The sequence below is a fragment of the Pongo abelii genome, chromosome 6 (genome assembly GCF_028885655.2).
Source record: "Pongo abelii isolate AG06213 chromosome 6, NHGRI_mPonAbe1-v2.0_pri, whole genome shotgun sequence".
Classification (NCBI taxonomy): domain Eukaryota; kingdom Metazoa; phylum Chordata; class Mammalia; order Primates; family Hominidae; genus Pongo; species Pongo abelii.
This window is the reverse complement of record NC_071991.2, coordinates 154,258,545-154,330,633: the sequence shown is the minus strand read 5'-3', so window position 1 is coordinate 154,330,633 and position 72,089 is coordinate 154,258,545. Positions and strand designations below refer to the sequence as shown.

The following is a 72,089-nucleotide window of genomic DNA, read 5'->3' as shown; positions in this document are numbered from 1 at the left end:
GGGGGGAGGTCTATAAACGGCCACTCTGGGAATGTCTGTCTTACGCGGTTGAGATAAGGACTGAGATATGCTATGGTCTCCTGCAGTACCCTCAGGCTTACTGGGGTGGGGAAAAACTCCGCCCTGGTAAATTTATGGTCAGACCGGTTCTCTGCTCTCGAACCCTGTTTTCTGTTGTTTAAGATGTTTATCAAGACAATACGTGCACCGCTGAACAGACCCTTATCAGTGGTTCTTCTTTTTCCCTTTGTCCTGTTCCCTCAGAAGCATATGATCTTTGTTAGATCCTTATTAGTAGTTCTGCTTTTTGCCCTTTGAAGCATGTGATCTTTGTACCTACTCCCTGTTCTTACACCCCCTCCCCTTTTGAAACCCTTAATAAAAACTTGCTGGTTTTGAGGCTCAGGTGGGCATCACGGTCCTACTGATATGTGATGTCACCCCTGGCGGCACAGCTATAAAATTCCTCTCTTTGTACTGTCTCTCTCTATTTCTCAGCTGGCCTACACTTATGGAAAATAGAAAGAACCTACATTGAAATATTGGCAGCGGGGTCCCCCAATATATCCGCATTGTATCTAGGAAGTAACTAACTTGCTTTTGATTTTGCAGGCTCATAGGCAGAAGGTACTTGCCTTGTCTCAGATGAGACTTTGGACTGTGGACTTTTGAGTTAATGCTGAAATGAGTTAAGACTTTGGGAGACTGTTGGGAAGGCATGATTGGTTTTGAAATGAGAGGACATGAGATTTGTGAGGGGCCAGGGGCAGAATAATATGGTTTGGTTGTGTCCCCACCCAAATTTCATCTTGAATTCTCACATGCTGTGGGAGGGATTCAGTGGGAGGTAATTTAATCATGGGGGCAGGTCTTTCCCATGCTGTTGTTGTGATAGTGAATAAGTCTCACAAGATCTGATGGTTTTAAAAAGGGGAGCTTCCCAGCACAAGCTTCCATTCTGTCTTGCTGCCACTATGTGAGAAGTGCCTTTTGCCCTCTGCCATGACTGTGAGGCCTTCCTAGCCATATGGAACTGTGATTCCATTAAACCTGTTTTTCTTCCCAGTCTCGGGTATGTCTTCATCAGCATCATGAAAATGGACCAATACACTTGTATATTTTCTTTGGCAAAATGTCTATTAAGATCTTTTCTTAATTTTAAGGATTGGATTTATTTTCTTGTTATTTAACTTTGAGGGCTGTTCACATATTCCTGGTTAAAGTTCTTTATCAAAACATATGACTTGTAAATATTTCTTCCATTTAGTTACCTGTCTTTTCGTTCTCCTAACAATATCTTTGAACAAGCAGACATCCTTAATTTTGATGAAGTCAAATTTATTAAATTTTCTTTTATGGATTGTGCTTTTGATGTCATAATCTACTAAATCTTTCTCTAACCCAGGATCACAAAGACTGTCCTCTATGTTTTCTTCTAGAAGTTTTATACATTTAGTTTCTGTGCTTTGGCCTATGACTCACTTTGAGTTAATTTTTGAATATAGTATGACATATAGATTGAAGGGGTTTTTTTCCATACTGGTTGCCAGTTATTCCAGCACCATTGCTTGAAAAGTTTATTCATTTTCCACTGCATTACCTTTGGATTTTCATTGAAAATCAGTTGTCCACATATGTGTGAATGTGATTCTGTTTCTGTGCTCTCTCTCTTTTTTTTTTTTTTTCCATCAGTGTCTTTTTTTTTCTTTACATCAGTACTACACTGTCTGGATTACAATAGATTGATTGTAAAACTTGACATCAGGTAGTACAAGTTCTTTAGCTTTTTAAAAAATTGTTTTGTGTGTGTGAGATATGGTTTGGATCTATGTCCTCACCCAGATCTCATGTTCAGTTGTGATTCCCAGTGTTGGAGGTGGGGTCTGGTGGGAGGTGACTGGATTTTGGGGGAAGTTTCTCATGGTTTAACACCATCCCCCTTGGTGCTGCTGTCATGGCAATAGTGAGTTATTGTGAGACCTGGTTGTCTAAAAGTGGCTGGTGCCTCCACAACCCTTTGCTACTGCACCGGCCATGTAAGATGTGCCTGTTTCCCCTTCACTTTCCCCCATGATTGAGAGTTTCCTTAGACCTCCCCAGAAACTGAGCAGGTGCCAGTATCATGCTTCCTCTACAGCCCATGGAATCATGAGCCAATTAAACCTGTTTTCTTTATAAATTACCCAGTCTGAAGTATTTCTTTATAGCAGTGTGAGAACAGACTAATACAGTTTGTTTGTTTTGGAGACAAAGTCTTGTTCTGTCACCCAGGCTGGAGTGTAGTGGTATGATTTTGAGTCATTGTGGCCACAACCTCGTGATGTCAAGCAATCCTCCTGCCTAAGCCTCCTAAGAAGTTAGGACGACAGGCATTCACCACCATGGCCATCTAATTTTTAAATTTTGTGTAGTCTTTGGCTCTTGCTGTGTTGCCCAAGCTGATCTCAAACTCCTGCTTCAAGTGATTTTCTTGTTTCAGCCTCCCAAAGGGCTGGGATTACTGGCATGAGCCACCACATCTGCTAGGATTTTGACTGGGATTGTATTGAATCTATAAAACATGTTGGAAAGGATTAACATCTTTACAATACTGAGTCTTTTACAAGTCTTTTAATTTCTCTTGTTTGTAGTTTTGTTCAGGTCTTCTTTAGTGAACTTTGTTAGTGTCTTTTAAGGAATTTGTTTATTTCATCTAAGTTGTCGAGTTTATTATAACATTCTTTTTGATGCTATTGCAAGTAGAATTATTTTGTTAATTTCCTTTTTGGATAGTCCATTCTTAGTGTATAGAAATTCCACTGATTTTTTATGTTGATTTTGTAACCTGTAATTTTAGTGAATTCATTTATTCTAAAAGTTTTGTTTGATGGAGCCCTTAAGATTTTCTACCTGTATGATCATTTCAACTGCATATGTAGATAATTTTACTTTTTCTCTGCCTATTTGGATGGATTTTTAAAGTTTTTCTAACTTGATTGCTCTGGCTAGGACTTCCAGTACTATGTTGAATAGCAGTGGCAAGAGTGGGCATCCTTGCCTTCTTCCAGATCTTAGAAGCTTTCAGTTTCTTCCCATTGATTATAATGTTAGCTGTGGGTTTCTAAAAATATCTATTGTCTTGGCCAGGTGCAGTGGCTCATGCATGTAATCCCAGCACTTTGGGAGGTCGAGGTGGGTGGATAGCTTGAGTCCAGGAGTTCGAGACCGGCCTGGGCAACCAAATCAGACCCTGTCTCTGCAAAAAATACAAAAATTAGCCTGGCATGGTGGCATGCGCCTATAGTCCCAACTACCTGGGAGGCTGAGGTGGGAAGGATCATTTGCCGGGAGGCTGAGGCTCTGCACTCTAGCCTGGGTGACAGAGTGAGATTCTGTCTCTTAAAAAAAAAATGTCTCTATTATGGTGAGATAAATTCCTTCTTTACCTGTTTTGTTGAGAGTTTTTATGATGAAAGTATATTGAATTTTGTCAGTTGCTCTTTCCTACATCTACTGAGCTAATCATGTGGTTTTGTCTTTCATGCTGCTAGTGTGGTATATCACATTGATTGACCTTCATATACTGAACCATACTTGCATCCCAGCAATAAATTGGCCCCATTTGGCTAGGGCGTACGTTCCTATTAATGTGTCGTTGAGTTAGGTTTGCTAGCTAGCATTGTATTGAGGAGTTTTGCATCTATGTTTACTGGGAATACTGCCCTGTAGTTTTCTTTAATTTGTTGCCTTTTTATTGGCTTTGGAATCAGGGCGATGCTGGCCTTGTAAAATGAGTTTGGAAGTTTACTTTCCTTTTCTGTTTTTGTAACAGTTTATGAAGAGTTCATATTAGTTTTTCTTTGAATTGTCTGGTCGAATTTACCTTTTGAAGCCATCTGGTCCTGGGCTTTTCTTTGCTGGAAAGTTTTGATTAGTGATTCAGTCTTCTTGTTCATTAGTTTGCTCAGGTTTTCTATTTCTTCTAAATTTAGTCTGGGCAGATTGTATGTTTCTAGGAATTTATCTGTTTCTTTTGGGTTATCCAATTTGTTGGCATATAATGGTTCATAATAGTTCCTTATGATCTTTTTATTTGTGTCATTTGTTGGAATATCTCTTTTTATTTCTTATTTTAGTTATTTCTGACTTCTCTTTGAGTTAGTCTAGCTAAGGGTTTTGTCACTTTTATCTTTTAAAAAATCCAACTCTTTTGTTGATTTTTCTAATGTTTTTGTATTTTCTAATTCATTTATTTCTGCTTCAGTCTTTATTATTTTCTTTCTTCTGCTAACTTTGGGTTTAGTTTGTTCTTTTCTAATTCCATGTTCTTTGAGTTTATTATACTTCTTTGGTTAATTTTCATCATATATGAAAGATTTTCAGCCACTATTTTTTCAAATAGTGTTTTTTCTTCTCTTCTCCTTCAGGGACTCTAATCACGAGTACATAAGACATTTCAAATTAATTCATGGTTCATTGATGCTTTTTTCATTCTTTTCTTATTTTGCTCTTTGTTTTGTTTTCCTATTGCTGTGTCTTTAAATTTACTAATCTCTTCTTCTGCAGTGTCTAATCTGCCATTAATCCCATCTAATATAATTTTCCTTTGTAGGTCAATTTCAGTCTATTTTCTTTTATATCTCTACTTAGCAAGTTTTATCTTTTCTCTAGCTTTTGAAATAAGAAATGTAGTTAAAATAACCATTTTAATGTCTTTGCTACTCATTCTGTCACCTCCTTCATTTCTTGATTAGTTGCTCCCCACAAGCATACACTGGTCAGTTGTCTGCCAGGTTCTTCCTTTGTGCAGCCCTCTGGCCACTGTGTCATCCTTATGCTCCAAGCTCCATCTCATGAACTTAGGGAGATGGCTGGAGCTCACCTCAGCTCTTCTCTCTACACTGCAGTCTCTCTTTAGGTGGTAAACTGTGGCAATCATAGGGCCCACCTTGTTTGTTTCTCATCTCTCAGTGATCACTGTCCTTCGTTTCCTGATGTCTAGGGTCTTGAAAACTGTTGTTTCACATACTTTGTTCAGTATTTCAGTTTATAAAGTTGAGAGGGAAAATCTGGCCTCTTTTACTCCATATAGGCTGGAGCCTGAAGTCAATAAGTGTATCTCCAATTGATATAATTTCATGAAAATATGCTTGCACAGTAAGACTGGTCAAAAGGTAAAGTCAGCTGGGCACAGTGGCTCACGCCTGTAATCCCAGCACTTTGGGAGGTCCAGGAGGGCAGATCACCTGAGGTCAGGAGTTCGAGACCAGCCTGGCCAACATGGTGAAACCCCATCTCTACTAAAAATACAAAAATTAGCCGAGCGTGGTGGTGGGCGCCTGTATTCCCAACTACTTGGGAGGCTGAGGCAGGAAAATCGCTTGAACCCAGGAGGGCTTGGTTGCAGTGAGCTGAGATCGTGCCACTGCACTCCAGCCTGGGCGACAAGTACAAAACTCCATCTCAAAAAAAAAAAAAAAGTAAAGCCTTTGCTTCGATAGCATCATCTTTCATTCCACCCCAGAAGTGGAGCCTCTGTTTCGTTTTATGATGACTTTGTTTTTGAATGAATAAAACAATTGGCAATGAGCCAATTTAAATTATTCCTGTTTTAAAATGATTGTAGATTTCATTATTTCATACTCTTTGTCACTTTTTTTTCCCCAACACTGTCTTAGCTAATATTTCAAAAATCTGGTTTAGAGGAAGAGATTTGAAAACATAGTATAATAATCTAACCTTTGAGTTCAGAAGGAAAAAAGTATGTTAATCCTAATATATCAGCAAAGAACATTTAATCTATAAGTTTTTTTTTTTAAATAACAAGATGTACGTGTTCTTTCTGGTAATCTTACATTAAAACCATGGATATTTATGTCAGCCATTTGTGTAAATGCCAACATATATAATTTATTGATAAAGTCACATTAATGATCCCTTTATGTGTCAAGCTTTATAAACTCTCTCTTAACTACTTTTTGCTGCTTTAGGAAGATGAATAGGCTTGCTAAAAGTAGAAGTTTACTCAGGTGGGCTAAAGAACATAAATTCTATTGACTCATATTGCAGGTAGAGAAACCAGCCCTTTCTTAAATGAGATTTTATTCTGATGTTAGTTCTTTTATAGGTATGAATAGAAAAAGATCATTATTCAAGGAATTGTGCATAAAATATTTTCAGTTGAATTCTAGTGGGGGGAGTTGATGTGCAGTTTGTCATGAAGAATTTTTTTTATTGACAGATAATCTAGATAATGTGACCTTATGCTTAGCCACTGCTTAACTTACTAAGCTTCTTGCCTGGTGTGTATTTTACTTAATCTTTTAATAAAATTAACTTCCAAATGGGCATAAGCATTTAGATACTTGACTAAGGGAGTTAAACAACATTTGATAATTAGATCTTTCTAATAGTAGTATTTTAAAATATTTTAAAATGTGCTTGCTTTTAAAATACTTTTACCTTTTTACAGAAATAGAGGTTTAAAACTCTTTTACGTTTGTCAAATAATTGCTATTAAAGTTTAGTCTGAGTATTGCCATTTTTTCTGAATTGTTGCTGCTTTTAATTTTAAAAGTACATTTTATAATCTAATTATTGCCATGCCAGAAACCTCTCAGGCAGAATTTTAGAGAAGTTCATTTTTAAGGTTTCTTGTGGTCCAGTCTTTATAGAAAATTTTCAGAATTGAAGAACTGTGTGTGTGGTCAGAGTGATCTGTTAGTCAATCTATCAGATTTTTAAAAATATTAAATTCAACACAATGATGTCTTGGAACTAGTTTTTATGAGGTAATATTTGTCTAGTTCTTCAGTGCACTATAGCAACAGGCTCCTGGGTTTCTGTTGATGAAGTCAACCTGAAATAGCCTGGAAACCAAAACATCTGATGATAGAGACTGTTCTTTGCCTAGATGTTCTGTATTAAGTCTTGACCCTGAGTCTCAAGATACCAAGTTGAGTCCACTAAGAAGTTCTAGTGAAAGCACTTTCCCGTTTTGCAAAACATACCTTCCATTCTTACCGTGATGATGCATTCAGCTTCCTGACTTCTCATTATATGGTATTGCTGTCACAACATAGGACACAGGCCATGTCCAGGGGTGGTTGGATTACCTACCACAGAGCATATACCAGTGGTTTCCAAAGTGGAGTTTGTGCATTTCCATGCATTCATAAAGTAAGTCATTGGACTGTGTGAAGAAACTATTAGAACTTGTATTTATATTTATTGTTATGATTTTTAAAGTCTTTGTTTTGTCTGTATATGTCATTGAATATTATATATGTAGCTTATAAATAATTAAATACACATATATGGGGTATAGATGCTCAAATTTTGTTTTTACTGATGGTAGTATATGATCAAAAAAATTTCAAGAGCAGGTAAGACTCGTATAGAGCATCTGGGCAAGGGTTTGATTCTGGGATCTCCCGTTTCCTCTGTCAGTGAGCTTCGTGCTGTGTAAAATTTGGGTGTCTGTGTCTGTGGGTTTTTCTTGTGAGAAGATTCATAGCTCTCACCATATTCTCAAAGGAGTCTTTGGCCCTAATGATAACATTACTTATCTGGGATCTCTGGGCTGAAGCCACTGAAGCTTGTTTTGGTAGGACTATATCTTGTTTAAAGATCACTTCCTAGGCTAAATGAAATGGTACTTTATTTGAAAAATAAAACTTATAGTTAGATATGTATTCTTTTAACAAAGTAAAGTTTTATTAATATGAATAGCTGAGAAACTGTAGCCAAGATTGTTGTCATCATCTCATAACCATGTGTGACATATGCTGTATACTCTTCTGGTGTCTACATTTTAACCTTTTTAAAAAAGCTATTTTACTGTATGTTTTCATTAATTATCTACCTTTAAAAAATATTTTGGTATATTATTGTCTTTCAATTTCAAACACATTTGTCCTGGGTAGAAGTGGCTACAGAAGGCTACTTTTGAGATCTCCTGTTTTTATGACAATGTTTATATTTGGTTTTTCTGTTGTCTCTCTAAGCTGCTTTTGTTGAGGCTATCTCTAGTAGATTATGCCATTGCATTGGAGTGAGGATGAGAGTTCAGCTCAAAGGTCAACTGATAATGTAAAATTGAGTATAGTCAAAGTTATTCTTGAGATCACCCATAAAAATCCTTAAATCACCCTTAAAATATGAGGTACATAATTTTATTTATACAATTTTATAGACGATTGTTATTATTTATTCTAATTCTTTGTAGATTAAATTTTATATGGCCCCCAAATAGCTCTATCCTTTTTTCCTTGAAGAATGTTGACATTCCCATTATCTGTCACTTGACTGACACCTGAATGATGTGATTGATTTATCTATCAGTGGTGAGAAAAATCCTACCATTCATGTATTTTTTCCAATAAATACTGGACCTGGCCATGTGCTCATTTAATAGAATGACTATTTAAACTATTTTTAAGTAAAAATACTTTTACAAATGTGTATAGGTTAATTTAAGTAACTTCAATGCATGTATTATATCATCCTACTGTATTTCCTGCTTTGCCTTTTTACCCTACAAGCCTATAAGCATTAAACTCAGATTAACAATTTTTAATGGAAGGAAATTATCTTATTTATTCATTTATATAATACATATTAAGTGTGTATAAGACATTATTCTGGGCACTGGGATTATAGGGGTGAAACAAAGTTCCTGTTCTTATAGAACCTACATTCTAGTGGGGAAAACAGGCAATAAGTAAGCCAAAAAGAAAAAAAAAATTAGTGTATGTGTGCTGTGAAGAGTCATAATTAGTATAGAAGGCCATGGAAGGTTCTGCTGTTTTAGGTAGGGGAGTCAGAGGTTTCCTCTCTGAGGAGATAGCATTTGCCCAGAGACCCGACTAAAGAGAGGGGACGGGCAGTTCCTCCAGAGGGCAGCAGCAGAGGAGGCATAAGGATGTTCTCAGGCATCTTTTTCATCGTGACTCTTGCTTCCTGTGATCAGTTACAACCATCCTGTCTCAGTAGAGCATGCAGTCGGCCATCCTCCCCATGTAAGCAGCACAAGAGCTTGATTTTTAACGTCAGCATGAGTTCCGTCGAATGTCGAGGGGCGTTCGTTCTGACCTCATTACTCATCACTTGCAGGTGACTGTGGCGTGTGTGTGAAGTAGGTTAGGGCTGGCTTGAGGCTGCCCCACTAGATAATAGTTACATATTTTAAACTAGGGTTTATTCGTTAGAGCATCTCACCTAACAGAAGTGAGAAAGTCCATAGAATTCGATCTAACTTGTACTTTACTTGTAGCACACTAAATATGTCTTAACCTGATTTCATTAAGGGCTATTTTATTTATTTTTAACAGGAATCACTAGATTTGACCTACTTGGCGACTTTGGAAGGTTTAATTGGCTGGGAAATTTCTATATTGTATTATCCTACAATTTGCTTTTTGCTATTGTGACAACATTGTGTCTGGTCCGAAAATTCACCTCTGCAGTTCGAGAAGAACTTTTCAAGGCCCTAGGTAATCCTGAGGTTTATGGGTATTTTTTCCTCTTTCTACTAAATAATAATTTTGACATTTGAGTTAATATTACATCTTCAGCTATTTAGTTTCCCAAATTTGTAAAACCTTAGAGGTCAAATTATTGATCCACTACTTTGTGCAAAATTACTTCATTAAGCCTTAGCTTCCTTATCTGTAATACAGTGATAGTATCATCTTCCTTTTAGGGTTGTTGTGAAGATGAACTGAAATAATTCTTGTGAGATCCTTAGCATAGTGCCTGGCGCGTCCTAAGAACTCAGTAAATACGAGCCCCTTTATTATGACGGTGGTGGTCACGGTGGTGAGGGGGGTGCGGTGTTAAAAGCTTATTTCTTGGTAATAAGACCTTTAGTTAAAGCTTTTTTGAGGCTTGGATTTTGCAAGTATTAGGCCAACCCATAAGTCTCTTCATTAAGCCAGAGAATTCAAGATGAAAAGATGAAATTGAATTCGAGAATTCAAGATGAAAACGTTAGCATTCTTGGCATTGATATAATAGAGGAGAGGGGATTTACTATTATGTATTCCAAGAGTCACATGTATTGTAATGATGTTAGAAACTGGTAGGTTTAGCTAAAGGGTACAAACGTAACCTATGAATGTATTTTTATGCTTATTTCCACATTAGTGCTAAACATATTTCAAGTTTTATACTTTAAAAATACCAGGACAAAGTGAATTATCTTGGTTTGGGGTGGGAGGGGGTTGTAATTTTATGACAGAAGAAGGGAAAGGCAGTGACTTCTTGTAGGAAATTTTTAAAAATCCTGACATTAGCTCATTTACCTGAGTTGACGTGATTTGAATGCGTGTGACTCCATATTGGGGCTTTCAGCTATTGTAAAAGGCCACATATTGATGCATTCATTAAGGTCCAGTTTTCAGATAACTTAAACGATATGAGCAGCAATAAAGCTCCCATCACCAGGCCTTTCCAACCTTGATGTTTGAGAGGGTGACCTCTGGGAGGCACAAAAGATTTCAGATGAGCCGTCCATATGTATTTTACTTTGAATATGCCCTGGGAGGGGATGACTCATCAAATTATTGGCCTGACAGGAAAAAGCCACAGCTCATTTCAGCTGACATACCAGATAATTTATACCTTTTAATGCTTAGGGTTAATAAAGCTGGCCCAACTGGAAGTGGGAATCAAACAGTCCTTTTTATCAGATGTCTAGCATTCAAACTTAATTTTTAAGCCTGTTATAATATCAGCAAGATTAGTTAGCCATGGTTTCAGATAAATTTCCACTTTCCATTCGCTAAATGAGATGGTTGCAAATGAACTGCTGTAAGTTTAGCTTTTGAATTAGGTATTCTGGACATCATTTTGCTAAGAAAGCCTTTATTAAAGTAATACAACAGAACCTGATAGAAAAGGCCTTATACGCATGTCAGTTCCTTGACCATGAGAGAGAGTAGAATTAGCAAGAGTTGTATAAAACTACCTAATAGATACATTTACTTTTCTTCCCAAGTGTTTTTCAGTATTCTTTGAGGTGCGCTAAGGGGCAATTTATACATAGAAAAAGAGTCTTATTAAGTATATGTAATGTTTGAATGATCTGAGATCTTAACAAGGATTTCGCTGAGACTTGTAATTTGATTGTAAAGTAGCTATCCCCTTTCTTTCTTTTTTTTGTAGAGATTTTTTTCCCCTCTGCTACTCTGCCCATTGATAATAATAGTATCCATCTCAGAGAATATCTAGCACATAGTAAACACTAGAAATTTAGCTGTGGTGATGGTGGTAAAGGACGGGATTGTTTCTGGAGTTGTCTGCAGAAGACACACATCAGAACGTTTCAGAATGCATAACCTACGTGACAGCCAAGTTTTAGGTGTGAACTCAGATAATCGATCCTAAAAGGGTGCCTTCATTTCAGCTCAGTCAGTGGGTACCGCAGTGATCCTCTGTCTTCACTCAGTCCCTTTTCTAACAAGCTTTATTTTAGCACACTTCCTCAACTCCAACAGCTGTGGGTTCCTATTGTCATTCCTGAGACCTGACCATTTTTTGCGCTGGATTGATTTCCTTTTTTCCTTCCCATTCAAACAGAGAGAGGCAGTTTTACCTTTTCTTTCATTAAGATATGCAGGTGACAGAAAGATTAAAATTTGGAGTGCTATATTAGTTTATGAGTGCTGTAAAACTGCCTAATAGGTCAGTTACCATGTGAAATTTTAGGGAGAAAAATCTTTTCCAAGTAAGTTGTTGAGATGCCAGAAAGGTCTGAGCTTCATGAAAAGTGTTTTCTCAACATCTGCCCTATAGAAGTGCTGCTGTGTATGGTCATAGGCCACGTCATGATCATTTGGTCAGTAACAGACCACTTGCCTATATGACAGTGGCTACAGAAGATGATAATGGGGCTGAACAACTTCTGTCACCAGTGACGTGGTAGCTGTTGTAATGTCCTGGCACAATGTATCACCTTTTCTAGGTTTATATATTTTTAGATGCACAAATATTTACCATTGTGCCACAGTTGCCTACAGTATTCAGTACAGTAACATGCTGTCTGGTTTGTAACTTAGGAGCAACAGGCCGTACCCTACAGCCTAGGTATGGCATGGGCTGTGCCCTCTGGGTGTGTGTAGACATACTGTATGATGGTATCACAGCAACAGAGTCGCTTGACAGCGCATTTCTCAGAATGTATTCCTGTTGTTCAGCAACACCTGACTGTGTTCCTGTATGTCATTGCGTTTCATTTTTATTAAAGTGCTTGAAGCTCCAGTGCCACAGAAGCTCTTACATTTTCTTCTGCCCTTTCTCCCTGTGAGAGGGCAATGTTGGTCTGTGTATCAGGTATATTATGTAAATAATTGTTATATGATACAGAGAGAAATAAATGTAACTTTAAAAGATAGTGATAGTTTTTTATTCTGTGAAATACCTTTGGGTAGTGAGATATTATTTATGTTCAGATTATTCTTTTGTCATTTCTTTTTTGGTAATGTTTTCCATTCTTTTCTTTTTAATTACATAGTAGTATTTTGCTGTGGCTTTCCCTACATTTTCCTGCATGTGTGTAAGGGGCAATTTATTTTACTTTATTTAAAATTTTTTTGAGACAGGGTCTCATCTGTCACCCAGGCTGGAGTGCAGTGGTGTGATCACATCTCACTGCAGTCACAACCTGCTGAGCTCAAGCTATTCTCCCACCTCAGCCTCCCGAAGTGCTGGGATTATAGGCATGAGCCACTGCAACCAGCTAATTTTTGTGTTTTTCATGAAGATGGGGTTTCACAGTGTTGCTCAGGCCTGTCTCAAACCCCTCAGCTCAAACGATCCTTCCACCTCGGCCCCTGAAGTGCTGGGATGACAGGCGTGAGCCACCATGCCCAGCCTGTGTGTGTGTATTTTAAAATGCAAGTAGGAACCTATCTGTCTCGGGTTAGGTTCCCTGAGAAGCAACTTTAGATGGGAATCTGCTTGCCAGGAAGAGGTTTATTAGCCGGGTTGGGGAAACGGAAGAGGAAAGGGCTGTGCAGAGAGAGGAATTGTGCCGTGATGCAGTCACACTAGAAGCCTCCGCTGGCCCTCGGGGATGTTGTGACTTCGATGGCCCTTCAGAGCTCCACGGAACTGAGAAGAAGGGGACAGGCTGTTAGGACCCTCACGTGCTATCCTGGAAGGGGCAGGACTTCCGCCCTGCAGCTGTCTTCAGCTTAGGCCATCCCCAAAGGGAGGTTGCCAGTAGGGAGAAGAAATCTTTCATTCCTCAAGGGGATCTGGCCAGCACCTCACAGCTTCCCAAATAACACTTAGCTTTGTAAATCTCTTCTCCCTACCCTAACCCTTTCCCAGCCACTCAGCAATATATCATTTCTCACCATTTTCTTAATTTTTTTGCAGGGCTTCATAAACTTCACTTACCAAATACTTCAAGGGATTCAGAAACAGCCAAGCCTTCTGTAAATGGGCATCAGAAAGCACTGTGAGACACACAGACAGCGTCTTTTGCCACCAAGAGACCCGAGAACTCCAGACTCACGACATTCCTGTCCCATGTAGAAGCATTTGCATTTCAACCTTGGCTCCTCTTCAGAACCTAGACCTACCAGTGCCATTTTTTTTTTCATGATCTGCGAAGAACTTGGCTATGGCTGATCTTTTTTAAATTTAACTTTCTGATAGACCCTGTAGTTTCCAGTTAAAATTGTTTTCACCTGATATGAAAATGTTAGAAAAGGCAAACTCTGGGACTTTTAAAGATTTACTTAAATCCCATTATGTACTTTATTCAGAATGTAGAAGCCGACCTGAAAGGCATCCTTGGTACTAAGTGAAGCTTCTTCAGAAAATGCATTTTTCAAATGCCATGGGAACTGCTTGTAGATATTATTTTTGCAGTGTGTGTTGGAGCTGTAATGGTTGCAATTATGTTTCTTATTTCCTTAAAAGCAAAAAGCGTAGTTTCTGATTTATGTTATAGAATGATACTGATTAGACCTTGAGCCAAGGGGAAAATACTAAATTCTTTTAAACCTTAGAGAGCCACAGGAATTACCTTCTGTTGTACAGTCTAATAAGCTGTGGCAGGAAGTATCATGTAATCACAGTTTAATGAGTTTATCTGTATAATTCAGTATTCCCTCTGATAACATAGTTGCCAGTGTTTAATACACTTGTAACTTGGATTTTTGCCTTATAGGCTATATGTATACTCAGTTTTTTAAAGCATTGTTTTCAGAGATCACTTAATTCCTCATGCTTCTGTAATGCGTATAAAAACTATAAATGCCGAGTGGTAGAAACTCCTCTTTCCCCATAGCCCTCAGGCTTTGGTTACTTTTACATATGCCATTTGAAGCCTCCAGCTTTTACCAGTTTAACATCCAGAGTTCACAGCATCAGCATTCATGGTGTAAGAACAGTTTTGCAGTATAACACGATCTGATAATCATTCAGTTATTAAATTGTAAATAATTATTAGGATGGTTTCTTGGCTTTAAGTCTACTGAATAAAAGCTATGAAATGGTACTCTGCTAACCAACCACTAGGATAGAATACGGAAATCTGTGCATGTGAAAATAGGAGATGGGCCCATTTGCGCACAATTCGTAGTTACGCAATCTACTATATAAATATTTCACATGCACTATGTGTATGAGAATAGATTGTACAGACAAAAGTAAAACTTTTTTTCAAATTGTTACATTTAAAAGTTTTCTGGAAGAAATTTATGAAACACAGGCTGTGTCTATTTGACATCAGAAATTTCCACTTTAAACGAAAATAATAAGAAACTTTAATATGTATATTTACAACCTTCGTTGAGTACACTTCCCCCGTATTTATACGTCTGCGTTTCCTTCCGAGCTTCACATCTTTCTAAAATGCAACTTGGTTTTAAAATAAAAGAACGTTCATTTTGTGATTCTAAACAACCTTCAGTAAATACCACCAGTATAGGACTGGTGAATTTCTCAGCATAAAATCGACATACCTAAAAAGTTAATAAAATTCAGCTCTTTTCCAATTTCATTGTTATGCCTATTGAAGTATTAATTGCAAGGTTTGATTTTTAGTGAAGCTTGGAGTCCGTACTTTGAGCAGACCAAGTCAAGGGAAGAACAGAAAGAAACTCAGGAGTAGAGTAATATCACTTTTCACTTAACACCACTTTCAGGGCACATCCAAAGAGTTCCTAGATACTTGTAAAATGTCTGAAAATTTTTAAGTAAAATATTAAACTTTTCAATGTTTAGCTCAACTTTTTGTTCATTTGGAAGTTTCTCTCCGTCTGAGGACTTAAGCCAATTTTGGATTTGTAAGCCCTGAGTACAATACACTTCCTGGAGGCATCCTCACTGCTGTTGAAGCTAAGGCTGTGCATGGGGTGGAAGGACGGCTTCGAACCTGGGACTCAGATGCACTGAGAACAAATAGATTGTTACAGCCTTGGGCTGCTGCATAATCACAGTTCCTCGAGGCTCCTCCTGAGCACATGCCCAGGCATCTGCCTCTGGAGAGACTGACTCCAAATTTAGGTGCTTCCATTGGACCTAGGTTGGAGGCTGCTTTATATGACGAACTCCAGAAATGGATGCCAGAATACGGAGGCCAAACGTTCTGAGTCCTGGTAAGGACATTCACTCTGGGGATCTTCATTTTACTGCAGTTCCTGTGCGCCAGTGAAAGAGAGGAGATAGACCCTGGAAGGCAGAGCTGCAAATGCTCATCATGAGGTCAATTCTGGAGCTACGATTTTGTTTCTGACTGGATGGGGATGCACCGGTGACTGTCAAATCAAACAGTCCTTTTATTCTCTCTCCTTTAGTATTGATTTTAAAGGGCATTAGGCACTATGGTTCCAGAGTTTCTTGGGGAAACTTTGCAGATTCTTATTAATTGGTTCTGCAATACTTAAATAAATTATTTTACAATTATAAGTTTTCAGATTATAACATTTGTATTAATTTTTACTGATTTTCCAAGATACTTCTTAGATTTACTATTTACGTAGCTTTATGTACATTCTCTGTAAAAATAGACCTCTAAGTATTGAGACTTTACATGAAAATTGTACACACGTATACACTAAAGTTAGCTCCTTAAATTGCTGCACTAAGGTGCTGGTTAGTAGAGACGGACAGAGCCGCTTGCGTTTTGCGCTCAGATGCGTTGAAGGCGCACGTGTACCTGCTCTCAGCGGCAGTGCGGCCTCCCCATCTGCTGGGTGCTCATGGCCCTCCCTGCAGCCTCAGTGATGACCTCGTCTGCCAGGGACACAGGTTTTCATCATTTACAGGCTCTTATGTGCTTGTTTTGTTGGTAGCACGTTATTTGATGCAGAAAGGCAGAATTCTTACAAGTTTTTTTTTTAAATGTGAACATAGATGCAGCACCGACTTTTTAAACTTGAAAAAACTGGTATAATGTTAACTTTTAAAAATAACATTTGGACACACTAGTAATTGATTTTTGTTTACAGATTGTTTCGTTTACAAATTGTTAGTCTTTGTTTCTATGAGATACTTTTAGTGTGACTTTTAAAATGTCTTAGAAATTAAAGTTGTACAAAAAGTGATTTCATATTTGGGTTTATAAGCATTTATATGTGGGGTTTATTCTTTTGTTTTTTCCATCTTAAATACCATCATGGCTAAAACTTAAGGGTATTTATAGGCTAATTCCATTTCAGTTTTATAGAGGGCAGTAATTATTCTGATGAATGCTGAATTAGGAAATGGATATTTTATTTCTCTGTTGTGCAGTTATTGGTAGATCAATTTCTTATAACCCAAAATGTAGCATCAATAATTGATAGCATGTATTTTATTTAATTATTTGAATTATTTAGACTTGATTTCTCTAATTTTTTCCATAAAAGGACTGAACAGCACCTACTTATGGTCTGGGCAGCTTAACCCAGAGTTCTTGGAAGAATAAATGCTGTTAGCATCTGGTTAATTTACTGGCAGACAGAAGCCTACTTAACAGTGGCTTTCAGCTTTTTGACCACAGTAAGAAGTAACCCATTACACACACACACACACACACACACACACACACACACACACACTCACTCGCTCTCTGTCTTTCTCTCAGATACATATAAGCAAAAATTTAACAAGACAGTACCCGTTTTTCCTAAGTGTGCATGCTGGCATCTTCTTCTGTTTTATTACTTTTAAAAATATTAGACACAGACATTAAGTTATTTTGTGGCCTCCTAATAGATGGCAGACTTCAGTTTGAAAAGCATCCCTTTGGAATGTGGTTTGAAAGAAGAAATAATACAAAGACCTTTTTGGAGTATTTTTTTCTTTTTGGTTTTTGAATATTGTTTAGGTAAAAATTATTGCTGCAAATACCACTGAAGCAAAAGTACTGTGTATGCAAATTACTTGTTGCACTGTAGAAAATGTAATTAATATGAGTAGAAGTTCCTAAAACTCACAAATATATACAAAATTTCAAAACTTGGTGATTGATCCATATGTCTTGAAGGAATATTAGGCAATAAACTTACCTTTTCAAGAGAAGTTATTTAACTTCCAATTCTGTGTTCTTTAATTAGGAAAAAATTTTTTCAAGGTTAACTATGATCAAATAGGAATTTCAGACAAAACCTCCTTATTCTTGGATATGAATTTGGTGTTCTGCTGTTACTTCTAAAGGTGCTACAGAAGTCAAGTTCATGAGCCTGGATTATGAACAGCAGGGTGGCCCAGATGTGAGTGGTTGTGGAGGACTAGAGTGATGTAGAAGAATCTGTCGTGTCTGAGTGTGAGGAGGTGGAGAGTCACGTGTGGGCTATGATAGGTCTGAGAACTGAAGTTTTATCAGTTACTAAAACCCTTTTGTGGCTGTTGTAATGTCTTCTCCTTTCCTTTGAAAAGCTGTTACTGAATGAACGATGCCGCTTACAAACAATAACACTTCAGAACCAAGTACATTTGATACTGCTGTAGCTATTTATATTGATTCTGCAACTTTTCTTTTACAGCATCTTGAAGTCATCCACAGTTGTTCTGTATGGACTCCACAGTAGAGTCAGAGAACTAAGTGACAAGTGGAGCATCGTCCTCCTCCTGCTCCCTTCCTCCTCGCCACCTCTCTGGCCTAGCTATCCTTCAGTCTGAAGAGTGATTCACTTTTTCTTTTCTTTTTAGTCTTTACTGTGGAATCTCATCAAAGACTTGGAAGCAGGGGTGGTGAGAGGGGCCTCGGGTGTGGTGTGGAGGATCGAGTGCTCTGTCGTCCCACAGTCACCCCCAGGACCACCTTGCGAAGCCGAAAATACACACCTGCATTTTACCGACAAGGAACACCACTCAGAAAGCCGCAGACATTTGCCTGGGGTCACGCTCACAGTGGGCAGGTGAACTGGATGTAAATACAGGCCAGTACAACCGCAGTCTTTTTTCTTTGTTTTAGGTTTTCAGTTTCTTTTTCATTCATGTACCTTACAGTTCTGTTATCTGGTTGATAAAGATTCATGACAGGTATCCTCATTCTAGATTATAACCTTTATTCTTATCAAATGCCTCCAGTCCCACAATTCGCTAAGAATTCTCTTTCTGGACTTGAGAATGATTTAATGATTCCCCCCCGCCCGTGGAATGGTAGGCTCCTAATTAAGTGGATTTAAAGGCAAAAAGGGATGTGCGAGAAGGCACAAGAAGTGGCTTTATCTTGCAAGGTGACTATCAGACAAGTGGGTTCCAACCTGTTAAAATAAGGGCGGAACGGCCGCATCCCGTAGGGACGGCTGTAGCTGATCAGGAAGACACAATGAGGGCAGCAGACAGGGCTCTCCCTGTCCACCGAGTCCTCCCATGAACTCATGTTTCCGAAGGGCCCACTCTTTCTTGGTCAGTGTCCAAATTTTCATAGAAGAGATCTGATGAGGCTGTGGAGTAATTGTATAAAAGCTTGCACTGTTTTCCTGACTTGACCTGACAATGTGGCGTTATCTTCAAATTGTCCAGAGAAGTAGCTGCTTCATTCAGGTCCTTTTTATCGTTCTGTGGTTGCAACTTGGTCTCCCAAGCCTTCGATGGGCGTGCCATGCTTTTCAGTAAGAAAATTACCTGATTTTCTGTTAACTGTCACAGGCTGCCCTGGACCATTCCTCAGAACTCATGGGATTTTCACGACCCTCATCCTCAGTGAAGTTAGATGACCATTCCTGCCTTTCATCCCACCGATTTTCCTAAGTATCTGTTGCCTGCAACTAACACTAGTTCCTGTGTCACTAAAGTACTGCGCTTGGTTGCAAAGAATAGAAATGGACTCTGCCAACGTAGGCACGAAAGGTTTACGGGGTGTATGGCATGGCTCACAGATGTGATGAGAAAGCCCCGGAAGAAGTGTTGGGCACAGCCCTAGGCACAACCTTTCCTGGGCTCTTCCCATCACTGAATGATCCATGTATCTTCGGGACTCTCCGTCTAGATCCAAAGTTTGGGGCGGCGGAATCGGACTGCTCTGGCCTTTGACATGTGCCTGTGCTTTGCCTGTCACACTATGGGGAGAGAGATGTCAGCTTACAGAAAATTGAGGTTCTGTGATTCAGTTTCCCTCTGCTCTCTTAGAATAAAAGTGCTTACTCATTGTTTAAAGCATTCTCCAAATTAGTCTTCAAATTTTTTGATAGTATACATCATTAAAAAATGAGCATACCCCAATATATGCATATTTATTCATAAATGATACATACATATGTAGCTATATAATGTGTACATCACAAAACACAGGAGAGTATTTTTTCTAAGGGATGAGATAAAAATAAATAGAAATTTTGGCATTTCTTCTCACACTAGATGCTGGGTTATTCTGAGCCCGTGCCATGTGCACACACACTTGGCCTCTTCCTCTTAGGCCCACACCCTGCCCTTTCCTTGCCCCTTGTAGTTACCTGTAGCTGGAGTGATGAGTGCCACTTCCAAGCATGGCCTGGAACAATGTCCTCCTCCCCCTCCACCAGCAGTGAGAGGATTCACTGGGGACTCTGGGGCAAAGCAGACTGTGTCACAAGACAAAAGGAGCCAGGGTCACACATGGTAGACCCTCACCCTGCCTCACCCATGGCTGACATGGGTTGGACACCTCAGAAATCATGTGTCTTCAGCGAGCCACTGAGATTTGGGGCTTTATCTGTTACTCGGCTAGGGGTAACCTAACCGATGAGAGTGTAACTGGTTACTGTAAATAACCAAGCTCCCAGTAATAGTAAACCAGTGACAAAAACAATTCTTATCCATAAAGGTTCACGTGTTTTTTTAATGTATGAACTAAAAGTCTTTATTGCTCTAAGACATTAAAATTTGCATTTTTTTGATGTTGAATACCACTGAATATTTTATTTTTATATTTTATTACACAGAAATACAGCAATTATTACAAAACGAATATTAGGAATGGCAAAGGCTTTAGGACAAAGTATTAGCGGAAAACATTTGGAACTTACTTAAGTAGTGTTTTACATTTGGAACTCACTTTAAGGAGTGTCGGTCAGACACTAGCTGTATCTTAACCTCAATTTTTAGAAGTAAGTAAGCTCTCATTTTTTGCTATTCATATTTCAAGTGATTAAACTTATGAATTTGAAATTTACTTTTTAGAGACAAAAGATTAAAATTAGGTGGGCTGTCAGCTTTTAAAATATACTAAGACCTCCTACAACTACCAATAGCTTATTTCCCTGGGAAACAGATTACATTGTAGTACTTAACCCAGAACTCATGCAGTTCATCCAAAATGATGGTAAACTTTTTTCCTCAGAATTACCTAACTTTCCTTGACTATGAATTCAACATTCAAGAATCTTCTTCTGGTAGCAGGAGCGGCAGAGAGGACAGGCATGGAAAGGAGGCCTGTCTCCCACGGAGAACTCCTCTAGTGCAAGCAGACACGCATGGTGGAACACGTGTGAGCAGGACAGGAGGGCCATCTCTCGGGAACGCCGGCCCGCGCCCACGCGTTGACCGCCAGCAGGGGAGAGAGGGGCCAGGCAGATGGAGCACTCGTGGGTCTCCCGGCGCAGAGCCTGCAGCACACAGGACAGGAAGAGGCCACGCGGGTTAGTTTCATCACAGCAGAAAGTTACTTAAACTGAAATGAGAACCATGTGCCCTGAGACGTGGGTCTTCTAAACATGCAGAAGTTTCATTCTGTGTTAAAATCACATGAATTTTATATATATATACTCTTACTCCTGGGAACTGTGGAAAGGGTTAGTAACCCACCTGTGATAAGCAATTTTAAAACAAAAATACTTTCTAAAATGCTGACCATTAATATTTCCTTTTAATTAAGCAATCGAGGACTGTTTTTCAAAATACTTGACTAACTGCTAAACTTTTCCAAACTTCCTAATTTTATGGTTTTTAAAGTTTTCCCCGCCTTGACTTCAGTCATCTCAAGGTCGTTTTCAGGCTGGAACTTTCAGGAAACCTTCTGGGAAGGCGATCTGTTCCTGTCGTTGTCCTCACGGTTCACAAAATGGCATCATCCAACAGGAACTTCCAGAATTTCAAACTGAAGGGACCTTTGCCGTCACCCTAAAGCCCATGACGAAAGTCCTACCACAGGTGCAGGGGCAGCTAGGGCAGCGGTTACTCCGGGCCTGACACTCCTAGGCTCCCCAAAGTGGGTCCTCGACCTCCCCCCACATGCCACTCCCCACAGCCTCTGCAGCTGCAGCTGAGTCTGCTGGTTGCCAGGCCGCCAGCCAAGCCTACCTGCACTTGGATTTTCTCCCATTCCTCTTCTGTGATTTCATGGCCACATTTTTCTTCCAACTGCTGAAGAACACTTCGATTTATGGCCAAGCACTGATCGATTTCTGCAAAGAGCTCTTCAATGTTGGTGTTGTATGAGCACAGGATGCGGTGGCTGATTTCTGTGAACTGAGGAGGACAGAGGGAGGGACAAGCTCACACCCGAGCTCGGTGGAGGTTGCAGGGAAGCGCTCTCGAGCCTGACCACCTATTTTGGTAACCTTCCTCGTCTCTGTCTTCCAATAATACTTTTTAGGGAAATAGATATATGTCTATTTTACTTAACTATAAATCCAGATAATCTATCTGGACAGATTACCACAAGAACCCCTATCTGATGGAGTTCAGAATACACTACCCCAAAATACGGCACCTTGGCATACTGAATATTTTAAGGAAAAAACGTTCCTTCCCAAAGGAGTTTGAGAAATGACAGCTGCAGGAGAGACCGTCTGACCTCTCCCCACCCCCAAAGTGGGTCATAGGACCCTCCTGTGAGAGGCACCCTCGTCTCCAAAGACGGAGGGAGCCGGGAGGAGACAGCACACAGGCCTTGCCGTGGTTCCCACCAACCACCCTCAGCTCACTCCCCTTGTCCTATCACGCTTCCCCACGACTCCGTGTCCTCATCCAACCTAGCATAGAAAGCGCTCAGGCGTTACTGTCTCTTCAGGTCTCCGCTGTCTCTTCGGGTCTCCGCTGTCTCTTCGGGTCTCCGCTGTCTCTTCGGGTCTCCGCTGTCTCTTCGGGTCTCCACTGCCTTAGGAAGGCTTCCATATCACATGGGACTTACTAAGTAAATCCATGTAATTTTCTCGTTAAGCTTAACTTACAGGGCTCCAGCTGAAGAATTTAGGAGGGTAGGGGAAAAGGGTATATTGTTTCCCTCCCCTGCTGTTTTCTTGGTTGTGAGCTTTGACCATTAGCAGGAACACATTTGAAATTAAAAGTTGAGAGAAAAATTCAAATTTCACAGGATCAGCTCTGTCCCATGGAAACATACTGTGAGCTATGTATGTAATTTTAAAATTTCTGGCAGTCACATTAAGTTTTTTAAAAGGCAAAATTAATTTTAGTATTGTATCTGACCCACCATATCCAAAATATTATCACTTCAACATTTATTAATTGAATACAGTACTTTTTTTTTGGTATTTTTGTTTGGTTTGGTGGAGACAGCATCTCGCTCTGTCACCCAAACTGGAGTGCTTGGGGCCATCAATGCTCACTCAGCCTCGGCCTCCCGGGCTCAAGCCATCCTACACTATAAAGGTCTGAGTCATTACAGAGCGGCCACCGGTGTCATCTGAGGCACCGGGAGGTAGCTCATTCAGGGCCACACCAGCAGCTCCTTTTTAGGATGTGTGAAGATGAGTGTAAAGCAAAGGAGAATAAGGTGTGTAAAAGGTTGTGCCAATGGTGACTGTCAGCCACGCTTCCTGCCCTCTTGCTTGTCCTTTCAAGTGCAGAGCTGTGGCTCACCCAGAGATGACATCTCCCATTCCCTCATGCCCAGGTGGGGCCACGTGAAGTAGTTCTTCCAGATGGACGTGGCTCGTGTCTCTTCTGGGTGTTCTCCAGGCCCAGGGGGCGGCAGATAAAGGACAGAGGGAGACAGTTTCCGAGCCCCACAGGCTGGCATGTTGCCTGCAAGCCAGGATACCTGAACTGTCCTATGAGACCGAAGCTCCGGCTTTTAGTCACTGAAATTCGGGGGGTTATTTGTCCAGCAGTTAGAAGTGCCCTGATTCAGCAGTTACATCTGCTTCATGGAATCGGGCCTGAAGCACAAAGAAGGATGAAATGAACAAGGCCTGTGGAGATCTCACACATTTAGATATGTGATGGGGAAAATGCATTTTGGATGGTCCATGACTGTCCAGGTTTCAAATACTCTAGTCTACTGGAGACCTCATGTTCGTTTTTTCTTTTTTTTAATTAATGTGGAGCAACCTGGCAGAATGTAGTGTGTATTTAAATCACCAGACTTCTGAAGGTGCCTTTGGGGACATGGAGTTCTCTTCCAATTCTCTCCCTTCTGCGAAAAGATCGTGAGACAGCGCAGGGTCGAGTGCTGTGGAGACTATGAGCTGCCTTTGTCCCTGGGATGTCAGAAGAATGAGTATTGGCTTTAAGGATGAGAGGTCCTTTTGAGTAAAGAACATTCTGTGAACACAGCAGGCAGTCCACAAGGGTTGGGGTTTGAATGAAGGGGGTGGCTGAGGATCTTCCAGGCACCTGTGTTTTGGGATTAGCCGTACTTGGAAGCCCGGTGGAAGCTGCTTTTCTATTTATGAGTCAAATTCTCTTTCACTCTGAATGTAATTATAATTGCCAAGCAGCTGTATCTTAATTTAGGGTCTTCAATCGCTAATGTTTCCTAAGGGTTTAATTTTAATTTTCTTTGTTCCTTGGCCTTTCAAATATCTAATAATATCTAAATAAATTATTGAAAGTAGAAGAGTTCTCTATACATTGTAAAAGGAAAAATTACTTGGAAATATACACAGTTACCTCCAATTGATGCTTTGTAATTCAGGTTTTCTGTAAATTGTTTTTAAGTGTGAGATACTTTCCACGTAGGCCTGAAAAGCAAGATCTTTTCTTCCTTCAAAATTATACCTCAGAAAAAGGGTCACATTCTAGTCCAGACCTTGCAAAGTGTTTCAAGTTGTGAGGTATGTTCTGAAATTAGTTTTGAACATAAAAGTACTATTTGGAATGACTGATCAATTGAATGAAATGATCGATATGATCTGGGTGTTTATTCTCAAAGTGGGGCCCAGACTCGCAGCCTCAGCTCCTGGGAATCTGTGAGAAAAGCGGAGCTTCAGCCTTCGCCCCGGGCCTGCCGAGGCCACAGTCTGGGTGGGCCGCAGGGTAAGCCCTGCGATCTGTTTTACAAGCCCTCCAGGTGATTCTGAGGCCCATTCAGGTTTAAGAACCATGGTCATAGAAGTTACCGATCACATTTTTTAAATATGCAAAGTTATTTAACACAGCGTTAGTTATCATTCCTGGAGGTATCACCTCCCAACTCCAAGCACGGGTGTCGCTGTGAGTGCGCTTTCAGAAGCCACTTGAGAGAGGAACAGAGTAAGTGTGCGGGCCACGTATAAATACATACGTACATCTATATGCATTTATGTTACAGTATCACCTGTGTGTGCATATATTCTATCATACGTGAGTGCATCTCTCTCTCTACAGGATGCCTGGAGCAATCCCAGCTGTCCTGATGTTACATAAATGAGTTACTTAGCTCAAGATAAACTTCCAAAGACAGCATCATTAGGACTTTTTAAAGTACATTTTCCTTCAAACACTTTAGATGGAAATAGAGCTCATATGCTCTGAACAACTGTGCTGGGCGACTCCTAAGTGGCCCTATTGATGACAAAGACTCTGAGGTCCAATACTGATGTCACCTATTGCCTCCTTCTGCCTCAGTCACTGTGGCATACAGGTCCTATCTCCTTTATTAGAACTTCAGTTCCTGGGGCCAGGAGTGTTGTTCTTAACACTGATAATACCATCCAGGGTTTTTAAAGGTTTTGCATCTGTCATTACATCCTGCCTTTAAACCCTCTCAAGAGCTCAGTACATGACCATAGTAGGCGCTTGTTGAACAAAATAGACTTGTCAATTTTGCATATATACCAAATAAATCTCAGGGAGGGTGGCCCTTAACACTTAGTGCTCCAGTCTTAATGGTAACTGGTGTAATATAGCAAGAAAGCAAATAAATGCTTAGGATATGTTAATATACATAAGAATCACAAACTAATTCCACACTCAGATGTTTGATTCCACAGAAGAAAACCTAGCATGGCAGACACAAATATTCCTTTCCACAAGTTTTGATGAAATATTCCATTCCACAAGTTTTGATATGTACTTTTGCTATTCAATTGAAATTTCTTCTAATTTCCATTATAATTTTGTCTTCGATTAATAGGTTATTTAGAACTGTTTATTTCCAAACGTGAGATAGCTCTATTTTTTTTAAAAAAAATTTATTTCTAGCCTCAGCTGCACTGTGGTCAGGGAATATACTCTACACGACTTAAGTTTCTTAAAGTACGTGGACATAAACATGGTAACACGAGATGCTGGGACGACTAGGGAGGGACACAAGGGCTGAAAAACTAACTTTTGGGTACTGTGCTCATGAGCTGGGTGACGGGATCATCTGTACCGCAAACATTGGCATCCTGCAATACACCCAGTAACAAACCTGCACAGGCACCCCCGAATCTAAAAGCTGAAATTATAAAACATAAATGTCTCAATCTATGATGAAATCTGCATCATGGACAAGTATATGGTCAGTTTTTATAATGATATATTTGTACTTTGAAAGAAAATATGTGCTACAGTTGCTCAGTGTGGTGTTCTACACCGTTATCTCTAATGATGCCTTTGCTTTCAAATCTCTTTTGTCAGGTATCAGATATTATAGTACGTATAATATGTTAACACACTCACACACACACTGTTCTTACGTTTTCAGGCATCTCTTCTGAGTAACACGTACATAATCTGATTGGCGCTGGAGCACTCAGTCCGCTTTGTGTTGTTACTGACAGACAAACGGCGCACCCATCCTGCTCCGTGTCTTCCATCTGCCCTGCCATTGGTTTCTTAATTTTTGCTCTTTTCAATTAAAGTTTTCTATTCATTCTCTTTACTGTTTTGAAGGTTAAAACTCTGTTTCTATTCTTTTAGCTATTGCCCTAGAAGTGCATACTTACATTATTAAGGTCTAAATTGGAATTTTTATCCCTTGAACCAATACAAGGATCTGAGCGTACTTAATTTTCTTCTCCCGCTTTATGTTATTTTTGTCATAAGCTCTCTCTCTCTCTTTTAACCTGAGACATGATTTTTCTTGTTTGGTGGAATCAATGTCTATTAGATATACTCACATTTTTACCACTGACATCTCATATTTCCCGTCTGGGGCCATTTTCCTTCCTCATGTAAGGCATCCTTTAGAATTTCCTTTAATGAAGACAGTCTAGTGGCACACTTTTTGTCTGGCTTTTCTTTTGCCTCTCTTCTTGAATGTAATTTTCATTTGGTTCATATGGAAGTCTAGGCTGACGGTTAGGTCTCTTCTGACACACGGAGATGTCATCTCACCTTCTGCCGTTCCCACTGGGAAATCTGCAGGTCCCAGGGTTTGCCATTGTCTATCCTCGTTCCGGCTACTTCCAAGATGACTCAGTGCCTTGTGTTCTGCAGGCTCACTAGACACTTAAACAAAATCATATTCGGCTTCCTTGGGCTTCTTAAATCTGTGGCTTGTATCTTCTTCAGATCTGGAAAATTCTTAGCCTTTGTTGCTTCAAGCTGTTGCCTCTGTCCCACGTGTTCTCTTTTCTCTTCGAATTCTGACAGTGACATCCTGCGCCACATCCTCTCTTAGGCAAGTCACTTCCCTGGACCTGCTTTCCAGGGGATGTGAAACGCAGGGCCCCCCTTGCAGACCTGACTCCTCAGTGAGCTGAAGGCAGGGCCTGACTAGAATGTGTGTGTATCAAGAGCCAAAGTCAAAACAGTAGAGCCAGCCGTGCTTAGCATCCAGCTCTTCTGCAAAGGATATGTGTGTGCACTAGGGGGTGGGAAATACGAATTGTGTACTTTTGGTGATTCCATGTATGAATTAAATGCTCTAATATTTGCACTTAAAACTGACATTCTGGTGTAAAGATGCACTGTGAAAGTCATAAAATTTATAATTTAATTTTTTCTTAGAATAACATTAAATAAACAGCAAATAAAAAACACTACATGACACTGGAGAGAGAGGCCACAGAAGTACATACAGCTTTATACTTTCAGTACTTGGATGGCACTTTCCCGTGTTTTCTTTCTTTTAAACAGGGATCTGTGTTTCATTTTCATGGCACTAGGCCATGACCACCGCCCTCCTGTCACCTGGAACAGAGTCCCCAAGCCCCACGTGCTGCAGCCCCAACTGCACGTCTCATCTGGTTAATTTGGGCCTCCCCTCCATGGGCACGCCCTGCAGAGGCTCCCAGGAAGCGCCTGTGCTGGAGGGGCCCAGCCATGGCCCTTTCTCCCTGGGAGTCCCCAGCCCTGCCCTCTTCACCCTCTTTGGTCTGGGTCCCAGCTGCTGACCTCGCACCCCCGGGGCTCTGAGGTTAGTTTCCAGTGTTCACGTGGCTGCGGGTTGCCCTCTTGAAAATGACCTATCTGCTCAGCACCCAGCTCAGGGCCTCACAGGGGTCTGGGTCCTGGAAGGGTCACCTGTGCCCAGTGGCTCACACTCTGCCGGCCTGCCCCTCCCACATGCTAAGCCGTGCTGCCCTCTGCCTGGACAGAGGTTCCAGGGAACAGCACGGTTCCTCCATTTGGGTTCAGGGTGCACCTTCTCAGACATTTCCACCTTATTTCAAACATCTCACCCCTCACTTCACTCTCTCTCCCCTTCCTCTCTTTGCATTTTTCTTCCTGGCACTTATTCTTGAAAATTGTAACAAAATATTTTATTATTTGTCTCTCCCCAGCTCCCTGCAGGAAGGGTGCCCTGCAGCAGGCGGGAACCACCCGAGCGGCCTCCACATGCACCTGGACAGGTGCGCAGGCTGGGTGCTCACACCTGGGCCCTTGCACCTGTGTCTGCCCAGAGGTGCTTTTCAGCACACCCTTCACAATGAAGGCTCGCAAAGTACACAACTCCCAAGTGCCAGTCCATGAAAGCAGTTCACATAGACTTTTAATGCAGTTAAATCTAATTTCTATTTTACTATCCACTTACCCTATGTAACCAAATATCATTTTTACACTTATTAACAATTCATACTTTTTTCTTCCTTAATTTAAGAGGAATTAAAGCATTTCCTCAATGAGAAAAACAATTCCCTTTATATGTAATGGTGGCTAAAGACTATTAGTATGCATTTTAATCAATCTAAAGTAAATAATTTTAAATTAAATTTACCATTTACAGGATCTGCACGGTGAATGACAACAATTTCTAAAGGGGCTGGGGTGAAAAGAGTTGGGGAATTGCTCAGCTGCCATAGAACAAGCACTGTGCTAGCCCGATGGTCTGGATGATAAACACTGGTTCCTTTAACAAAGAGCTCCCGTGTAGCAAGAAAAGCCCCGCTGACGATGGAATGCTTGCTGCTGTGGCACTGGACTCCGGGAGACACGGAGTGAGGGAGGGATCGCCAGGCTTCTTGGGAAGTCAGCCTACAAGGGGCTCTGGACAGATGCAGCCAGTGGGACGGGGACCTGGGAAGGAAGGAGTGAGGACACAGAGGCAGAGGGAAGCAGGGTGGCAAGACCCACAAGTGCAAGTCACTGGAGCCCGGCTCCACCTGCCTCCCTTTGACAGCCTCTGTCCTCTGGGAACACTCTGCCAGGTCACTCCCCATGGGCCACCCTCCTTCCTTCTTGTTCCTTCCTTTCCTGTGTGAATCTTATGGTCCGGCCAAACTTGTTGACTCAGTTCAATTGAATCACTGTTAGATTTTTCTGTTTCCTTGACTGCATATGAATGACTGGTGGGATCCATGTGTCCCAGGTACCTGGGCTGGAGGTGACCTCTCTTCTCTGAGCTCTCACAGGGCGCTGCTGCTCCTTTCATTCCATACACATCAGCTGCCCAGTGTTAGCTTTCTCCTGTGTGCATTGCTTATCTCCTTGAATGAGTGCCTTAGATTCAGGGAAGCACCAATTCATCTTTGTAAGGCCCTTAGCATTCAAGAAATTTTGACTTTAGGTTTGTAACAGATGAGAAATGAGAGCAAATATATGCCTCAAATGTACATATTCCAAAGGAGTGCAGTAGAAATCCTTTTTGGGGGAAATGAGAAAAAACACTGCCTGCCTGAAATGATTTTCAAGTTACTTCCAGTGTCAAAGTTCAGTAAAACATCAACTTTAGCTTATAATCATAACATTGACATTAGCTTATTAATAAATATACTGAAAGTCCTTCCATAGACATTTATGACAAATTTAAAAAGTGAACTGGGATGAATATTCTTATAGCTTTGAGTATTCAAAAGTTAGCAAGGGTGGTACTTTTAAAAGTCAAATCAACATTTATTAACTATTATAGTTAATTCAAAGTAATACCCTATGGGTAGCTACTATTAAATATTTTTAATTGTCAAATTCTTCTCTGTGCAGCTTTCTTTATTCCTTTATTTATTCCCTCACTTTTTATGTGGGTTAGATGACCTTAGTAACTGAAAGGGCAAGAACTGTCAAAAACAAATGACAACTGACTTCTAGTTTTTAAACAAGTGGTTGATATTATGAATTTTACAGAAACAGACAAAATACCTAAACATTTTCAGTTTTACAAAGAATGAATGTCTTAATGTAATTTTTCCTTTTAAGCCTCACATATCAGATACTTGATAAACTAAGTAAGAGTTTGAGTTATTGATATGTAAAACAATTACTGGTCATTTACAAGTAACAAGCTGGCTAAACATTTTAAAAAAATATACTAACAAAAGCACCCAGGTGAACTCTGTCTACCCAGGAGGGCTTTCTAAGTGATCCATCTTGATGTCAGCAAATTGCTTACTAATGTGTTGACTTATGGCCGCCCTCAAAAGCAAAATGAAAAGCCTGGAATTTACAGCATATCAATGAATCAGTTGATAAGCTTTTACTGGTTTAATATCCTTCCAGTCCTGCTGCTCGGAGCCACTTCAAGTTAGCAACAGAATGTTTGCCATCTCTATGTGATAAAGGAAGTCAAAGGACTAAGCAAACTTTAAGACCATTATGCTGTTTGGTGAGATGTAAATGAAAAAAGTCAGAGAAATCTTGTGCCGGAGGGTGTGGGAGCCAGCAGCCCCTAAAGCCGCCCCAGCATCTGACAAATCACTCACCCCACTTTCTAAACAATGTCCGGGACTTTTAGCTGGGATGGAGATAATATAATGCACTTGAGAAGTTTTAATTGCAGCAATAAAAGACCCTACACCTCAATCATATGACATGTGCTAGCAGAGTTTCTAGATAAGGATCAAAGGCAGTCAGGCCCAGCCGCTGCATTCTGGGCAACACTGAGGACTTTCTGTACACACCGGTGCTAGGTATTAGTAGAACAGCCCGAGTGACCTTTCCAGGCCTCTTTGATCTGCGTTCCTCAAAACCTGAATGAATAAGTGTTCAGGACTACTGTATCATCCCCAGACAACTCAAACACCCTCTCTGACACAGGCATTTCTGAGTGAATTTTTATTCTCTGACACTTACCTAAGGGTACAGAACTCAACATCTGACCTTTTCAATTCTTACCACAAGACTTCAATATAGCTGAAAGGATCTACATTGTAGCACGACATCACTGCTGTGGTTGGGTTTTGTTAGGAATGTGTCAGTGACATCTTAGAGCAACACAACTTTGTGAAAAGAAACCTGCAGTGTATGCAAGCATTCCTCTTCACAGAAAGAGGGTCCCTTTTCACTCGTCAACACACCCAAAAGGTGCATGAAAACTAAAGAAAAGACTTCACTAACTCTCCCTGTAGTAGAGGAGTAAAAATGTAGGAACAAAGTTTGACAAGCAAAATAGACTAATTTATAAAAACAGAATGGCTTGGGCTAATCTCATCCTGAGTATTAAAAACATATCCCTCTTGGTGAGATCCTAAAACATATAAGGAAACAAACACTTCCTAATCAGCTATGTCTAAAAATATCAAACTATTATCCCTCCTTGCCCTCGTTTCTATTGATTAGACTTCTCTTTCCCTAAAGGCAGCTTATCTTTGATCGAAACCAGTGGTTCCCAAGTATAGGAAACAAGTTTTCACCTATCTGCCAGCCAAGAAAGAAAGAATAAATTTAGGGGAGTGAAATATGTGTAAGGCCAAATGTCTGCAGTGTGAAAGGAATATCCTTTAGTGTGCGGTCAGGTACTTTTTTCTTTTCTGGTGTTAAAATGATCTTTCTTTTACACAATGATTCTGATGGTGCGTGGTGTTTTGTTTTTTCCTCTAACTTGGTAAGGTAAGTTTAAAAAGTCGGCACTGACTTTGTTGAAGCCCCAAATTTCTCTCCTAGTTCAGCAGAGTCTAGAAGACTGAAAAGCACTGGAGTGCAGAATCGAGTTGGCTGGTGGGTGGGAGTGGAGAATCAGCCACTGACAGACGAGTCAGGGGAGCTGATGCTGACGCACCTTTAACTTTGGAGTGCGTCATGTGATTGATTTCTCCTAGTAATTTGTGATTTCAGTTTTTTTAGGTTAAAAATAAAATGAATTTGCAATAGTTTAACGTTCACCAACAGTGATGATGGAGATGCCACTTAGAAATGTAGCTGCTGGTTTCACATGTTATTCCCAGACTTAAAAACTGTTGTTCTCCAGATCATTAAGAATTTGCCATAGTCAGTCTTATTAATTGCCACACATTTTGCTTTGTAAGATTTCCAGTTTCTAAAATTCAAACCTCAGAGTTCCATACACATCCAAGTATGGAAGGGGTGATGGGGTGAACGCATGTGAACAGACTCAGGGGTGGCTTCCCATACTACGCAGAAAAACCTGGCATGCCTGGAATTTCACTACATTACAAAGCTAGTCTCTCACTCAGAGGGGCCTTGATGAAGTCATTGTTCATTCTGGCTTTGGAATTTATTTTTAATGGCTGTATTACTAGGAAACCTATAGACACCAATGAATCTGAAGCTGGTCCTTATTTAGTACACATTTTTAGTTCTGAAGAACTTTTGGAAATATAAAGGACAAATGTAATAAGAAAATGAAGACTCAGTTGAGAACCTGAGACCAACAGTTATATTTTTATTTTAAATATCTTAATCTGTGATTTCTAGAAGCTTAAAAAGCCTCATTTTACTTATAATCTTATGTTAAAATTTTTATAGGTACTTAAAGGAAAGCAGTTCGATTTTCTCTTTTTTACTGAAACATGTTTGTTTCTTGGTGAAAACAATTCTGTTTCTATCATTGGAAAAATGACATTTTCACATGTTATGCCTAGATTAAACTAGATAAACTTGTTAATAGTATACTATTATGCTAGATGAAAAGAGTCTTTTCTAAAGGCATCTGAGGATGATGATGACTTTCTTTACTAAGATAGGGTCTGTGGATTATTTGTCTCACATTTATTATTAAGCTCTTCCAGTTTTGAGCTGTAAAATATTCTACTTATATGATTACATCCTTAAAAAAGAACAATAAAGTAGATGCAACCCCTAAACATTAATAGATAATATATATGAGGAAATTCTCCACTTGTACTAAACATGTAAATCAAGATGATCATTTTGCCTTGTCAACCAGGACAAATTACCACCTAGTGTGTTCTTGCAGTGTTTTTCTTTTTCTTTCTTTTTTTTTTGGATGGAGTTTGACTCTTGTCGCCCAGGCTGGAGTGCAGTGGCACGATCTTGGCTCGCCGCAACCTCTGCCTCCCGGGCGCAAGTGATTCTCCTGCCTCAGCCTCCTGAGTAGCTGGGATTACAGGCATGTGCCACCACACCCGGTTAATATTGTATTTTTAGTAGAGAAGGGGTTTCTCCATTTTGGTCAGGCTGGTCTCGAACTCCCGACCTCACATGATCCCCCCGCCTCAGCCTCCCAAAGTGCTGGGATTCCAGGCGTGAGCCACCGCGCCTGGCCCTTGCAATGTTTTTCTACAGCCTTCAGAACGTTGTAAAAGCCACCATGGCAATCGCGCAACGTACTGTGTGCATCGGAGGCGAATCTGAGATCCAGGCTCTCTCCCCGCTCTCTGAACTGCACACATTCTATTAGGATCGTGGTGTTTCGTCTGTTCCCTCATTATCTCCCCTGACTAACAAAGCACAGGCAGAGAGCAGGCACCCAGGAAGCTGTTTGACTCTATTAATTTCATGTATCCATTAAAATGTATTTAAGAATGTAATCTGTGTGGAATGTTTTTGGCAGTAACGTATAAAGCAGTGTTCTTTAATCCCCCTTCAGATGAATGAACTCAATTTCCCAATTGATTTTTCTCAAATAATTTTTTTCTCCACTGGTCTGAAATATCTTCTTTAGTACACTAAAATTTCCTGTATGCTGAGATGTGTGTCTTTCTACTGTTTCATTGTTTGTCTATTATTCCCCAAGAATCTTAGTTGCCAAATTTATATACTTTGATATCTAACAAGGCTGTTCTATCTCATCAATCTGTCTTTTAAAAAAATTATTAGCTCCTCATACCTCTTTAGATAAACTTTAGAGTTAACCTGTAAAATCCTAAATGCACAGCCAATCCTACTCCTTTGGGAGTTAGAAACTACATTAAATTTATATAAGGTAAGTGGACGTTTTTACTCATTCCAGTGTAAAATGTCTATCATTTTATTCAGGCCTTTTATTCCATCAGAAAAAATTTTTTCTTATCAGTGTGGTAAATTCCTTGTTTGGCTTATTTTAATAGAAATATAATGTAAAATTCTAATATACATGTATGGATTTATATAATATACATATATACACATACGTGCGCACACATATATTTTGTTTTCATGTGTTATTGGCAAGGATTGGCTCAAGTGTGATGACAGTAAGTAATCTAGTTTTCTTTATGGTTTTACTCTCTAAAGCAATGTGTTTTTAGTATTTGACACATAGTTTTTACTGTGACAAGGAAATTTCATTCTAGTTCTAGTGTCTGTCATTATTAAGAATGGCTGTTAAGGCTGGGCGCAGTGGCTCACGCCTGTAATCCCAGCACTTTGGGAGGCCGAGGGCTGGTGGATCACGAGATCAGGAGATCGAGACCATCCTGGCTAACACGGTGAAACCCCATCTCTACAATTAGCCGGGCGTGGTGGCGGGCGCCTGTAGTCCCAGCTACCTGGGAGGCTGAGGCAGGAGAATGGCCTGAACCTGGGAGGCGGAGCTTGCAGTGAGCTGAGATCACACCACTGCACTCCAGCCTGGGCGACAGAGTGAGACTGTGCCTCAAAAAAAAAAAAAAAAAAAAAAGAATGGCTGTTAAATTTTATTTAGTATCTTTTCAGTAAAAATGGAGATGCTCATATAATTTTTTTCAGTCATTTCATACTTTAAATTTCTTTCCACGTTTGCTATTTTTACAGGAAGCAATTTCAATTATATTTTCAGTTCTAATTGCATAAAGTTGTATACAATAATTTTGTAATTTTAAAATGATTTCTATTTATACGGGTACACCTCCCTTTCCGTATGTCTACAGAAAACCAATGTCCCAGCTCAAGCAGTCAGGCAGAGACAGAGAGAGAGAAAGCACATGCAAGAGAGTGAGACCGTGCCCGTGCGCACATGCAATTCACTTTACTGAGTCCACTGATTCAAATGCTCAGCTCATCTGGAAATACCTCACAGGCACACCCAGCAATAACGTTTAACCAGATAACCTGAGCATCCCTTAGCCCAGTCAAGTTGACACATAAATTAACCATCACACCTGGGTAATGTGAAATTCAATAACCTAGTTCAATAACTTTTCGGATTCCATTAAATACGCAGGGCATTCTAAAATTGTAGATTAACATTTCTGAGAGGATTCCCATCGCTCACAGAATGAGGTTATTGGTTGGAAAGGTAGAAACAAAGCATCAAATGGTGAGGTCATTTGGTAAATGATTAAGAAGTGTTTATTATAAAGGACAGCCGTTGAGTTCTACTCATACAGGCATACAAGCATATAGGGCATGGACCCATATAGGCACCTACTACCTACTGCTAATACACTATTTTACAGTAAGTTCAATCTTCATTTATTTAACATGAGATCTGAGTTTACAGATTTCAAGTGTTTATGGCCAAATGGGTCAAGTGAGCAAGAGTTACATGATAGGATCCCTATTCATGTAACAAATTATGAGTATAACCTCACTATGATCTGAGTGCGTATGTGTGTATATGTATACATCTGTCCCTCCCCACCCTCTCACTTGAAACTTGAATGAGGTAAGATTACAGTTCAGCAGATAACACGGTCACTTGTATTACGTTTATGGTGGCAGTTATTGATAATGCAGACATGCTGATATCTACAACCCATCAGTGACCCATAACATTAATGTAGTAGGCCTAGCACTTTGGAAACGAAGTGGAATAAAAATGATCACAGTGTGGTGCCTGCAGTAAAAGTAGATTTTGCTTTGCGAAAGTTATGTTTCTGTTAAATGGATACATGTGGTGGGTCATTGCTGTCATTGCTAAAAATAAAATCCTGGCCGGGCCATGGTGGCTCTCGCCTGTAATCCCAGCACTTTGGGAGGCCAAGGAGGGCAGATCACCTGAAGCTGGGAGTTCAAGACCTGCCTGGCCAACATGGGGAATCCCTGTGTCTACTAAAAAATACAAAAATTAGCTGGGCATGATGGCGGGTGCCTGTAATCCCAGCTACTCAAGAGGTTGAGACGGGAGAATTGCTTGAACCCAGGAAACGATGGTTGCAGTGAGCCAAGATCGTGCCACTGCACTCCAGCCTGGGCAGCTGAGTGAGACTCCGTCTCAAAAAAAAAAAATCCTAAGGCCCCCAGCAACAGAATGAACCCCCTCTTGGCCAAGGGGGCCCTAGGAAAACCTTAACAATGGAATTTCCGGCCACGATGGGAAGAAAGGTGAGACGCCCCTTATTATGCCCACTGCTTGCTGGAGTTTAAGCTTAAGTGACCAGTATTCCTCTAAAAGTGATAAGGCTGACGACACAGTCTGAGGCAGTAAGAAACCAAAGTACAAACAAGACCAAAGGCCATGCATGGCAAGGGACAGTCATGCTGCAGGCCATCAGTCTTGCTGCACAGCATCCTCAACTTAGACATTCCCTTCTGCTGACTCCAGTATTTAGATAGAGCCCAACTCCTTTAACCAACTGCAAATAAAGAATCTCTGAATCCACCTACAATCTGTAAGCCCCCACTTCAAGATATCATGCCTTTCTGGCCAAATCAATGTATAACTTCCATGTACTTACTGATGTCTTTGCCTGTAACCCCCGCCTCCCTAAAATGTATGAAACCAAACCATAATCCGACCACCCAGGGTGCACTTTCTCAGAACTCCTTGAGAGTGGGTGGGTTTCCTGGCCTGCAGTCACTCATATCAGCTCAGAGTCAACTTCTTTAAAATACTTTAGAGAGTTTGGTTTTTCTGTTAACATTGTTTAGAAGATATTTCTTATTGTGGTTGAGGAAAAGTCTGAAAGCCACTGCCCTAGCCTATGGCTCTTGCCTGTAATCCCAGCTAACGGGGAGGCTGAGGTGGGAGGTTCACTTCAGCCCAGGAATTTGAGACCAGCCTGGGCAATATAACGAAACCCTGTCTCTAAATAAAAATAAAATACAACTTGTACAGTTTGTTCTCAACTACCACCCCTGCAAAAAATAAAAAATCAGTTTTACGTATCAGTTTCTTCACAGATATTCAGCTTAAGTGAATTTGCTATTGAAATCTTCTGAGATCATCTTAAAAGCCCCAAAGGAAAAACCACATTTGTAATATATAAGCTAGAATATCATTCATACTTCTGTTCTTCTTGATCTCTTAGATGGTATTGTTTAAACATACAATAGAGGTTTAGAGAAGACCAAAGAAATTGGAAGAAAGCTTCAACTAGGCTTTGAAAAACTGGCACATTTTAAGCAAGGCAGAGGGAACCAGTAGGAACAGGCAGGACATGCGGGGGGGGCATGAGTGTGCTCAGAAAAGCAGACACGGGGATCAGAGCGGGGTGTGCAGAGCGATGAGGGCTCAGGACGAGGAGGCAGCAGATGGGATGAACCAAGGATAAAACAAAAAACAAAAAACAGTATTTGTGGGGAGGTGGGATGGCCACAGGGCAGTGGACCCAACGTCCGGTGGGACAGAGCTATGGATCTGCCTTGTAAAGTTCCATCTCTTTGTGGGAGAGACTGAATTAGAAACTGAGGAACTTGTTTGATCAGGTCTCCCTGCCCTGACTGCTCTTGGTCACTTGCTTTTTGTTATTTTTCGTTTCCTTTTTCCATGAAGCTGAAGGCTGCGGCATTTGAACACCTGAGCACTGAATGCTGAAACTTAACCTTCACTGGCTACTTTACAAGATAACACAAGGCACATTGTAATGGTTGCTTTACTTGTTTCCAGCAACCTGGGCCAGTTCTTGTCCAGTTCAATGGGCTGAGACCACCAACGCTTTCAGTGGGCCTTTATCTTCAAGAGTTCTTATAAAATGATGTGTGCATGTGAAAAATATTTATATATATAAGGTAAAATGACTATCAAATCTGTAATCAAAATTTTATAAGAGGTGACAAAAAATCACTTCTGATCTAAGAGACAACCTATTATGACATATTAGAAATTACTAAGAGTAGCCCAGAGAACACGACTGACTGTCAACGACTGAAGATAAAAAACTGGAAAGAATGTAAAGGAAGGATGACGCAATTGTGCATGGCGGTCCTTTACCAAATTGAGAATGAACACCCGAGATGAATATCTCTGGAGATGAGAGACACTGCTCTCAGAAAGGAACAGACTGGCCAAACACACAGTAACTCATCTCCACATTCTAGGAAACAAGTTAATAGTGATAATAAATACAGAATTTCCGGCACCCACTGTGTGCTGGGCCATTATAAATGCTACAGCTCTTCTCAGGCCAACACTGCCAGGAAGAAGTGATGGCTTTCATGACAGCCTCGGAGCTGCTGTTGTTTGCCTGAAGCCACAGGCTGATGGGGTAGGACTGTCCTTTTCGTATGGGGACAAGGAATGGGAAATTGTTAAATAAGTCCCCCAAAAGTAAAACTAAAACATAAATAGTGGTTAAGAGGAAGGGTAGACATGGAAGTTCGCTCTAAAGCTCATTGTGATGACCCCACGAGGTACTCAATACAATGGTAGCATGTGGGCGCTTTATTTTTGTAGGTGGCTTCTATTTTCATTACTATGAGATGTGCAGCAGATGTCTTCATTTATGTATAGCCCAGGAGATGGGAAAAATTAAGCTGGTTTCCAGTCTTGTGTCTGAAGAGATAAGTTTATTTAAACAATTAGCACAAAATGGCCAAACAGAAGTTGCTTTGATTTAACCTAATTTTATGATTTAACTAGAAAAGAAAGTCTAAAAGTATTTTACCATCTAGGTTGGAAAGCCAACTTAAGTTAAACAGGATTTTTAGCAGCATCTCAACCATTTTTAAAAAGCCCTCAAAGTGAAGTAAGCCTCAAAGTTTTACCACCTCTGTTAGCCTTCCTGACCCCAAGTGAATCACCCGCACAGAGACCATACCTGGAGAACATAATGATCTCTACCTACCTTTTTTTCAAAGAATTTTTTTCTTAACTTGGCGTCTGTGGGAGGTACTGTTTTCCTCAGGTTTCTGTACCACTTTCTAACAACGTATCCTCTCCAGTAGGCTTGGATTCTAAAACACAGATATTTGGAAATGACTCATTTATGATGACTCTATGTCAGCCAGTACTTCAGTAGTTGTTATAAGCCCTGTGCTGTACAAGGCCCTGGGGAAATTATGGTGGCCAAGAAGAGAGATAAAATCCCACTATTTAAAAAACAAGTTAGTTGTCATAGCCTGATCTGTAAGTGTCTGCTTGGCGCCAAATGGGCCTGGCATCCTCACCTGGTCGCACACTTGATTCTGAACAGGCGGGCCCCATCGTGTATCACTCGGGTTTGATACTGGTTCTTTCTACAGAGAGGGCAGGTTTTCTTATTTGTGAACTTTTCAAAAGCCTGAAGACATGCCTGAAGAAAAACATTTCACTTAAAATTTTACAAGTAATTACTTATAAACAACGTTTTTACTTCCAATGTTAGTGTTCTAATTATAGTGTTCTTTTCTCCCATAACTATGAGACTCAGCCCAATTTAGGTTATAAAGTGAGGAGGTTTCATCAGGTGCTACCACCTTCCTCACGAAACCTGTTCCAAAAATGATTTCTTACAAGAATATACATGCAGAGACATCAAACACTTCTGAAATCACTAGCACAAAGGTGAGTCACGCGTGTGTATGGGGCCACATGCAGATCGATCATGTGAATTTAGCTGTCACTTTGACATGCATTACTGACAACAATCTGTTACATAAACATTTGTGGTTCTTTTGTCACAAAACTCATGATTTTCAAAATAGGATGAGTTGTACTGTAGCCTACAGTCATGTTTCTTTAACTATAGATGGTGGTGATGAATAAAATAAATGGCTCTTCTTAGGAGCCTTGAAAATAGCTATGGTTTCTCTGCGCTGTAAGAGCGACGTGTGGAGCACCTGGGCAGGCGTGAGGGGCGGACTTACTTTGTGGAACACATGGGAGCATGAAAGCAGCACCTGTTCATGAGGAAACAGAACGACATTGAAGTTTACAAAAGAGAAGCAGCATGTATCCAACAGTTAAAATCCTGAATGCTTAGAAGGTAAGCTGTATTATTTCTTTAAAAAAGCAATTTAATAACTTTGATACTTATACTATTTATCGTTTGTTTAGCACAGCACGAGTATATACTCTAAATAAGAAAAATTAATGATCTGAAATATCAAATAAACACATGAAGTTTGATATTTAATTATTAAAATAAGTGTATACTTAAGAGCGAAACAATGACAAAATGAAAGTTTCCCTTAGATGCGGGCAGTGACTACAAACTGGAGGGGTGAGGAGGGAGGCCTGTCCAGTGGGGCCAGGGAAACACTAAGTAAATACCATTTAGGTCTTTGTTCAGCTCAGTTATGCCCCCCAATTTTTGTGAAATCATAGCTCTATTGAGATATAATTCTGACAGTCTTAAATTTAAATAGCAACAAATCATGGAGCCATAGGAGTCTTTTTTCTTTTTTAAATGCAGGGAAAGTGTGCTCACAAGAAAACGTCACCTTTCCGTGACCCAAATTCCCCACTCAACAGTGATATACTGGGCTGCGGCAAAAGACTGAAGCCTAGACCAAATGAAGAAGAAGGCAGTGGGTACTTAGTAGAAGGGACAGAGCCGCCAGCCCACCAGCGCCAGGCCCTGCGCGCTGCCACACAAAGGCCAGGCTCCTGCTTTCCTTGGGGAGGGGCTGCTTTCAGCAATGGGGAGGAAAGAGGGAGAAACTTGTGAGACTGAGCAAAGCGGTGGGGGGAGGCGAAGGTTTTCCCTTTTTGTCAGAATCTGACTTGGGTGGCCGCAGTCTGGGGCACTCCTGGGTGAGGTTTCAATCTCAGCCGGCCCAGGATGCCTGCTGTGGGGAAAACTTAACAGTTTTTAAAGTGAATCCCACCTGCCTTCACTCAATGTATGCTTTTCTTCTTAAATGGAAGAAATACAGAAATAAGTAGAACTCAGAAAGTTGTAAAACCTTTTCTTGAAACTTATTGCCAAGAGTAAGTCTGAATTGAATAAACTCAGTAATAGGGTCCTTTTTCATTACCACCCTTTAATAGCAATCTTTTCTATACTTAATTCATTCTTTATAGAATACTTTTCAGTGTTTTATCAACATATATTCTATCTATATTGAGTAACACTAGACTTCAGTATATTAAAGTGTTATCTTTTTAAATGTCCACAAATATTTGTTATTAGCAAACTCTGACGTAATAAAAATCAAGGATTAAGTAATGGAAAACACACTAAAAATGGCCTAGAAGTTAGGATTGGATTCCAGCAGGACTCTCGTACTTTCTGAATTGGCCTACTATGAATCATTTGAATTGTTTTTTATTTCCTCATCTGCTAAATGGGCAGAATGCCTACTATATGAAATTAATTGAAGGCCCTCTGAAATCATTAAACGTTGTAAAAATGCCAACTATTGTTTATAACTAAGGAAAAAACTGAACATGGAAATGATCATTGGAAATGCAAAATATACAGGATAGGTCTTATATCAAAACCAAATAAAAATAATAGAATTTAGTGAGAAATTTATAAAAATCAGAAAGAAATGTTGGGCAGGGTACACCCTGATCCCCATAAGATACTAACTTTCATTTTTCATTCTTCATACAGACACACCGGGTTTGATATTTTAGTATAAGTAAGAGGTTGCTTAGCCAGAAAGACACCCTCTGGCTTAATTCACAGTTTTGCTACATTAAGATACTGAATTATCCTAGACAATTTGTGGTTTCAGGGCTAAAATCTGTCCAAAATACCCAACTTTCACATGTGTAAGATTAGGTCCTGATAGAGAACTGGAATATAATAAGTATGTCTAAAGTAACTTATGAATTCAAATTAGTGAATAGAAGTGTAACTGTTGTGAGCTTTCCTGCTGATGAAACCTACTCAAATTCAACGAAGACTCAGAGTTCATTTGCCCAGATTGTAATAAGCCTGGGTTCCTAGGCTACAAACTCCAAGGCTGATTTTAACTGTATTTGCTGTGTTTTCTCAGCAAATCTCTGAGGGCCTGCTATGCAGGAAGCGTAATGCCACACTGCATGGGAAATTGTTACAGTGCAACCACGCATGCACGTGCGTGCACACACACACTTCTGATAAATCTAAGTGTCCCTAAGTTCAGGGGACAACAGTTTAGTTAGGCAGACAAAATATGTATAGAAAAAACCCTATATGCATTCTCTCTCTATATATATGTGTGTGTGTGTGTGTGTATTATCTGTTAACCCAGAGTAGTATCATCAATCGTGTGTGTGTGTGTGTGTGTATTATCTGTTAACCCAGAGTAGTATCATCAATCTTATGTTGTGTGTGTGTGTGTGTGTGTGTGTGTGTGTGTGTGTATTATCTGTTAACCCGGAGTAGTATCATCAATCTTACTATGGTAAAGTTTCATGCATAAAAATCATTAAAAGATTTTACTTTTCTTAAAGATTCTCTCACAAATTCTTTGGAGACATTCAAGCACAGTTTTTTTTTTTTTTCTTTTCTGACTCAAATCACAAAACAAGAGTTCCTCTGCTTTCATCCTTCCCGCGCTGGGACACAGCTGCTCCTGGGAAGCCCCCGAGTTGTCTGCACAGCCGCATGGGGCCTGTTGAACGGAAACATTCCTTTTGTACAAACTTTAGTACTTGAGAATACCAGTTAGTAAACAAACAAAACTAATGAGAGTGTTTAGCTCTTCACACACTTTAATTAATGGAAAACAAAATGGAAGTGTGTGAGGCTCACACAGGAGGATGAAACTGGAAAAAGGAAGCTTGGAATCTTAGGCTTCAGCTCTGGGCCTCGTCCCTAGGAAACAGCCCACAAGCTCTCTAGCTCACCCTCGTATGCTAAACACCTGAGGACGAAGCTCGAATTCTTCTTTACAGATGGGGCATGGCTGCACGGAGTCCCCTTGCAGGAGGGAGCGCTGTTTCACCTTCTCCCATTCATCTGATGACAGTGGAGGTGGTGGAGGCCCAATGAGGCCCAACTTCTGTGCTAAAGTAAGACAGCACAGGACAGGAGTCAGAGTGTCTTTTAGCATATGGCACCCACCTTTAACTTTAATGACACCATTTGCAAACAAAGATTAAAGAACTACATGTAGATCACATACTTTATTTCACAATAGAAGCTGTCCCTTGGTATCCACAGGGAATGTGTTCCAGGACGTACTGAGGATGCTCAAGTCCCTGACAGAAGATGGAGTATTTGCATACAACCCATGCATATCCTCCTGTATACTGCCAATCATCTCGATTACCAATAATTCCTAATGCAAGTGCTATGTAAATAGCTGTTATACTATATTGTCTTTAATTTGTATTAGTTTTATTATATTGTTGTATTGTTATTTTTTATTCATTTATTAAAATTTTGATCTGTGGCTGGTTGAATCTGTGGATGCCAAACCCACAGATACAAATGGTGGACTGTATATAGGATGCCGTTTTTCTATGAGGGCACAAAAGTCAGTGGTAATAATACCTTACATTTTCAATACATTTATTTTTTATTTACAAAGCATTTCCCATATCTTATTTCATTTCCCAATAACTCAATAAGGCAAGCAGGAGTGATATCCAATTTTATGAAAGAAAAACTGAGGAATACTCATTGTTCACACGTATTGGCCCAAGGTTCTCCCAGTTCTCACCTGCCTCAGCCCTCAGCCTTCAGCACTGCCTCTCCCAGCTCACCGTGCTCTGCCACCAGTGGCCTCTACATTAATCTGCACCTCCCCTGCTAAAAACTTCCCATGACTTATCATCATGATCAGAATAAAGTTCTTATTTCAATAACACGTGGGTACCCACCATGTGCTGTCTCGGCATTGAGCTGATAGTGCGGTGGGAAACACTCATTTTGAAAAAGCAACTGCAACATCCTCAGGCAAAATGCAGGAAGCAAAGTTCACCTTCCACCACCTCCCTGCACCCCAAAGATGGGTCAATGCATAAAAAAGCATCGACCTACAAGGATGTCTTCAGAAATAGAAGACAAAATGTTACATCAACAAAACATGACAGGAAGCTATGAAGGGACACTTTTGAGTACAGAAAGAGCTCTTGGGCTTTTAGAGGAGAAATGTGAATGTCCACTGAAAGGCTGGAAGAGAAAGCTAAGATACAGTCCTGAGATGCTTAACAACAGGCGATTGTTGTTAAGAAATGTGCCGTTAGGCGATTTCATCATCTTGCTAACATCACAGCATATGTACACATGCTTAGCTCGTACAGCCCACCACACACCAAAGCTACACGGTACAGCTGATTAGAGTACACACCTGCACAGCATGTTACTATACTGAATACTGCAGGTAACTGTAACACAATGGTAAGGATCTGTGCATCCAAACACAGAAAAGGTACAGTAAAAATATGTATAAAAGATTAAAAATGGTGTACCTGTGTAGGACACTCACCATGAATGGAGCTTGCAGGCCTGGAAGTTGCTCTGGGTGAGTCAGTGAGTGAGTGCTGAGTGAGTGTGAAGGCCTAAGACATGACCGTACACCACTGTAGACTTCATAAACAGTCTACACTTATGCTACACTAAATTTATAAAAATATATTTTCTTCAATAATAAATTAAAGTTAGCTTACTATAACTTTTTTACTCTCTAAACTTTTAAATTTTTAACTTTTTGACTCTTTTGCAATAACATTTAGCTTAAAACACTATGTTGTCCAGGCTAGCACGTAGTGATGTGATCACAGCTCACTACAGCCTGTATCTCCTGGGCTCAAGCTATCCTCCCACCTCAGCCTCCTGAGTAGCTGGGACCAAAGGCACACACTACCATGCTCAGCTAATTTTTTAGTTTATACAAAATATTTTCTTTCTTTATATCCTTATTCTATAAGCTTTTTCTATTTCTCAGATCTTTTTAACTTTTTTGTTAAAAACGAAGACACAAACACACATATTAGCCTAGGCCAACACAGGGTCAGAGTCGTCAAGATGTCACGAAGTGGTAGGGATTTTTCAACTCCATTATAACTTTATGGGACCACTGTGGTTTGTTGTTGACTGAAACATTGCTATGTGGCACGTGTCTGTAATCTCACAGAAAAACATATATCAGGAGACAGAAAATAAGAAAATCAAGGGACCGAAAATAAGAAAATCAAGGGACCAGTCTAGGTGTTGTTGTGACATCTGAAAAACTGGCATTTTAGGAAAAAAACATGGAAAATAGGGAGTAAAAATTTTAATGAAAATAGTCCAAAACATCTCCCAGAAGCAAAGGACATGAGCTTCTGGTCTGAGAGGGCCCAGCAAGTATTCAGAACACCGAATCCCATCACTGTGAGAATCTCGGAGACAGAAAGCAGACTCAAAAAAACAGGCCTCACAAAAGGATCAGGAATCAGAACTGCATCAGACTCATCCACAGCACAACAGACAGGAGAAGACAATTCCTTCAAAATTCAGAGGAAGGAAAGATCTCCATATCAAGATTCCTTATCCGCTATCAATCAAGTGTGAGAAAAGAGCGAAGACATTGTTGCGCATGGGAGCTTCTGCGTGGGTCTCCTCCGCACTCCCCCAGGGAGCTTCTGACAGAGGAACGTCACCACCACGAGGGAAGAAACCAAGGAGGAGGCCGCCTGGAGGTCCAGGGAGAGAGAATCCAAGGAGAGAGCCCGGGGTGCCGGGATGCTGCTCAAGAGGGAGCCCGGGGAGGGGTCGGGGGGGGGGGACCACGGAAGATTCCAGAAGCAACGTCCCCATCGATAAAGTGCCCTGGTATATTTTAATGTATTGAGATAATGTATTTCTGGAGGAGATTTTAGGGATGAATCAGTGATGAGTGATGATAGAGGAAACTAAAACGTGAAAAAATAAGACATAACTTCAGGTAAAATAGAAAAATGTCTCAGAAGGAAACTAATATAGACCACCACATTGCTCAGCTGTGAGTGAAGTCACGGAATTGTAACAGAGTAAACACTGAATGTTATTAGTCTAACCACAAGTTATGAAAACAATACGCTAAATCTCGATCTTCTACAGTAAGAAGAGATATCCAGAACTGCAAATTAACAAAACAGCAGCGTAGACATGTTATTTAGAAATATTAAAAATAGGGCTGGGCATGGTGGCTCACGCCTGTAATCTCAGCACTTTGAGAGGCCGAGGTGGGTGGATCACCTGAAGTCAGGAGTTCAAGACCAGCCTCGCCAACATGGTGAAACCCCGTCTCTACTAAAAATACAAAAATTAGCCAGGTGTGGTGGCGCACACCTGTAATCCTCAGGAGGCTGAGGCACGAGAATCACTTGAACCTGGGAGGTGGAGGTTGCAGTGAGCCGAGATTGCACCACTGCTCTCCAGCCTGGGTGACAGAGCAAGACTGTGTCAAAAAAAAAAAAAAAGAAAGAAATATTAAAAATAATACCAGAAGAATGAACCAGAGGATTTGAAAATGGCTGCCTTAGAGTAATGCCCAAAATGGGTCAGGGTAATGCTACACTTTGTTATAATCCTCATAGAACAATTTTACTTCTAAAACTATGTGCATGGATCTTCTGATAAGAATCAAGAGCTACAAGTGTGATGATCGCTATGGAGAATGGTGTGAAGGACGCATGGGGCTGTGACCCCAGAGAAGGTTACTTGACCAAAGTGGAATTAAATGGAGACCCGCAGGGTTAAGAGTAACAGCAGCAGGTGAAGGGGGAGGTTTTCTAGATGGAGGAATAGGATGTGCAGATGGCCATTAGTGAGAGAGCACCTGGCCTGCAGAGAAACAAAGTTAACAGTAAGACTGAAGAGGCTGAGACTGAGGTTGAGGAGGAGGGGCGCTGCCTCAGGCCAGCTCTTTGCCTTTGGCTCAAGGTGTGGGAGCAGGGAGAGGCAGGGCCCCCAGCGTCACCCCTCCTCTTAGACTTGGGTGGGCACTTGCTGTACGATCCAGACTCTGCTATGGTCAGTGTCAACTGCCTCAACTTCAAACATTCACATCTCCCCATCATGCAAACCTGGCCTTATATTTATAAACTAATCAAGACCTTAGAACGGGAGGGAGAATAGGTAAATTGTATTGACAGATTTCAGCAAACTGCTGTGCTCTCTGGCCACAATGCAATAATGTTTAAAATCAATAGCACGTCCAGCGCCCATCTTGCCTTTAGAACCACACTGCGAGTCAGTGGAAATGGGATCCACCTCACAGAGGTCTCTTGATGGATCTAAGCACGTCATGGAAGTCTTGCTACCCTTTGCCAATTTTTAGACTATCAATGGGCATGTGACCATCTCAGGTGAAGCGGAAGGAAGGTCTGTTGGGAGCTTTCTCCCCTGCCTTTCCGGCTCGTCCCTTGTCGTTGAGGACTGACCCTGGGGCTGTGCACCCTCTTGTGTCCACGCACGGGGCAGCACCTCCCGACGGCAGCACCGGAAGGAGGCTGGTCCCGGCAAACATCAATACGCCACCAAACCAGAACTGCTGTGAACAACGACACACACCATTAAGGTTTACATCACTTTCAGTGTGTTGCTCCTATGTTTGCAGCCAAATGCATCCTAACCCATCACCTCTCCTCACCCCACTTAAAGGAAAAAAACAGCCTCAGGCCCAGATGATTTTACAAGTGAGTTACCCCAAACTTTTAAGGAACATATCATCCCTATTTTCTGTTATTCCAGAATCCTGAAAAAGAGGGAACACTGCCCAACTTATTTGGTGAAGCTTATATGGCTTTGATAATAAAACTAGACAAGGACAGTCATAGTCCTGAGTAGTCCATGGTTAAACGTCAAACATCCTGAACAAGAATTAGTTATCAGAATGCAACAGTGAATCTGAAAAACACCGCGGGCAAGTAGGGTTTATTCAAGCTATGCACGAAGATTCAACATCAGAGTCTGTCACTGTAATTTACAGCACAAATGAACTCAAGGAGAAAACCCACAACAAACATGCTCATCTAAAAAGTTGCAGGAAAAAAAGCATTTAAAAAAGTACACCTATTAATGAGTTTAAAAACCTGTAGCAACTTGCTAAAAGGGAAACTTTATAATTAGATAAAGGCCAACAAACAACACAAAACAACAATAAACAAAGGGCAAACATCACATAAGTAGGGAAATGAAATGCGTTAGGCTCAGGAACGAGACGGAAATGCTAGGTATTACTACTTGTTTTCACCACAGCTCAGGAGATCCTGGCCAGATAAAAAAAAAAAAAAGCAGGGAAAAAAAAGAAGGGGCATAAAAATAGAAAGGCACAGACAATAAGAATCACTGCAGAGATCAACTGACTTACTCAGAAAACCCCTAGGAATCGGAGACAAAAAGACCTAAATGGTGTGAGATGCCACCATATTTGTGGATCAGATGATAACATTGTAAATATGCTATTTCCCCCATCTACAAATCCAATTCGAAAAAAATCTCCAGCAGAATTTTATGTAGAAAATGAGGCAGTTTTAGAGGGAAAAAAAGAGGAAACATCTTTTCCTAGCAGCTATTAAGACATATTACAAGACTCTATTTTATTATTATTATTATACTTTAAGTTTTAGGGTACATGTGCACAATGTGCAGGTTAGTTACATATGTATACATGTGCCATGCTGGTGTGCTGCACCCATTAACTCGTCATTTAGCATTAGGTATATCTCCTAATGCTATCCGTCCCCCCTCCTCCCACCCCACAACAGTTCCCAGAGTGTGATGTTCCCCTTCCTGTGTCCATGTGTTCTCATTGTTCAATTCTCATCTATGAGTGAGAACATGCAGTGTTTGGTTTTTTGTCCTTCCAATAGTTTACTGAGAATGATGATTTCCAATTTCATCCATGTCCCTACAATGGACATGAACTCATCATTTTTTATGGCTGCATAGTATTCCATGGTGTATATGTGCCACATTTTCTTACAAGACTCTATTAATCAAAACATCTATTAATCAAAACAGTGCAATACTGACATAGAAGCAGAAGCCTCGGAAGGAGAGAACAGAACACACTTTAACCTCGTCGATATTCCCAGCATCATAAGCAAAACAAACTGTGGCAACATCTAAATGTGAAAGGTAAAAGGTTAAAGGTAAATAAATAAAGAAAATGTAGAAAAATCTTTGCACTCTCAGAATGGTGAAGTATATCTTAAGTCTCCCCCAAACAGCAATAAAGTGAAAAAAACAAACAAAACAAAACAATGCCTTTAATATTAATCAGAATGAAAATTGTATTCAATATAAAACGACAGATATAATTCAAAAGATGGTAAAAGAACAGAAGATATTTTCAATGGCTAAATCAACAAGAGATTACTATGTAGAATATGCAAAGAACTCCAGTAAATCAGCAAGAAAAGACAGAAATCCAAGTGGAATATTACGTATAGATAGTAAAGAGCATATGGTTCAATGTCATTAGTAACTGATATGCACAATCAAGATTTTTTCCATAAAGAGGTCCTGAAAAAAGGTCTCATTTATTTTCCTTAATAACTTTACTTATTTTCCAAATTGGGACGTTCCTCTTTATATCTAATTTAAATTTTTCCTGATAAAACTCTTAAGATTGATTATGATGAAACTATTTGGTCATCTACATAAACCACACAGGCACAACAGAAGATCTTCACTAAACTGCTGTATGACATTATTCCAAGTCTCCACACATTCGTGAGCCACGCTGTTTTCTAGAAGACAACGAGCTTGTTAGCAGAAGTTCAGAGGAAGAGAGCATCAAATATCTCCCCTGGCGTCACTGTGGGAACAGGTCCCCTCCACCTTGTGTGACTCCAACACACAGATCTTCCAGCACCTCCAGATCCATCTGACCTGCGCTAGGACACGCCATCCTTAACCAAACCTATTTTCCACGCCCATCAATAAAAAATCATATTTCTAACTTTTCAGTTTAAAATAATTTCAGATTTACAAAAGGTTGTAAAAACAGTATGAAGAATTCTCAACAAAAGACTAGTATCCAGAACCTACAAGGAACTCAAACAAATCAGCAAGAAAAAAACCCAAATAATCCCATCAAAAAGAGGGCAAATGATACGAACAGATATTTCTCAAAAGAAGATATGCAGATGGCCAACAAACATGAAAAAATGGTCATCACTCATCATCAGGGAAATGCAAATTAAAACCACAGTGAGATACCACCTTATTCCTGCAAGAATGACCAATACTAAAAAGTCACAAAACAACAGATGTTGGCATTGATGTGGTGAAAGGAGAACGCTTATACACTGCTGGTGGGAATGTAAATTAGCACAACTTCTATGGAAAACAGTATGAAGATTCCTTGAATAACTAAAAGTAGATCTATCCCTTGATCCAGCAATCCCACTACTGGGTATCTACCCAAAGGAAAAGAAGTCATTATATGAAAAAGATGCATGCATACGTATGTTTATTGCAGCCCAATTCACAACTGCAAAGATATGGAACCAACCTAAGTGCCCATGAACCAATGAGTGGATAAAGAAAATGTGGTATATATATACCACAGAATACTACTCAGCCACAAAAATGAATAAAAAAATGTCTTTTGCCACAGCTTGGATGGAACTGGAGGTCATTATTCCAAGGGAAGTAACTCATGTTGTATGTTCTCACTTATAAGTGGAAGCTAAGATACAAGTATGCAAAGGCATACAGAGTGGTATAATGGACACTGGAGACTCAGGAGGCGGAGGGTGGGAGGGGTGTGGGATAAAAAAACTGCACGTTAGGTACAGTGTAGGCTACTCTGGTGGTGGGTGCACTAAAATCTCAGAATTCACCACTATATAATTCATCCATGTAACCAAAAACCACTTGTACCACAAAAGCTATTGAAATAAAAATAAATAAAAAAGAAGAAATACACACAAAAAACAAACAAACAAAAAATAAAAAAAACAGGCCAGGCACGGTGACTCATGCCTTTAATCCCAACACTTTGGCGGGTGGATCACCTGAGGTCAGGAGTTTGAGACCAGCCTGGCCAACATGGCAAAACCCGTCTGTACTAAAAATACAAAAATTAGCTGGGTGTGGTGGCACACACCTGTAATTCCAGCTACTTGGGAGGCTGAGGCACGAGAATTGCTTGAACCAGGAAGGCAGAGGTTGCAGTGGGCCAAGATCGCACCACTGCACTCCAGCCTGGGCAACAGAGCGAGACTCCATCTCAAAAAAACAAAACAAAATGAAATTTCAACATGAGCTTTGGAGGGGACAAACATTCAAACCATAGCCTAGCCACTGTAAGCTATCAAAAGACCTCTGGTACCTATCAACATAGTAATATATGTGAGTAGTGGATAAGGAACAAAGTATGAAAAGTACTTAGCTTGATGCTGTGAAAAAGTCTTCCAGACAACAAATATAAGTGAAGGATTCCGTTCTCATTGATGCCTAATCTAAATGAAAGTTCTCCCCTATCAGGGACATACTTGATGTACTGGGTTGAATTGTGTCATCTCAAAATTCTTATTCACCTGGAACCTCAGGATGTTGACCTTATTTGGAAATAGGGTCATTGCAGATGTAGTTAAGATGAGATCATACTGGTTTAAAGTTGACTGTACATCCTATGAATGGTAGCCTTATAAGAAGAGGAAAGGGAGGGTACAATCACACGTAGAGAAGAACGTTGTGTGAAGTCAGAGGCAGAGATTGGAGTGACACTGCCACAAGCTAAGCAATGCCAGGAACCACCAGGGAAAGGTAAGTTAGGATTCTTCCGTAGAACCCTGCCAACAGTGCCATTTTGGACTTCTGGCCTCCAGGACACTGAGAGAATACATTTCTTTTGTTTTAACCCACCCAGTTTGTACTAATTTGTTGTGGCAGCACTGGGAAACGAATATACTTAAAAACAGTATTTACAATTATAAGTGTATAATACATCTCCTTTATTAATTAGAAGAAATGGAATTGATTTGCATGCCTTTATTTACAAGCACAAACTTGTAGCAATACTATACACAGTAAGAATGTGTGTGAAGTTGCATGCTATATGCATCCCACCTATCATAAAGAATTTCAATCAGCGATGACGGAGGTAAGGCTGACTTATTTCTATAGAGAATGACATTACAGAATTATTGTCACATGAAAATATGATCAAAGAGTATCTAGCAATCAAAAGAGATGGAAAAAGTATTATAGAGATATTTCAGGAAGCTAATACAAAATATTATGCTATTTTTATTTATTTTTGTTTGGGATATATTTCATGTTTTTTTGAAATTCCTAATTTGTTGCAAGTTTTGGTCTTATTCTAAATAAATATTCACACTTGTAAAAAGAAAATATTATCATATGTTCTTAACCCCAAATGTTAACCTTTTATATAACCCTAGTACAAAGATCAAAACCACAAAATTAATGTTGCTATACTCTTATCAGTTTAGCCTACATGCCTTCTGCAGATCTGGTTCTCTGTCACACTGATGTCTTTTTTCTGAACTAGGATCTGATCCAGGATCACAGACTGCACTTGCAGCTATGTCCCCTGAGTCTCCTGTAATCTGGAACAGTTGCTAGGTCTTCATTTGTTTCTGTTGACTTGACACTTTTGAAGAGTACTAGCCAGGAACTGTGTGGAATGTCTTTCACTTGGATTGGTCTGAGGTTTCCTCATGATTAAATTCAGATATACATTTTGGTTCTTATGCCACAGAAGTGATGTTGCACCTTTCAGCACGACACACGTGATACTGGCCCGTGCGTTACTGCTGACCTAAGTAGGATTACTTGGTTCAGGTGCTGCTTGCCAAGCGTTACGACTGTACAGCTGAAGCAACTGTGAAGTTACCGTTTTTCTCCCTGCCATGTACTTGCATCTCTGGAGAAACTACCTCAATATTCTGTGTCTGTGCGTAAATTTTTCTCATTCCTAATTTCAGTAATGATGATCATTACTGTGGTGTTTGCCAAAGGTGATTTTCTATCCCCGTCTACTATCCTTATGAGTTATATTCATTCTACTATAAGGGATTTTTCTTTTCCATCATTTATTTACTCAACTATTTATTTTTATCAACGTGAATCAATCGATATTTCTTTTGTTATCCCATTTTTACTTATTCTACTTACCATTACTATCTTTACCTTCTTGCTTTAACGGTCCCCTACCATTTTTAAACTTCAATACATACATACCTTCAATACATACATACCTCTCTGTATAATTATAAATAAGTTATTTCTGTAACATAAAAAATTATACTATTAATCTCAATAGATTTTTTTAGCCCTAAGAAGCCAAAAGATGAATGACTACATCAGCTTACCCAAAGTCAATGGTGGTGGTTTGGGATCAAGAACATATTCTTTTTCTGAATCTTCTAGTTTGGGGCACTGTGTAGTTTTTTTAAGTCCAGTATCTATTATTGCCTTTGTATCTCTTTTTAGAGATTTGTTCTCTTTCTTTTGTACTTGTGTCTTAGAATGATCTGCAACTGAAAGATTTCGAAGTTGAAGATCATGTAAAATGTGATCTTGTAAAGCAACTGCATTGACTGCCAAGTTATCTTTCTTAGATGAGTGACCCTAAAAAGTAGGAAAAAAGTCGTATTTAGAGGAATATTATGTAATATATCATTTAGAAGAGAACTGAGGCTTCAATACTCAACCTTGATGGCACATACAACCGAATCAAATAGTAAGGAATGCTTGACTCATTGTTACCTAAGTAGGAGCAGACCCTTGTCTCAGCATTTATGTTAACAATACAGGAATATCTTTTCATTTAATTACGAAAGCCTTAATTATAATATGAATAAATTCATTATGACCTATAAACCTGTGCCTAAACAAACCCACGCTGCTTCCCTCTAATTAACTGAGACTCCAGGCAGCTACGTAGGAGATCTTGCCATTTCAGCTTATGCCTTTTTGTGAAAACTTAATAATTTCCTGTGTAGAATAAAAATCACCAAACAGCTAAGAGATGCTTCCAGTAAATATCACCAGAGATTGTTTTTCCATTGGCCTGTCCACTGCCCCATGTGACACTTGGCATCGCCCATTCCTGCTGATAATTCCTAGTTTAAGCAGGGTTTGCAAACTATTTTTTAAACTCTCAAATGGCTGAATTAAAATACATTTCATGAGTCAAATAACGTGTATGTTTAAGAAAAGAATAGTGTACCTTATTTTTTAACATGCCGAATTAGGAAAAGTTGTTGCTTGGCCATCACAAATTCTATCATCACATCCTATCACCTTCCTTCTATTCTGCTGCAAAGACATGGTCAACAGAAAGTCAAAGTTACAGTGCACAGAAAAACCCATGAAGTTTGTGAGGATGCTCTGTAAGAGTCTAACAGATCATGAAGCAGCAGGAACGCCTGCTACAGGGTGGCACTAAGCTACACATTCTGGTTCTGGAGGAAGGGGGTGAACTCAAGTCAGTTATGCTTCGACTCATCCCTGTCCTCAAATAGTTCACCCCTGAGCTCCTGAGGACACATTAATACAAATGGTTAATTACTATGAATTAATCCATTGCTAAATATAACATGATACATAAGTACTACAAAATTTCAGGCTAACACTGGAGACTTGTAAAGGAAAAACCAGTTAAACTGGCATTTGAAAGATACACAGAGGGAAATGAACATGGCACACTACAGGTAGGAGGAAAGAACTCGCAGGCTGGAAATCAGCATGATATGCTTATTTTGGGGAGAAAGGGAACAATGAAGAAACTGGAACACAAGAGGAACACTGGCTAACTTCAGTCTGTCCAGAACACAGAAGTACAGAATATGGGGACAGACCAACTTGAGTTCCAATTGAACTCTACCACTTTGCTGCGCAAGATACTGAACACAGCTGAGCCCCGGGCTCCTCATCTATAAAGCAGGTATAATAATGCTGGCTTTGCAGGGTTGCCGCAAGGATTAATGAGACAACCTTTGAAGTATCGAAAGTAGGTCTTTTCACACAGAACTTACTCTTGTTATTCTTGCTTCAATTCCCTTCAAAGCTGGTGGAATAATTTGGAATTGGCCCTTTTAGATTTTGGACATGGTGTATTTTATGAAGACAGATGTATTCAAAATATACTGTGATGAGGAGAAATAGAAAGTTATTCAAGTAATCTAGGAACTGGCAAAGAAGGCCCTTGAACATATTTCTTCTAATGTTGTTTCCTTATAACGTTGATGAGAAAAAAAATTGATCCCCAGCAGGGGCCACTGTCTGTGTGGAGTCTGCACGTCCTCCCCATGTGCTGTGGGTTTCCTCCAGGTACCCGGGGTTCCTCCCACATCCCAAAGCTGTGCACGTGAGGCTCACTGGCGCGTCCCCGTCTGAGTGAGTGTGAGTGTGTCCTGCCATGGGATGCCGTCCTCTCCAGGACTGTTGCCCGCCTTGGTCCTGAGCTGCCTGGATGGGCTCAGCCCCCTGCCACCCTGAACTGGAATAAGCAGGTTGGAAAATGAAAGGATACAAATTATTGTCAAATAAAAATTCGTAAAGCATACGGTATTCACGCAGAGATGCAGGACAATACCCGATGCAGTAGGAAAGGCCCAGCGGGCTGAGAATTGGCTCTTGTTTGTTTTGAAATTGCATGGTAGGGGGAGGTGCTTCGGAGCTTTGGCTTGGCCAACATTATCTTTGACTTAACGCAGCCCCTCCACAACCCGGTCATTCATGGATTCACCAAAAATTGGGTAATGATCTTTCTTAAATGTATGTAGAGCTCTTACGTACTTCAGTGTTTCATATTAGAAGTGCTTTGGTCTTTATTTAGAAGTTCGGTGATGTTTTTGTGACCAGGAATGTGCTGTGGGAACTCTCCTCTTATGTATATCAATTAACGTATGGTGAAACTGGTTTCCTGGTACACTGTATGGCTTAAAGCTCCAGTTTCTAAGAACCTATGGATGATGGTAAGTGAGGACTTACTGCACTGAGGGCCTAACTCTAAAAATAGAAATTAATCCAAAATATATTTCTAAGGACTAACACTTGTATTAAATTACTCCAACCGAAAGAACAAACTCACTAAGGCGTGAGTGGAGAGAGAGAAAAGCACAGAGGAACCAAATCTCTGAGATATCCAGGGTGAGAAGTAAAAACGTCAGTCGCTGCTCATGTCCTGTGGAGGCTTTGATGATGGTTCTTACAACAACCCTTTTCTGTTCCCGTTCAATTCTGGCATCAAGAGATGTTTGAAAGAAGTTCCACACCATATCTCATCAAGACAACTGAACTTGGAGAAATGGTGGAATTTAAAATACTGAAAGATCACTGCCAGAATTTTCTCAGTTCCTGCTTCCAAAATGCCTATAACCTGCAGAAGATACAGTCTGCATCGCACTAAAAATGGTCCGGTCATATCTGCAGTCTGCAATTTAATCTCAAGTTTCTACACGGTAGGCCACTGTCATTAATATCAAGGTAAGAGCTTTTAAAACCTGTAGTCTTTTAAAGTCCTACGGTATCATTAAGTTTTAGAGTTTAAAATTTAGAATTTAAAGGTATTGAAAACGCTTCAAGTACCTACTCCAACTCCACTTTATAAATGAGAAAACCAAATAAATACCAGGTGAGTCCTTCAATATATAATGAGCCTGTGGGACTGGCAGGGTTAGAAACGTAACCCTTGCCCAGTATTGAAAGCTAAGATTAACAGGAACACGTTGCTTTGTAAATCCCAGTATTAAACGCTCAAGAGGCAGAGCTTGGTGGCCAAAACGACCACTGGGGTGCCAAAGCGAGTGACCCCAGCTAATTAAACTCGCTCAATAAAAATACACGAGACCAAGCCTACGACGTAAAGATGCAATTCTACGTAGGGTCTTGGTGTTATCTCCTGCCTTCTGAACCCCGCTGACCGTTTTCTGAGATTCTACTCATGCAGGAAGCGCGCGGTGACGAGGCTCCAATTCCCCTGAAAGTTGACACCACCCTGCACCTGGGGCCCCTGATGGCAGCCGGTCCTACCGCGTTCTAAAATTACCGACGTGGGATCACTGTTCTAAGGCTTTAGGCCGCCGTAAATTCGTACCCCTCAGATAGGAGGAGCTGTGGAAACCAACCAGGACCCCGAGTTCCCCGAGGAGGCTGCGCGCCGCTACGGGACCCGACCTCGCCTCACAGCTGTGACCATCGCCGGCCCGGCTCGGAGGAGGCGAAAGCGAGGCCGCGGACGGCCCTCACCCCGAATCCATGGACCCTGCCCGCTTGGCGGGCCGCCCTTCTTTCCGCCCCCGACCCGAAGCCTCTCCGTGCCTCGACTCCGCCGGGAACACCGGAACCCAGGGACTTCTGCCCCCTTTCTCTCAGGCAACTCCCTGGCCGCCCGCCGTTGCCGTAGCAACGCCCGCCTCCGCGCTCGCTCCCCGCGCGCTTGCTCACCAGCCCCGTCCCGCCCCGCCCCATACTGCGCATGCTCGCCAGCCCCGCCTGGCCCACATTGCGCATGCTTGCCAACCACACCCCGTCCGCACCACACTGCGCATGCCCACCGGCCCCCGCCCCGCGCAAGGCGTCAGCGTCGAGACGCAGGTGCGTTCCCGTCGAGGCTCGCGCTGCGGGAGCTTTTGGGGATCGCCTGGCGGGGTGTTCAGGAGCCGCGGGCTGAAGCACGGGGGCGTGTAGCCGCCCAGGCCTCGTGTAGTGAGGGCCGAGCCCCGCGCCAGCTTTTCTGTAGTCCGCAGCCCCGGCGGCTTTGTGGGCGCAGCCACGCTCCTCAGCCGCCCGCCCACCTGGGCCTGGGCCCCGGTTGTTTCCCTGCGTGGCTGTGGTCGTTCCCGTTCCGGGGTCTCGAGCGCACCGCCCCCTTCGCTGCGCTGTTAGTCGAGGGCAGTTTTCTGGGGGATCCCCCATCCCCCCTCGCCGCTCAGGCGTCTTGGCTCGCGGAAGCGCGGGCGCCAACTGCCTGTCGTCGTCCGTGACTCCTGGCCCTTCTCTGTGGATCCCTTTGCTTCCCGTTGCGGGTTGTGTTTCCTGCTTCGTGGGCCTGGCCGTTTGCGTTTGGATGCAGGCCCCGGTGAGCCCTGCGTGGCCCGCTGGCCTCTTCCTGCTCCCTAGGTGACTGAGCCGCGTGTCTGACACATCGGAGTGACTTGAGGCAACGCGTTCCTTTCCAGGCTTGCAGCGGGCGGTGTCCTTCACACTCCTGAGCAGAGCCTTCCGGTGCTTTACTGGACGCCCCAAATACTGCAGTTTTCCTCCCAGGTGCTGTCGCGAGGTGGAACTCTTCCCCGCCCCGGTGAGCTCGGGCTGTTCTTCCTCCTCCGCGTGGCTCACTGCAGCCTCGGATGTTTCCTCGCTGCACAGACCTGCTCGGGAAGACTCGAGAAGGCCACCCCAGGACTCCAGCTCTCCACGGAAGGGCTTCCCCTCGGATTGCGTCTTGGCCTCTGGAACCCTCCCTCTGTATCGTCTGCTGTTACTCTCTTGGCCTGCATTTGGGTTGTGGCCTGGATACTCTGGCTTGCTGCTTCCCTTCTCTTAAGGATCACAGCCCTGTACTGCCTGTCGTCCAGTGCCTGGAAACCATTGTATTTTTTGGTCTGATTTTGTAGTTGTTTAAGAACTTAAGTCTGGTCCCTCACACTCCATGCCCAGAAGCAGAAATGAGTAGAAGTTTGTTTTATCTTTTCTTAATATGACAATTACTTTATTGTGTTGGTTCAACTTATGTTGTACTTTAATTAGAAGAAATTTGGCCGAAAGTACAAAGAAAACATACAAATGCAAGTAATTTTTTTTAAACTTCCCTGAGAGCAGGGTCTAAAGAAATTACCAACTTAGACTGGATCTAGAAGAAAAGGAAGGGTCTTTGCAGTCTTAGGACTCTTCCATTCCGCGACGTAGGTGTTAGGATTTAACAGCCATAAATGGTTGTAAGACTTTAGGCTCAGATAAGTAGACTTAAGTTCAAATTTTGACTTATTTTACAAGTGTCTGATTTTTGGCAAGCTCATCTTCCTAAACCATGAGCTCCTTATTTGTAAAGGGGACATTAGCCACTCTCCAGCAACAGCCCTGGCACTTCTTCAGTCCTGGGATGGGACGTATGATTAGCCTAAGCGAACCAGAAAATCCAGGCCCCTGACCACAGTGACTTAATCAGGGCTGGCGATATATCTAGCTAGGCCAACCATGTGGACTCAGTATTTTTGTGGGCGCTACTGGAAATTTTATTTAATTCTAACTGAACGTAGAAACAGCAACAGAGATGAAATGGCGGCTGTATTGCTGTCTTGTCATCATGAGGTGAGGGCCTGAAGCTACGGTAGCCGCCTTGTGAACCTTGGAAGGAGGATTCTACAGGAACTGGCAGAGCTGAGACTGGGAAGCAAGCCATGTCCTGGTGACGTATTTGAGTCCTGAGGCTGGCCCTCCTGTTAGTCTTTTCTCTTACTGGCTTCAGCCAGGTGGGGTCCGGTTTTCTGTTACTTGCAACAGGAAGAATTGGAATGATATCTAGGCATGCTATTACCGCCTTATGGCTGTGGTGAGATTAAAACATGATATTGTGGGTGAACTGCTTAGTACAGTGTCTGCTATTCTTTATATTGGTTTTAAGGTATTTTTCTTGAGCTTTAAAGTTCTAAGAAAAATTACCGTTTTAATATTCCTACCCTGTGTTCACATGTTTAAATTTTCATGACAGTTTTTCTGTCTGCATGTTTTCTATTCAAAATAAATTGCTCATTCTTCAGTTAGCCACAAAGAATATTTTAAATTTTTTATTTTTAAATTTATTTTTTATTGATACCTATTAGATGAACATGTTTTTGGAGTACATGTGATAATTTGATAAATTCATAAAATCAAATTAGGGTAATTGGGATAGCCATCCCCTTAAATATTTATCTAATATTTACACTAGGAACATTCAAATTATCCTAGCTATTTTGAAATGTGCAATCGATTTGTGTTAAGTATAGGCTTGACTGAAAATTTAACCTTACTGCTTTCTAATTCTTGACAAAAACAAAGCTAACAGAGTTGATATTTGAAGAATAATACATTCATTCTTCTTCAAGATAGTGTGTTCTGTTGAAATGAGTTAGATGATCAGAATGCAACATTCTTGGATAGGGTTGATTAAAAATATAGTCAACCTGTCTTGTCCCCAAAACCATGTTATCAATGATTTATATTTTAAAGTTATGCCTTTTGTTTTAAAAAAGTTTTTCTTTTCTTTTGAGCTGGGCCTGAGAAACTGCATGTATACAAAGCATGTTTGCATCTTCAGAAAACTGCTATTGAGTACATTCTCCATGGTGCTGTTCAGTGCCATTTGTGTAAGCACCCACATGATTATTTTAGAATTTCAAAACCACTAATTGAATGTCCTAGAAATAGTGGAGACGGAAGAGAAAATTAGAGGTGCATGATGTTAAGGATGATGAGGTGCTTAGTCACGAGGAGAAGGGCACCAGTTTACTTGGCTGATTAAGATGCACTTCTGTACTCCGCTATGCTTAAGAAGAAAGCTGCGGGTGGTACTATAAGAGATCTGTTGTATAAACATTATCACAAAAAGAGCGATGATACCTGATGATACCTGTGCTTATCCAAGGAAGAGCAGCCCAAGATGGATGGCAGTAGTGGACTATTTAGTGGAAGACATTGATATGAAGGGAAAATCTTATATTTTACTTGTGTAGAAGGCAATTCAGAGAAAGTGTTCAAATACTAGAGTAGGCAGTTGGAGTCCATCTTGTGGAAGATGGGGTTTTTTTCATGATGACACTAGAGACATGATATTGGATACTAGTGCTGGCCCTGTATTTTTATTTTTTATTTTTTATTTTTATTTTTTGAGACGGAGTCTCTGTTGCCCAGGCTGGAATGCAGTGGTGCCATCTCGGCTCACTGCAACTTCTGCTTCCCAGTATCAAGTAATTCTCCTGTCTTAGCCTCCCGAATAGCTGGGATTACAGGTGCCTGTCACCACGCTTAGCTAATTTTTGTATTTTTTAGTAGAGTCGGGGTTTTGCTATGTTGGCCAGGCTGGTCTTGAACTTCTGACAGGTGATCCGCCTGCCTCCACCTCCCAAAGTGCTGGGATTACAGGCGTGAACCACCGTGCCCGGCGTATGGATTCTTAATGTGTTACACCCAAGGTATTTGAATTTGCCCACCTGCCTGGTCTCTAAACACTGCACTAATGAAAGCCTAGGCAGGGTCAGAATGGTTCTCAGTTCAATATCTTCCTCACATTTTAACATCTTAATGCTCTCACATTTCTCATTTGTTATGTACAAAATATTCTCAAAGCCTACTCAGTGCCTATTTGACTCTTGTCTCTCTTAACACAGTCCTTGACATCTAAAACAAACCTAAGGAGCAGAAATTGGTGGCATGGGGTTCATCTTTAATTTAGTTCTCAGTTTTAACCTTCACCAAAACCATCTCCTTCCATTTATTTGTCTTAATCTTCTGTATTACCTTTGACTTTCTACTCACACTTGTATATTTATTATCAATTTCTATTCCTAACTTGCTGATGTGGTTTGGCTGTGTCCCCACACAAATCTCACCTTGAATTGTAGTAATTAATCCCCATATGTCAAGGGCAGGGCCAGGTGGAGAGAATTGAATCATAGGGATAGTTTCCCCCATACTATTATTGTGGTAGTGAATAAGTCTCACAAGATCTGATGGTTTTATACATTGGAGTGGCCCTGCGCAAGCTCTGTCTTGCCTGCTGCCATATAAGACCTGTCTTGCTTCCTGTTCCACCGTGATTTTGAGGCCTCCCAGCCGTGTGGAACTGTGAGTCAATTAAACCTCTTTCCTTTATAAGTTATGCAGTCCCGGGTACGTCTTTATTAGCAGCATGAGAACAAACTAACACACTTGCTTCCACCCAGATTATTTTTTCAAATAATTCTAAGTCATTGCCTATGTTATGCAGTATGTGACATCCAGCAATTGTTTGGAAATTTGCCAATCTCTCCTAGTGTTTTGTAGCAGCAGTTGCTGTAAAGACTCAGGTATACTTGTGGGAACTTACTGAAGTGTTTTTTTTTTCCCTAGAGATTATATTATAGTTTTGTTTTGTCTTTAATAATGAAAAAGGGCTTAGGATGAGTTGTTTCCACTCCTCTGACAAAATGCATTTAAAAAAAATACCTGTGGCAGACATATCATGATTACATCATTCCTGTCAACATTAAAATAGTAGTAGAGAAACACTGATGAAAACATTTCCGACACTGGAGAAGAGAGGAGAAATCTTGTTTTCATTCTTACTCTATAATTTAAAGTCATGGGTATAACAAATGAGCCTTTAAAAACTGTTTTCTGAATTAAAACATGGAGCAAATTCATTCTTTGTTGTTGAATTCAATATACTTAGAAGTAATGTATCACTTTGGTAAAGAATAATGTCCTACTATGCCTTAATATCTGACATGATGAAGATATTCGTGCTGTCTACACTGTGATCACCAGATACCAGACACTTTAAAAATGTCGCCAAAAGCAATTAGGCATACTGACTGTGTCAAAGGCGTTTGGGGAATGTGGACTCCTTTCAGACATTTGTGATTTTTCTGCCTTAATTGAAAGTTTTGACAGGTTTGTAAAAGCATAAATGTCAGGTTATTAGTAGAAACTCTAAAATAACCTGGGAAATAAATATATGTGCTGGTTTCAACCACTTTGGCTAAAGCTGAATGTCTCTAAAAATTGAATCAGTTGATGCTCTAATATGTTCAATATATCAAGAGACAGGATGTTTCCTGATCACATCCAGATAATTTTTTAATTAATAGATTTCTTAATAAATTTTACAGATAAATTGAACAAATAATACATAGAGCTCCCTCTCCTTGCAACAGTTTCCCCTATTTGCCATTTGTATGCTGTATTTGTTAAAATTGATGTACAATAAGGTTGTTCATGTTTAATGTTGACTGAAATTCTCCACAAATGCAAGTATACCCCACAAGTACGCAGGAGAGACCCCTTCTGCAGTTCTATTCATAGAGGCACAAGCAAAGGAACTATTGAGAGAGAAGAGTCTCATGATAGCAGAAAAGTATTGATCCATGATCTTGGGGAAGCTGTCCGCATCTAGGATGCTGTCTGCTTTTCAGGAGAAACTTTCCTGGTTAGCTTTACCTTAAGGTCTCCAACAAGTGTATAGATTGAAGAGTCTGGAGGGGCCCATTTCAGCTGTGAGATTGTAAACCCAAGGCTCAAGGTCCTGAAGTTTTGCTGCAGTGTAAGTGGCAGGGGCAGTCTTTCCCTGATGATGTTTCCAGAAGACTCAGTTTCTAGGCTTTAGACCATGTAGGGTTTGATTGTCCTCAGTGGACCATGGAAAGCTTTCTTTACCTAGTGAAAATAGACTTGGGCATAATGCATTAAAGCCTTGCAGCACTTAGTCATATCAGAGCTTAGGGGGAGAAGATGTGTGAGGTTTTATTATTAGGAGCATAGGGGGAGAAGATGTGTGAGGTTTTATTATTAGGAGCATAGGCCTTCAGTGACTATTGCATAAGGGATCAACTTATGTTTTCCACGTGGAAGTGGATCTGTCATCAATCCGCAGTACTTGAGACCAAGGAAATCCAGTCAATTCAGTTAGCTTTGCCTAAAGATGATACCTTATCTCACTGTTTTACAACTTGTCTGGTGAAACAAGTACCTCTATCACTAACAGTCTTTCCAGGTATGTCCCATGAGAGAAACATGTTTCCTAATAACCTTTTATCTACTGTTACAGCACGAGACTTTTTGAATGGAAAAGCTTCTATACTATCAGAAAACATGCATTGAAAATGGCAATGGAATGAAATATCTCTAAAAATGTTTCAGTGGCCTGTAATGTAGCAGAAATGTACATGAAGTTTTGATTGCCTTCCCAGGATTGTAGATTTGACAAACTAAACATTGGGCATAAAATATTTTAGCAATTTAGAACATGCCAATATTCTATTTGGATCATCTTATCTCTTCCATGATGGGCCTTGGAGTGTAGAGATTTTAGTAATGGAAGCTTTAAGGATTCAGGAAGGACCAGGCATCTGTCCAGCCTCCATGAGTCCATCCTTAACATTAGATTTTTATCTTCTTTTTGTTTTTCATTTCAAGTTTTAAAGCTTGTATATAAGATTACTTTATTCCTGCATCTTCTCAATTGTTTCTTCCTTGTATTTGCCCTTTTCCTACTTGGCGAGGTTTGGCTTTCTGTTCAAGAATCTTTTTGCGGTCTGTGTCCAGTTTTAGCCTAGTGATAACCACCGTGCTGGGGTGAATGCCTACATGGACAGTTGTGCCATTAGCCTTTTCCCACTGCATCCGTTCAGTGTAGAGGACATATTTCTTCCTGTAAACCTGGACTACTCTGCCAATTTGCTGACCTTTATAGTGTCCTTGTACAACCTGAACTTCATCATCCTTTCTCATGGGCATGGATCACACGTTGTACTTCTGTCTCAGCTCTTTGGAAAGAGGGGAAGACATAATCTTCCTGTAAATGTGGGAAGGTGCATTGAAATGCCTTTTGTGGTTCTTGTTTCTGTCGGAAGTCTCAAAGGGATTGAACTTCATTTTGGCCATTGCTGCTTCAGTGATAGCTGCAAAATGGAAGATTTATATCTTCTTAAATATCAGTTTTGTTTCTCCAATTCACATGCATAGCACTGTTTATTAGATGGGTTATTATAGGTAAATTTGACTTGGATCATGGAGTTCATCTAAACTACATATCAAAACAATTTCAGTACTGGCTGACTTAGCTTGAAAATCTGGCAGAGTAGTTCCTTTGTATTCAATTAATTTTTATCCTAATTGGATTATCAGTTTCATAAACCAGTCAGTGTGTTCATTAGAGTGCTGGTAATTCATACCCAGTCTAAACGATATGATCCTAAAGATATCAGAAACTTGGCATTCAAGAGTGCTTGTCAGGGTCCTTTCCATCCTTTTCATGAATCTTGAAGGCATGATACTCTAGGATTTTACTAGCTTATAAACAACGTAGCAAATAATCCTGTTTCTCTGTCTTTTGGATGCTGCAGGGGCCGTCTGTAGCATCCCAAAGTTAGTTTGAGGTAACAACAAAAAAAGACAATTTGAAGTTTGATTTTGGGAAGCCTGTCAAATATGTCAAAGGTTTAAAATAATCAAAATAGTATCACAAGGCATTGTAAGATAATATTCATTTAGCCAAAGTGATAAAAGGGGTTAGGAAGCAAAAACCTTTCTTCTTTGATAGAGAGGAGACTCAGTTTTCCAATCAACAGATCTGAGAAAGACAGCATGAGACAGAATCTTTCTCCTTCTCTCCTCTGTCTCTTTTGCAGTTTACTCAAAAGGTGAACAAAAGTCTTTTACTACCTCTTATTAATACTACATGAAAATTCTTGTTCAAAAGGGAAAACCAAATTTTCCTTTTGCATAGTATATTATCAACACTAAGCTAATAAAACGTTATAAACAAATCTGTCCAATTTGTCATCTTTTGACCACAGAAAATTTCCATAAACTTTTTATAATCTCTTACAATTTTTTTATTCTTTCCAACTTTATTCATTTAGTTTTATCTCTTTTTTTCCTTCAATTTGAAACAATCTTCAGCTTCTAGACAAAATTATTTTTTTCTCAAGACACATTTTCATGCCTTTACAACTTTCCTTACCAAAAAATACTTTGCTTTTCTTTAGACACTATATACAAAATTGTTTCTTATATCAGTTTCAATTACATATATTAACTACAATTTTAACTACTAGTAACCCTAATTTCTAGTGAAAGCCTAGGAGGTAGTTTTGAACTGTTCTATATCAATAATTGTAGATGAAAACTATTTCATAACTTTTTAGATAGGTTTTCTCAAGTTTTTGTTTATTAATAGATGTAAATATATGTAGCTTTTCTATACCATCTAAAAATAAGATGCCAAAATATATAAACTTACATTTATGTTTACTAATTAATGTTTTAGTGTTTTTACTTACTTAGAAATGACTCAGACATTTATGCTTATTACTTAATTCAATATAGCGTAACTTTAAGATTTTAAATTACAGAAAAGAACTTTGAAACAGGTACTCTCCTGCCAATGACACAGGTACTCTCCTGCCAACGACACAGGTACTCTCCTGCTAATATTTTCCTCAATTGTTCTGAGTCTCAAGTAGTCACATCGTATCCAGGATGGCTTTGAAGGGCAGGGCCTATTTGGGTCTTGAATTTACATACCAAATGTAGAGCTCAAGACAGAAGACACCTGTGAAGATGATGCCTGGGAGATCCAAAGCCTTTCAGCATGGCTAGGAGACAAAGCCGGGCCAAGGAAGAAGGGGCTCATCTTGGGCTTGACTCTGCCTTGTAATTGGTGTTCTGGCCACTGATAACATGTCCTCAGGCCTCACTATGGCCACCTATCCAGACCCCAGAATCCAGAGGCTCAAAACCAAGAACAAAATGTTACAGACAAATTAAGAAAGTTTATAAAGTATTATAGAAGCAGCAGTTTTATGCCCTTAAAAACATGTAGAGATAGCATAAACCTATTTGACCAGTAGATCTAGCCAAAAATATCTGAATTATATTTAACTGACAATTCTGAAGCCATTTCTATTTTATCAACAATTTTAATTTGCCAAATATTTGCCAAATATTATACACATAATACATATCAACATACAGACACATGGAGAAGCAGAGCTTATAGCTTTTACAAGTAATTCTCATTTGCTGGCTTTCAAATAGTTTTTATTTCCCTATTCAGACTATTAATCATTACCTGTTTCATTGCCCTAAGCAATTGTTAGCTAGGCAGCCCTAAATTTGCATTTCTAGGGATGACTGTTAGATGAAACAAGGTAGAAAATTTATATCTCAAAAGCTCGGAGCTGAGACTTTAGGCTTAAAGGAAAACGATTGTACATAAAGGCATAGTTAAGATGACCAAGAAAAGTGCCATAAAGGTAAGACTTGTTATGTAAATTTAAAATAATGTTAAGAGTTTTTGGGGTGGAGAGGTGGTACCACCCACTTTTAAATAACTAGATCTCACAAGAACTCACTATCATGAGACCAACACCAAGGGGGGCAATCTGCCCCCGTGATCCAATCACCTCCAACATTGGGGATTACAACATTGGGACCTCACTCCAACATTGGGGATTACAATTTAACAGATTTGGGTGGGGACACAGATCCAAACCATATAATTCCTCCCCTGACCTCTCCAAATTTTGTATCCTTCTCACATTGCAAAATAACAATCACGCCTTCCCAACAGTCCCCCAAAGTCTTAACTAATTCCAGCATTAACTCAAAGTCCAAAGTCTCATCTGAGACAAGGCTAGTCCCTTCCACCTATGAGCCTGTAAAATAAAAAAAATGTTAGTTGCTTCCAAGATACAATGCAAGTGTGGGCATTGGGTAAATACTCCTGTTCCAAAAGGAAGGAATCCACCAAAAGAAAGGAGCTACAGGCCCCACTTGAAGTCTGAAACCCAGGAAGGAAGTTATTAAACCTTAAAGCTCCAAAATAATCTTGTTTGACTCCATGTCCCGATTTCAAGACACACCAGTGTGAGAGGTGGGCTCCCAAGTCCTTGGACAGCTCTGCCCCTTTGACTTTGCAGGGATCAGCCCCTGCAGCTGCTCTCACAGGCTGTGGCTGAGTGCTTGCAGCTTTTCCAGGTACATGGTGCAAGCTGTTGTTGGCTCTACCATTTCAGGATCTGGAGGATGGTGGCTCTCTTCACAACTCCACTAGGCAGTGTCCCAGTGGGGACTCTATAGGGGGGTTCAACCCCACATTTCCACTCTGCACTGCCCTAGTAGTGGTTCTCTGAGATGGCTCTGCTCCTGCAGTAGGCTTCTGCCTGGACATCCAGGGTTTTCCATACATCCTCTGCAATCCATCCAGGTGGAGGCTTTCCAGCCTCAACTCTTGCGTTCTTTGCACCCACAGGCTTAACATTATGTGGAAGCTACCAAGGCTTAGAGCTTGCACCCTCTGAAGCAGTGGCCGAAGCTGTACCTGGACCCCTTTTAGCCACGGCTGGAGCTGGAGTGGCTGGGATGCAGGGAGCAGTGTCCAGAGGCTGTGCAGGGCAGCAGGGGCTGGGCCTGGTCCAGGAAACCATTCAGTCCTTCTAGCACTTCAAGCCTATGATGGGAGGGTGATATGGTTTGGCTCTGTGTCCTCGACTAGATCTCATCTTGAATTGTACTGCCACAATTCCCACATGTTGTGGGAGGGACCTCGATGGGAGATAATTGAATTGGGGGGCAGTTTACCCCATACTGTTCTCGTGGTAGTGAATAAGTCTCATGAGATCTGATGGTTTTATAAGGGTAAACCTGTTTCTCTTGGCTTTTATTCTCTCTTGCCGCTGCCATGTGAGATGTGCCTTTCACCTTCTGCCACGATTGCGAGGCCTCCTCAGCCACATAGAACTATAAGTCCAATAAACCTGTTTCTTTTATAAACTGCCAAGTCTCTATGTCTTTATCAGCAGCATGAAAATGGATGAATAAAGAAAGGCTGACTTGAAGGTCTCTGAAGTGCCTTAGAGGTCTTTTCCCCATTGTCTAGGTTATCGGCACTTGCCTTCCTTGTAGTTATGCAAATTTCTGAAGTCTGCTTGTATTCCTCCCCTGAAAATGGGCTTTTCTTTTCTACAACATGGCCAGGCTGTAAATTTTCCAAACTTTTATGCTCTGCTTCCCTTTTAAATATAAGTTCCAGTTTCAGGTTATTTCTTTCCTCACATATATGAGCATAGGTTGTTTAGAAGCAGCCAGATCATATCTTGATTGCTTTGCTGCATAGAAATTTCTTCCATCAGATACACTAAATCATCTTTCTCAAGTTCAAAGTTCCACAGATCCCTAGAGCAGGGACACAGTGCAGCCAGGCTCTTTGCTAGAGCATAGCAAAAGTGATCTTTATTCCAGTTGCCAATAAGTTTCCCATTTCCATCTGAGATCTCCTCAGCTTTGACTTCACTGTTTCACTATCAAATTTTTGGTACCAACAATTTAGCAAGTCTCTAGGAAGTTCAAAATGTTCCTTAATCTTCCTTTCTTCTTCTGAGCCCTTCAAGCTCTTTCAATCTCTGCCTGTTTTCTAAAGCTGCTTTCAGGTTTTCAGGTATATTTATAGCAATACCCCACTTCTGGTACCAATTTTCTGTATTAGTTCTTACACTATTATAAAGAAATACCCAAGACTGGGTGATTCATTAAAAAGAAAGAGGCTTAATTGGCTCACAGTTCCACAGGCTGTACAGGACGCATGATGTTGGCATCTGCTCAGCCTCGGGACACTCACAATCACGGTGGAAGGCAAAGGGGAAGCAGGCATGTCTTCTTAAATGGCCAGAGCAGGAGCAAGAGGTGGGGTGGTGGGATTCCATACAGATCTCATGAAAACTCACTCATTATCATGGGAACAGCACCAAGGGAGAAATCTAACCCCATGATCCACTCACTGCTCACCAGGCCCCACCTCCAACATTGGGGATTACAATTTGACATGAGATTTGGGTGGGGACACAGATGCAGACCATATCACCAGTCGACTGCCAGAAAGGTGTATTTTAGAGACATGATTTTGTTCAATAGGTGGTCTTTTTAACTTAGGTACCGTTTCTTGGTTAAAATTACTGAGTTCAGGGTGGAGCCCATTAAATAGGGCAAAGAAAGCATTCTGTGTGTCTGGACTCAGCATGGATACCTCTGAAAAAGAGGCAAGCCTACTGTACCCAAGGGCCTACCTTTTATAAACACTTTATCCAGGATAGCTTTCTTTTTGCTTTTGGGGTAGGATAGTAACTAAGCCAAAAGATTAGCAGATTTAACTTTTCTTATCAATTAGTCACTTAAACTTTTTGTTTGTCTCTTAGAATGATTCTTTTAAAAGAGACAGTAAAAAAATTGACATCTTTTTAGAAGCTTCTGCAGATCAACAGGCATTGCTGGATGAGACTAATTTGGGAGCCCTCATTTTCAAATGCACTTCTTAAAGTGCAGTGTTGTTTATTTGAATATCCTACTATAGTTTTGTTTGTTTGTTTGAGACAGTCTAGTTTTGTCACGCAGGCTGGAGTGCAGCGGTGCACTCTTGGCTCACCGCAACCTCTGCCTCCCAGGTTCAAGTGATTCTCCTGCCTCAGCCTCCCGAGTAGCGAGGATTACAGGCGCCCACCACCATGCCCAACTAATTTTTGTATTTTTGGAATAGACGGGGTTTCACCATGTTGGTCAGGCTAGTTTCTAACTCCTGACTTCAGGTGATCTGTCCACCTCAGCCTCCCAAAGTGCTAGGATTACAGGCATGAGCCACTGTGGCTGGCCCCTGCTATAGATTTTAATTGTCTTTAATAATATTTCACTATGTCTACATGCCCTATTTGCTGTTTGTAGGGCCTAATACTTATACATATATAGATAGGCATAGCCAGAAGGTAGAGTACTCAGTTCTTCAGAAATTAAGGATTCCATTTTTACATTGAATCTTGGCTTTGGCTACGAGACCCCCATAATCAACTTAGCCAATGATTTTCCCTACCTAAGCATGCAAGAAAGAGAAACAAAGGGGATGGAACACACAAAATCGCTACAAATTTTCGAAAGCTGGAGTTTGCGCCCCCTGCAGTGCTGCCATGTACTGCCAGTTTCTGCTTGACCCAGTCAGACGTCTGAGGCCTCTATCTAACTGGATCCAAGCCAGTTAATCATCAGATCAAATCTGATCCTGGACCCAGTCCAGTTTGTTATGACTTCCGAACCCAGTTGGGATTAAAATTTTGCTCAAACTTGGATAGCTCAAAACACAAATCTGTGAAGCTTACCTAGCATCCCCAACGGCTGTGAGACACAATACTCACAGTGGGCCCGAAGGGGATCCTGTTTGATTATTCGATGCTCCTAGGTGTCACTGGACATTCTACTTTGGATCCCACTTCTGATGCCATCTGTTAAAAGAAAAACTTGAGACAAATTAAATTTACTAGAGCTTAATACAGCAAAGAACGATTTGTGAATCAGGCAGCCCTCCCAAACCAGAATAGGTTCAGAGAGACTCTGCTGCATGTTTGAAGAGGATTTACAGGCAGAAAATTAAAGAGAGGTACAGAAAATGGAAGCAAGGTACAGAAACAGCTGGATTGGTTACAGCTCGGCATTTGCCTTATTTGAACATGGTTTGAGCAGTTGGCTGTGAGTGGTTGAAGTATGGCAGTGATTGGCTGAGACTCAGCTACTTGTCACAAGTGTAGGTTACAGTCTGTTTACATGTCCAGTGAGGTTACAGTTTACTATGTACAGAAAAACTTTTAGGCTGAACTTACAAAGAGGCAGCTTTAGGCTAAACTTAAATTTAATAGCTCCTTAGCCTTTCCCTTCTCCCCTTATGTGAGACAGGAAGACTAAAGGAAATGGAATGCATTTCAGTTGTCTTTTTCGTAGGTTAGACAAGGCTCTAACAAGATAGCTTACCCTGAGGACTGGTCCCTGCCGTGAAGAAGAGAAAGCTCAGGTGTATTTCATAACGGCAACCTTTCTCCATGGCCTATTTCAAAATGGTTACTTTTCCTCCCCCACTGCCACAAACACAAAGGAGTTTTTCTGTGAAATTCAGTGTGAGAACCTGTTCAGACTCCTGTAGGTAAAATTGATGAAACTATGGGGATACCTTAAGAGTGGGCCCCCAGGCTGAGCACAGTGGCTCACGCCTGTAATCCCAGCACTTTGGGAGGTCGAGGCGGGCGGATCACCTGAGGTCGGGAGTTCAAGACCAGCCTGACCAACATGGAGAAACCCTGTCTCTATTAAAAAAATACAAAATTAGCCGGGCATGGTGGCTCATGCCTGTAATCCCAGCTACTCAGGAAGGCTGAGGCAGGAGAATCGCTTGAACCTGGGAGGTGGAGGTTGCAGTGAGCAGAGATTGAGCCATTGCACTCCAGCCTGGGCAACAAGAGTGAAACTCCAACTCAAAAAAAAAAAAAAAAAAAAAAAAGGAGTGGGCCCCTGAGTGGTCTCTCTTAGGAGAGTCCA

General features: G+C 40.7%; 2 protein-coding genes and 2 pseudogenes across 22 annotated transcripts in view; 2 read left to right on the top strand and 2 right to left on the bottom strand.

The window, feature by feature from the left end:
- The window catches only part of LMBR1 (limb development membrane protein 1), a 207,711-nt gene extending 192,487 nt beyond the window's left edge, over window positions 1-15,224 (top strand). For 7 of the 11 annotated variants that reach the window (XM_024249608.3, XM_054560071.2, XM_054560067.2 and 4 more), the window contains 2 exons: window positions 9,312-9,473; window positions 13,363-15,224. In XM_024249608.3, the coding sequence (XP_024105376.1) occupies window positions 9,312-9,473; window positions 13,363-13,448 (248 nt within the window). In that variant the 3' untranslated portion in view covers window positions 13,449-15,224. Of the gene's footprint in view, window positions 1-7,061; window positions 7,159-9,311; window positions 9,474-13,362 lie in introns of those variants that run through there. The other 4 variants (XM_054560068.2, XM_054560072.2, XM_024249609.3 and 1 more) reach the window with 2 other exon arrangements.
- Window positions 15,225-20,291: 5,067 nt separating this feature from the next.
- On the bottom strand, window positions 20,292-57,939 carry RNF32 (ring finger protein 32). 11 transcript variants are annotated; one of them, XM_054560079.2, is made up of 10 exons: window positions 57,539-57,939; window positions 55,034-55,144; window positions 54,226-54,314; window positions 53,366-53,624; window positions 42,967-43,109; window positions 40,033-40,065; window positions 39,355-39,479; window positions 39,033-39,141; window positions 21,703-21,870; window positions 20,292-21,008 (listed from the first exon to the last, which is right to left on the bottom strand). In XM_054560079.2, the coding sequence occupies exons 3-10, from the start codon at window positions 54,238-54,240 to the stop codon at window positions 20,772-20,774; spliced, it is 1,089 nt and encodes a 362-aa protein (XP_054416054.1). In that variant the 5' UTR covers window positions 54,241-54,314; window positions 55,034-55,144; window positions 57,539-57,939; the 3' UTR covers window positions 20,292-20,771. The 11 variants fall into 11 exon arrangements, with proteins under 11 accessions (XP_054416054.1, XP_054416048.1, XP_054416055.1 ...); XM_054560073.2 differs by lacking the exon at window positions 55,034-55,144 and having other exon boundaries at window positions 57,797-57,913; XM_054560080.2 differs by lacking the exons at window positions 55,034-55,144; window positions 57,539-57,939 and adding an exon at window positions 57,321-57,445.
- LOC129060537 (putative transmembrane protein RNF32-DT) lies at window positions 57,413-62,715 on the top strand (annotated as a pseudogene).
- Window positions 62,716-64,168: 1,453 nt separating this feature from the next.
- LOC112134311 (large ribosomal subunit protein uL24-like) lies at window positions 64,169-64,613 on the bottom strand (annotated as a pseudogene).
- Between the last annotated feature and the right edge of the window lie 7,476 nt (window positions 64,614-72,089).

Excerpts from the sequence above, each read along its gene's own strand:
- RNF32 (XM_054560079.2), bottom strand. Across the intron at positions 39,480-40,032 it reads GCTCCCATGTGTTCCACAAA|GCATGTCTTCAGGCTTTTGA; the intron begins GTAAGTCCGCCC and ends GTTTTTCTTCAG. Across the intron at positions 39,142-39,354 it reads AGAATCAAGTGTGCGACCAG|AATCCAAGCCTACTGGAGAG; the intron begins GTGAGGATGCCA and ends TCTGTGTTTTAG.